Below are 68,368 nucleotides of genomic sequence, written 5' to 3' on the forward strand. Positions count from 1 at the left end.
CTCGGTTGACAAAATTAAAAAGGTTTACGATTGAATAAGCAAAAGTACAATATACTTAGGGCTTTTTGGATAATTTTTCTGAAATCGCTAAAGACAAACGTCTTATCAATAATCAATAATCACACAAGTCTGTGTATCTTATGTTAAAATATGAACATTTCACTAATTTTTTGCTTTTACATACATTTTACTAATTGAGACCTAGCAAAATTATCCACTTTCCTGAAAAATAGTTCAACGAAAACGTTTCCTCATTGACAAGTGTCTCAAGAGAGAGCGCCCGTTGACGATACCCTTTTGTAAATAAGATACAAATGGGCTAGAAAAGCCCATGATACAAATGGGCCACAATTGGAGACATTTTCAGGCCCAATAAGCGATCTTCAAGTCGAAGGCGACTCTCACTGCGAGCACGAATCAGACCTCTGAAACGCGCACATAAATCGGTTCGTCCCCCGAAAAAGCCATTCTGCTCAGTTTACAGAATTCTCTGCGCTTCTCCGAGATCGAATCCCGCGCTATCGTCACGAGACGAACAGGTAAGATCTCTGGATTCTCCTTCTCAGATCTTCATTGATCCAAAGTCGCGAAGTCGCTGCCTTCGGCTTCGTCTCTCACTCAGATCTCCCCCGTAATACTCCCGGAAATGCGAAAACGATGCTCTTCGGAATTGTGGATAGATTCTTAATTAGGCTCCGCAATTGCACTAGAAGCTCTGCTAAGTGTGCTGTTCGTAGTCGTCAGATCTAACGTTTGTTAGCTTGGTTTTTTTTTTTTTTTTGCATTGCCTCGAATGCGGTTGATCCAGGAACATGTTGAGTGTTGCTTTCCGGTTGTTCGCGCGCGTTTGATCCTTTGTGTTCGATGTTTGGTGGGATGATTTTGGATTAGGTTATGCGTAATTGGTTGAATCTGGGTCATAATACAGCATTGAGATCAAGGATCGAGTGTTGGTGGTTCTCAATTAACAGGTCTTTTCCCTTGTATTGTGTGTAGGTACGGCCTGTTTAGCTGTCTTCAGCAGCAAGTGGTTGTTTGTCAGAAGGCCAAGATGGTAAAGTTTCAGTTTCTCTTAACCTTAGCACTTCCCATTCCGCAATTTAGGTTGTGGGTCTGTGATCTAGTCTCGTCATTTAGCATCAGAAGTCCATTTACTGGTGAGATCAGGCTATTTGCCATTTCATCCGAGCCCATTACACTGAAAGCAACTTTGGATATCTCACCTGCACATCACATGCTGTCAGATTCTCTACTCTATGACATTTGTTTTAATGAAACCGTGATGCATGTAATATGCGTCATGTTGGAGTTAAACCAATAATCGGCTGTTTAATGAGGCCATGATTCATGTCCATGTTAGAAGAACACGCGGACAGCGTTCCTTTTAAATTAATCAGAAGAGATTCCTCACTGTTTAAGTTATCTCTAGATCTGTTTTTGAGGTTTTATCAATTGGAAGTTTTATAACCTACTAATTGTTCATTGGACTAGGACTAGGATGTGGCGTGGGGTTTACCTACATTTAGGAATATGTGGCTTGAGGTGTAAGATAACTTGAGTCCTGTTTCGTACTATGTTATGTAGTGTAAGACTTAATATTGTTTGTTTATCAGTGAAGTGTACTCTCTATAGGCATGTGCAGAGTTAATTACAATGTTTGCTTACATATTGTTTTTGAGTGTTTTCTTGCACTGTGTTTGTGTCTGTGCAGGTGGTTCTTGCAGCTTCTATAGTGAGCAAGTCTGGGAAAGGTGAGTCATTCTGTTTCAATATTATTATCTTTGAAAAAAATGATTGACTGGATTGTTTCTTTCATTATTTTTATCTTATCCTCTATATAGCTAATTAGAAGAGGAAAGCAATAAATACGTTTTCCTCGGTCCCTTGGAGCAACCTCATTTTCTTCATGACTTGTGTCCTCATTCTCCTGAGTTAATCATTTGATATTTCTAAACTCTTTTGCAGTGCTTGTTTCTCGGCAGTTTGTTGACATGTCTCGAATTAGAATCGAGGGTCTTCTTGCTGCTTTCCCGAAATTAGTTGGTATGGGAAAGCAGCATACATATGTTGAAACCGAGAATGTTCGCTATGTTTACCAGCCAATAGAAGCTCTGTACTTGCTTCTCGTTACCAACAAGCAAAGCAACATTCTTGAAGATCTGGAAACCCTTAGGCTTCTCTCCAAGCTTGTATCCTTTTTGGTGAATCATCTAAGATAATCTTTATCGTTTCGCTTTTCCTTTCCTCTTTTGATTTTCTGGATCTGTGGTTCCTGAATGCCTAAAATTGAGTTAATTGGTTTCCAAATTTTATCATTTGAGCCCGTCATAATGACAAGGACTATTACAATTGCTTTTCAGACTGTCAACCTAAATCTGGTTAATTCCTTAAGACTTCTTAGGTACCTGAGTATTCTTTATCTCTCGATGAAGATGGGATAGGCAAAACAGCCTTTGAGCTGATTTTTGCCTTTGATGAAGTTATCTCTCTTGGGCACAAGGAAAATGTCACTGTTGCGCAGGTCAAGCAATACTGTGAGATGGAAAGTCACGAAGAAAAGCTGCACAAGCTAGTAAGGCAAAGCAAGATCAATGAAACTAAGGATGTTATGAAGCGCAAAGCTAGTGAGATTGACAAAAGCAAGGTATGTTTTGGAGACCTTTGAAGACTCCTGCTTTTTGCTTCCATGACTATCCTGTATAGTTAACCATCTTCAAGACATTTGATTCAATATTGTGCAGATCGAGAAGTCTAGAGGTGACAAAGGAGGGTTTAAGGGTCTTCAAGGAATGGGGTCTGGAAGACTTGAGAGTAGCTTTAGTGAGATGAGCATTTCCAGCAGTGGAAGTGGCTTTGGAAGTGGGTCTGGATTTGGTCCAAGCACTGATATTGATTCCTTTTCTACTAAGCCTAAAGGTTAGTGGCTCTTCACATTCGCTGAGGTAGTAATCGTCATTTGGTTAAGTCTTGTGGGTTGCCACATATTCATGCAACAGTATTTGTTATGACTTGGTGAAGTCAAATTTCTGTTGCTTGAAAAGTTCCTCCCACTTGATTTAGTGTTTACTGGTTGTTTCGCAAAATGTTCAGAGGTTTCTAGCCTAGAGATGCTTACAACTCTAGATGGTGTTAATTATTAGAAGAAGAAGCCGTTTTTAGATGACTAGTTTTATGGCTGCCATGCAATCTGTCGTTTGATTTATGTGTTTGATCACATTCTGGTCAGAAATGATCCTGTACAATAATCTCAAATCATAGTTCACTTGGAAGTTGTTACCATCTGTAAGTGACATTATACAGTCAAGCACATTTTTTATTTTTTTTCACAATTATGGAAAGTTAGAAAAGATATAAGAGGAATACATGGTATATGGCGTCAAAACAGTTTGAAAGATCAATCAACCTTCAGTTCATAGAGGAAAAAATGTTGTGTTGGTGAAAGTTCCTTTTGCAGGAGGAGCCAGCAAGTCTAATCACTATCAATCTCTAGACTCAATTTTGTAAAGTTACATTCATTTCATACGTTCATCATTCAATTTTCCTAAGCTAGAAATTTGTCATGTTCACATCGATGCTTGGATTAATTCCAATACTTCTGTCTATGATAAGATGAAGGTAGTATCCTACATGACCCTAACTTTGTCTTGTCTATTTTTTCACAGGCCGTCCACCTTCATCTGCCAATGCTCCCCCCAAAGGTTTGGGTATGCAGCTTGGTAAGACCCAACGGGCAAATCAGTTCTTGGAAAGCTTGAAGGCTGAAGGTGAAGTAATTCTGGAAGATGTCCAGCCAAAAGCTGCTGCGTCTAAATTGGCTGCTGCTCCACTAACTGATCCCATCACTTTGACTGTTGAGGAGAAAATCAATGTGACACTCAAACGTGATGGTGGAATGAGCAATTTTGATGTCCAGGGAACATTGTCACTTCAAATTCTAGACCAAGAGGATGGGCTTATCCAGGTTCAGGTAGTCTGCCCTTCCCTCGTCTTTTCCATGCCTGTATAAGCAGAATATGATATTCAGTGGGAAGCAATTTCCAAGTACAGCTAGGTCACTCATTTAAAATGATGCGGCAAATGTGGTAATGTCACCAGTCATTCATTTTCTGGATTGAGTGGGAAGCATTTTCACCATGGGAGGTTTGTCTTAGAACATACCTCTATGTATGTCACAAGTCAGCTAACTTGACCAGTCTACTTTTAATTGCACGTAATTAAATGTGGCAATCACTTTATAGTTATCTCGTAACACTTTGTTGTTCTTAAACTGGTGTCATTGATGAGTCCCAACTAAGGTGAACTGGCTAATGAATAGGTGGCTTTTGATTTTCGTCATCGTTCATGTATAGCAGGCTCATCCTTTAGGTTGAACCGACTTTTGAAAAACATTCTTATTCATAAAGAAGGAATATAAAGTTTATCACTCAAACTGCTTGTAATGGCTCCATATAATACAAATAAACCTATACATGCACGTTTGATGGCTGCGAGACAATGACAAGCTTTGAGCATCTTGTCTTCCATGGACTTTCTCTTTCATAGAGTGCATTGGGCTTTTAAGCTCTGATTTTCATATGCGGAAGTTTCGCAAAATACTATTTAACATGTGATGTACACTGTTCCAGGTGTTTCATGGCCTCTTTGCATATTATGAGTTTTTCTTCCTTTTCAGATTGTAACTGGGGGTAATCCAGCCATCCTTTTCAAGACACATCCTAACATCAACAAAGAGTTATTCAACAGTGAGAGTATTCTAAGCCTAAAAGATCCAAACCGGCCTTTTCCAACTGGTCAAGCTGGTGATGCTGCAGGTGTAGGTCTTCTGAAGTGGAGAATGCAAAGTACTGATGAGTCTATGGTGCCTCTGTCAAGTAGGTTAATATCTCTGATGTTTATTAACATCAAATCTATTGTTCTGTAACTAACATGCAATTATCGTTGCAGTAAATTGCTGGCCTTCTGTTTCTGGAAATGAAACTTATGTAAGCATTGAATATGAGGCTTCATCAATGTTTGATTTGAGAAATGTTGTGATTTCCGTACCACTTCCAGCTCTTAGAGAAGCCCCGAATGTGAGGCAGATTGATGGCGAGTGGAGGTGATTTTCTGATCTATTTATGTTTTTATCAATATCCTCGCACAGCATAGATGATAGTGCAGAAGAAAGAATAAGAATTTTGGGGAAACCCTTGGCCTTACAAACGGTTCTTAAAGATTGGCCCCTTATTTATTTTAGTCTGTGATCTTTTAAAAAATGAAGTGTCACTCCCTTATTTTTCATTTTGTACTGTATTCATACTTGACCCTCAATTGCCCAATCAATAATGAAATTGCTAGTTGTCAGTAGGCACAGTACCTTTGTTATGTTCATTTACTAGTCACAGAGGCGTTTTTAATCTCTTGCAGATATGACTCTAGAAATTCTATCTTGGAGTGGTCAATCGTTCTTATTGACAATTCAAACCGCAGGTCGGGCCTAATTTTTCTGCTCTATAGTTTTTTTCTATTTTTATGCTGGAGTATTTCCATTCTCATGAGTCATTTGACCTTTCACTAAACACTCTTGAACTGTCAGCAGTGGCTCAATGGAGTTTGTTGTTCCCCCGGCAGATTCTTCTGTATTTTTCCCCATATCTGTGCAGTTCTCAGCTACTAGCACATTTAGTGACTTAAAGGTTTGTCGTAATAGTTCTGTTTCTTCTGAAAATAATTTTCAGTTGATTCCTTTATTCTTCTTGCTTTTAGTTCATTTACTTCTCATCAAATGATTGGATTGTAATATATTCTTATGTCGTCAGGTTGTGAATATCTTGCCTCTGCGAGGTGGATCGCCTCCCAAGTTTTCTCAGAGAACGCATTTGATCACCGAGAACTACCAAGTTATCTGAATGATAGATAGTGCGGTCACCTGAAGTCTGCTTTCACCCACTTTCTGGTTTTGTGAATTCTGTGCCACATACATTTATCTGCATTCAAGTTTTGTTAAGATCTTTGATCTATAGTTCAATGCTGCATCTGACCAATGTCTTGCAACCTGTGGCTGAACCTTGAATTTTTTCATGAGAATTTATTGACTCTCGAGTTTAGATGTCATAGAAATATCCTTTTACGTCTGTCCTGAGCATTACCTGGACATATAAGTGAATGATATACACATGGTAGTTTGTGTTGTTGCATAGACTAACGAGTAGACCAATTTCTTGTTTTCCAACTAGAGTTGTCCTCTATGTCTATTGTATCTGATTTTTATGTGAAGCTGCTTAGAATTAGTTTTGCACCATCTCAACTAAATTATTCCTCAGTTTCCGATTTGCACTTTGTCGGTGGATATAGCACTTTTCATCTCGAAATAGTATCGAAGTTCTTGATTCTAATGTTTAGGCGGTCAAAAATATGCCACACACAAGAGTTGTCTTACTTCAATTCAGCCAGCAGGAACTTAGTTTGCTGCCTATAGAGCAGACGAATCTAAGGCGTTTCAGGTGATTTTCCAAATCTTTTCACAAGCGATCCTGTAACGCATGAGAATTCTGAAAGAGAGACCATTGGTAACTCATAATTCGACAAAGGTAAAACAAAACTTATTAAATGCGGGATTACCGCTCCCGGTACATCCGGTAGAACCTGCAAATTTATTTTCAAGAACTAATCATATATCATCAGACTTCATTCCTGGTTCGAATACTCTGGATCTGGAATAGGGGTGGAGGGGCGAGAGAAGAGCAGAGAAAAGGAATCACTTAGGTATGCCCAGAAGCTATTCTCCTTCAGCGCTTCCAGTGTGTCAGCGACTCCACAACCTGTTTGGATTAATGTCAGATAAAGCGCGAACAATCCTGCCACCGTCGAAATCCCGACCACCCAGTTGCTGAAGTAGTAGTGAACAAGGCGTGCTCTGAGCCTTGCATACCTGCTCATGAAGTAGACGTCAATGTCGTCGCACACCACTTTGTGCAGATACGACTCTTCTCCGTCCCAGTCCACTTCTTTGCACAGCTTGTTCACCAAATTCGCCGCCTCCTTGTTACTTCCAAGGGAGTGGTGGACTATGCCTTTGTAATGGAGAATCTCCACATCGCCTTCCGAGTTCACGAGTCCGTCGAAGAAGAACACATATGCTGTTGCATCGGGTTTGCATTTCTTGTGGCATTGCTCGAAGGCCACCATGTTGCGGAACAACGTGCCTCTGTGATCGTCTATGTGCAGTGGTGGAATCTTCAGGACCCGTCCCTCAGATTGAATATCTAATGCCCTGTCATTCTGTGACTTCTCCAGCATAACTCCTGCTTCCGTCAACTCGGTTATAGATTGGATCATGCGCGGTTGCCTTTTCCGGTCCTGATCCTGTATCTCCGGGAGAATGCTGGATCGGAAAAGATCAAGAAAGTGACAGGTCCTACTCATTGTAGCGGTGGCACCGGCCGCATTCATATGCGAGTCCCTCTGCAATAACGGATTGAAGAACTTCAAAGTGAGATCCTGTAGGGAAAGAACCGAGCATTCGCATTGCGAACTATCATCGATCACATCGAGCAATTCACGCAGAACTATCATTGGGAGCTGGTTTTCGAGCTTGATTAAATCACGGCGCAGCGTCGGCAACATCCACCTTTGAACGAGGGACGAAGAAGAACGACAGCTGCCGACCTCCCTCAGGAGCTGCAGGATGAAGCAGCCATCGATGACCATCATATCAACGAACTCGTCTCTGCTCAGCTTAACTTCGTCGGCATAACAACTCCTAGCCTTGGGTTCGAGCTCCTCCATTGCCGAGATCACTCTCTCTAGTTCAACTTCACGTTCCTGTTTCGACCCGAAAACCCTGTGGAAGAATTTCAGCTTTAGCTCCTCCATTTCTTTCAAGTGTCGATCTCCGCGATGGTAAGGACCGATCGATACGATGCTCGGATCGTACGCCTCTGCCTCTACTTGACGCAGTTTCGCGGGGACTCGGTAGACGCAGACATTGTCGCTCTCTTCAGGAATCTTGGCGTTCAACTTCTTCAGCAGGGAGGCTTTGCAATTCCCATGCACTTGTGATGATGTTGAGGAGGACCATCTCCTGCAAATAGCTTCAAAGTTCCCTCTTTTGCATAGCATCTGCAGACGCAACTGCTTCAACCCCCAAATGTTTCTACCTGCCATATTCAAAAAACTGAGTTCTTGCTTGGGTTTGGAGGGCCGTTGGTGGGAAGGACTCTTAAGCAGTAGGAAGTCAGGAGGTCAATTCATTTTTCTCGGACACCCAGAATTCACAAAGGGGAGAAAAATGATTTCTTTCTCATTCATTGTTCTCTTTTTGTTTCTGGGTAACCGGTAGAGCTGTGAATATGAGACATTAACTTTTATAGTGGGTCAAAAAGGTAGAAGTGAAATTAAATGGGTCAAAAATGAGTCACACGTGGAACTCATTTCTAACCCATTTTGGACCTATTATCGACAGCCTCCACCCACGAGCTGCAAATGGGGCAGAGTACTTAAAAGGCTTAGTTATTATTTTTATATTTTTATAAGCTGACCCTCCGTCGGTGCGGCTGACCGCCACCGAATTCAGCCGCCGTCCGCCGACCATCCGCTGGCGCCGCCCGGTCGCCGCTATACTCCTCCGTCCCTTCGCCGGTCGCCGCCGTGCTCCTGCTGCCAGTCGCCGTGTGTCGCCGTACCCCATCACCCGCCGCCGCCGATCGCTGTCGCACTCCACCGCCGATATCTCCTCCGCCCCCACCACTTCCTCCTCCTCCTCCTCCTCCTCCGCCGCCGGCACCTTGGATGTCAAGTTCTCCGTGGAGAAGGTTCACAGGTTGCGACGGGGATGAGCAGAAGAGAGACGGCCGCTTCGCCTCCCTCGACCGAGTCAAACCCCAGGCAAGAAGTGAATCGGTGCTCCGGATGCCGGAGGAAGGTAGGCCTCACCGGATTCTGATGCCGGTGCAGAGAACTCTTCTGCTCGGAGCACCGGTACTTCGATCGGCACGACTGCAACTACGACTACAAGGCGGCCGGCCGTGAGGCGATCGCGAGGGAGAATCCGGTGGTGAAAGCCGCGAAGATCGTTCAGAGTCTGATGATCTGAAGGGAGAATCCAAAAGGAAGGCTGGGGCCTGGAGGAGATCTAAGACCGAATCTCGCCCTTTCTTTCCCAACAACGATGATGATAACGTGCGGGATGGAAGGTGGAGAAGAAGGGAAATCAGAAAAAATTAAAAAGGTAAAAAATTTCACTTGATTGAAAATATTTTAAAAAATAAAACAATTCGAAAAAATAGAAAAATTTTAAAAAAGGAAAAAATTTCAATTGATTACAAAATATTTAAAAATTAAAAAATAAGAAAAATTTTCACTTGATTTTTTATTGCATAAAAGTATTTTAGTAATATTATTTTTATTTTATTTACTAATTATTTATTATTTAATTTTCTTTTTATTTGATGTGAAGTTTTTATCTAGTAACATATGCGTGTGAAAAGTTTAAAATAGGTTGAATATGATATATAGATTTTATTAGAATATTAGTATGATTTAGTAATATGGATCAAAATGGGTCGGGTCGGGTCGGGTATGGGTTATTGAATATGGGTTAAAACGGGTTAGAGGGGTTGATATGGGTCGGACCATCGACCCGACCCAAACCCGATCCTATCCGCCCATTTGATGCCTCTAGTAACCGAGAGAAATGCAGGAGCTCAATTATTCATTCACTTCCTGCGGCAGTAGGCTTCTCAAAGTCGATGAGAGCATGATTTTTAAACAGAGAAGACCAGAGACCAGATCTGGGATTTCTGGCTTGTACCATGATGTTTCTTCATCATATGTTCGCTGCTCTGTCTTTTATTTTTCCATTTTTTATGATTCTTGCTTCAGTCCTATTTTAATTAAGTTTAATAAGATACCAGAATTTCATTGTGTGCTTCGCATGTTTGGCTGAATCCCATTCGGGAATTCCATGTCAAGGTTGACCAACAAAAAGCAACGACAAGGGAGGGAATGATTCGCAGGATTTTCAGTGCTTTCACAAAGTTCTTTTGTTGGTAAATGGGCTAAAGAAGTGGTTCATATTTCCCATCGAGTGTAGGGTCCCGTTTCTCGGTGAGCAGGTATCCGGGGGAGTAGCCCGACGGGGTTTCTTAAGGGAACAACGCCTCCTATATACTAGAGGGCTTTTATGGTTTGAGCTCATATTTTTTCATTTATAGTTTAGGCTTAGATCTATGAATAGCTACTGTTATGTATTATCTCTTTCTCTTATAATTGACAGATAAGTGCAATGTGCTTATTACAGTGAAATCTCCTACTGGACGTAACCCTAATTTAAGATCGAAATATGATAAAATTTTGTGTCTCGATTTCTCGTTCTAGCTTTTATGTTTTATTATGTCCTTATTGTGCGCCGAATCCTAACATACAAGGCCTGTGCTGGTTCCCGGACGTTGAGGAGTTGAATTTCTTGTATGACAGTCATAAGGAACTTAATCTTCTAGTAAAGGAAAAGAAGTAGTTGGTAAAATTGCGAGTGAAAGTCCCCCAGATGTTGTCCGATTGCAAGGAGCTTCTTTGAACTTTTGATGTCGAAAACCAAGCCTTTGTTCATGAGTACGGCATAACGAAGTTGAAATGCCGCGTATCGGGAGACGAGAAATCGCAGCATACGGTGGCGGGGAAAGAGCTCGGTGTTGATTTTGGGACCAGAATTGAGACCGGAATTAAAGTTTGTGCTTTTAGAGGAATTGGGAGAATCTTAAAAAAAAAAAAAAAGACAAAATCACATTCACCTTAATAATTTTTGGCGAATTGCCAAAGTGGGGCTAAGGACTTTATACAACTTTTGGCCTCATCACAGCACACCGTAGTGTGAACCTGAGAAACTGTGAACCTAAGAAACTATATACAATTTCTGCGCTACCTGTTTGCTCAAGTGGGCCTGTTTCAACCGCGCTTTCCGAAGCTTCCTAGTTGCATGGCAAATTGCCACCGTCCCATTGACCTTGCTTCAGCAGCCTAAGAAGTCTTCTTGTGTCCATCTCATTTGTACTCTGTTCTCTTGTCTCTCTGCTTGATCTTGATCTTTCTTGTTGACGATACCAGATAGCAGAAGGCGGCGGAAGAGACGGCATTCTGTGAGTTCAGAGAGCAATGGATCAGCAAAACAAGGTGATGCAGAGAGCTCCTTCCATCTCATCTTGCTTCCCAGAGAGATTTTCTGGTGTTTCACCAAGAGATGAGCATGAGAATGTGCATGAGAAGCGGCAACACCATCACCAGTGGCCCATGAAAGCCGCTGCTCTTCACGCCCTTCCGCAACCCCCATTGGCATTCAAAGCTCCAGTTGATAAGCATCTCATCGTGGAAGAGAAGCTTCAACCCCACCATGCACCACCGCCACCATCATCTTCTGCTTCTCCTCCTCATCACCATGTGCTGCCGTCTAGCAGCAAATTGAATGAAGCAGCTGCGCCCGATAAGCCAGTTTCAGCTCCTCTCCCGCCAATTCCTTCGTTTCCCCACTTTGGTAATGACTTGATCATAATTTCTCTGATACTCCCTTGTGTTTGAACTGTTGGAAGTGGAGGGAGAGGACAGGATATAAGATTGGAGAAGATCTCTCTTTTGCAGACCGTCGCTAATCAATCTGAACAGATGTTTAAGTTATTAGACGCGGGTAATTATCCAATATTTCAGTGCTTTAAGCTATTTAGGAAGTGCACTAACTTTGATAACATGATCTCTCAAATGTTAAAGTCTCCCTTTTTTCTTTCTAAGGTTGCAATCGAGTAAGTAGGTTCAAGCATTAATCTAGTCTCGTCCATCCTGGCCGTACACTGCTCTTAGTCCTCCTACATTAGTTAGTTTTCTGCACTTTTAAGTGGTCTAGTGGTCTTGTAGAGCTATGCCGCCGATTATTCGATGTTTTTATGCCTTTTATTATTAACTGGAAGACCAGCATGTGACTAGTTTGAATGGTATCTCGAAGCGTGTTATACTTCAGGAATTAGAGAACCATACTCGACTGTGTTTCGATTGATGATAGCATCATTTGGCACATTTCTTTCAGCCTTTTTCTCTGGGCTCAGGCAAATTCAGTCTCTTTGCTCTTTAGAACTCTCAGAAGCCATCGCATAACATCTGAAGCGCTTAATGACAGGGAAAATTTTCTCCCAGAGAACATACACGCCTTTGTATAATGCTGCAATGAAAGGCCATTGGGAAAGTGCAGAGAAGTTCTTACGATCACATCCCGGGGCTATAAATGTCAGGATCACGAAGGAAATGGACACGGTTCTTCACATTGCTGCCGGGGCCAAACACACCAATTTCGTAGAGGAAGTGGTCAAGATGATGAGCCCCACAGATTTAGCATTGCGGAACAAGAGAAATAATACGGCTCTTTGTCATGCTGCCGCATCTGGTGTTACCAAAATCGCGGAGACAATGGTCAATAAGAATAGGGACTTACCTGGGATGAGGGGCCATAAGGGAATGACACCTCTTTATTTTGCAGCATTGTTTGGACACGGGGACATGGTTTCCTATTTGTTCAGAGTGACAGATGATGAGCATCTAACTGAAGAGGACTACGTGACGGTACTCCTTGCTACAATCAACAATGATTTGTTTGGTGAGGAAAATTCAATTGATTCACGCTCGAGCATTGCTTGGATATAAATTTTTGGAATAACATCTGTCCTATCAATACTCACAGACCTAGCTCTTACCATACTTTGGAGAAAACCAGAATTAGCTACTCTTCGAGATCATAATGGAATGACTGCATTGCATATTTTAGCTCAGAAGCCTTCGGCGTTTGCCAGCACAAGCTCATTGGAATCCTGGCAGAGGATACTTTATCCATGTAGGCATCGAATTGCTCTGAAATTTTCATATATATTATTCTCCAACATATATGTACATATTTTCTGTGTGTGTGTGTCCGATGTTTGCCTTTTAGATTAGGAGATGGCTGTACTTTCATGAACTTTGCCTTTTTGACCTCCCTAAAATGATGTTGGTCTAATATCCTCTCAGTGATTCGCGTGGAAGAAAAATATAAGGTGGGGTTCCCTTCAGGACTCGTCATGAGCGACATTAGCCACACAAATCAAGGTTTGTCATCAACCTTTTGTCTACAAGGCATGCTAATCCACACAAGAAAATTATGACGGCTAGCAAAAATCGTCTAAGAGACAGTAGGTTCAGCTGAGGTCATGATGAGTCTATTTCTTTGTGAAACTTATGCAGTGTCTCTCTACTTACTCGAGAAGCTTTGGTGTGTGGTGGAGTTAATAGGTAGGTGGCGCAAGAACATTGTTGCTGTTTTCCCTGGAAAAAGTTCATTTCTCTTATTGAGTTCAATTTATAGTGCCAGGAATCAAGGCAGTTCATGAGAAAAAGACTATGCATATGCAAGCGCTACAGTTGGTGAAGCTGTTGTGCGAGCAGGTTTCATCACTGGAGGACTCCACAATTGCGGATCTTTTAACACATCCCTCGCAGCCGTTGCTCATTGCAGCAGGGTTCGGCATAGTTGAGCTTGTGACTGAGCTTGTTTGCTCTAATCCTGATTTGATATGGAAAGTTGATGAGCAAAGCCGTAACATTTTCCATGTTGCGGTTATGTACCGCCGAGAAAAGATATTTGGCCTCATTCATGATCTCGGGGCGCATAAAGATATGATCACTACCTACAAAGACCCCACCAACGATCACAACTTGTTGCATTTGGCGGGAAAGATGGCACCTCTGGACCAACTTAACAGCGTGTCTGGGGCAGCTCTTCAGATGCAGCGGGAACTTCTATGGTTCAAGGTATTGTCACTCTTTATCTCAGCTCTCGGCTATTTCCTTGAGAGAATGTGATTTCTAGGATTCAGATTGTCTCATGTCTTGTTGTTGCCGCCATACTGTCCTGTTTTGAACATGTCGAGTATTCGTTTCAATTAGATAGTTGCTGTAATTGCTCTGACATTTTTCTTTTAGATTAGTATTGGTTGGTCCTCATCTTGAAATATTGAAGCAGGACCCATCCAATCTAATCTACGAACAGGAACATAACACGGGAGGAGTTCTTAACTGGGTATGTGACAGTTTTTTCTTCTGTGCCTTAATTCTAGGAAGTGGAGAAAACTGTACACCCTTTATCAAAGCAGATGAGGGACAAAAACGGCCGAACACCGAGAATGTTATTCACGGAAGAGCACAGGGCTCTGGTCAAAGAAGGAGAGGACTGGATGAAAAGCACCGCTTCATCCTGCATGCTTGTTTCCACGCTAATCACCACTGTGATGTTCGCCGCTATCTTCACGGTTCCAGGAGGAACAGACAACAAGGGCTTACCTATTTTATTGGGATCAAATGCCTTCATAACGTTCGCCATATCAGATGCATTCGCGCTGTTCTCTTCGGTCACATCCATACTCATGTTCTTGTCCATCCTCACCTCGCGCTATGCTGAGGAAGATTTTCTCGAATCCTTACCGAAAAGACTAATCATCGGCCTTACCACCCTGTTTCTTTCTATAGCATCCATGCTTATTGCATTTAGCGCTACCTTTTTCATAGTACTTGGATGCCGATTGGCGTGGATTCTTGTACCGATTGCCTTAGCTTCGTGCATACCGATTACCTTATTTGCCTTTCTTCATTTTCCCCTTCTTGCTGATATGCTACGTTCTTCTTATGGAACTGGCCTATTCGCAAGAGAAGCCACAATCACCCTTTGTTAGTTCATCATAAAGCTTGCATTGAGAACCAGAGAATAGCTTTATCAAAGTGAAGCATGAACGATTTGTCTCGATATCAAGTCAAATTGAGCCTTTTTTGTTGAAACGCCAGTCATGGGAATCGTCCGGAACATCTGTACCGTAATGCTTCGATACCCCATATCTCTCAATTCTCCACCTTCAACTTCAACTTCAACAACCACATGGCCAAAGATAAACTTCAATCTCCACATTGCTTCCCAAACCATGATGACGACCTCCGGTACCAGCACCATCTCTCCAGGGCCCAGCCAATAGTGCACGCCTGAGGAGCTCGTCCCCAGTGAGGCTGTGGCGACGAGGACGCTTGTCTGGTCGCACGACCCAGGTGAGCTCCGGCCTTACCTGGTGTTTTGGGGGAGGGGGATGGGAGGGGAATCTATGGTCAACAGTCCCAAGTACTGGCAGTTCTTTCGGTGGAATGTGCTCTTTCTATTGTGAAATTACTTGCTGAACACGCTCTTTTACCAGTTATCAAATTCGTTACCTTCGCTCCCATGAGTAAATCAATGCTGTTTTTCCTGTCGAATCTGTCAGAAAGCTATAGCAGAATGAGAATAATGAATTTGTGGACTAGATAGAACACCACTGAGCATCAAGAGTTTAGAGCAAAGATGCTAGCTGATTGTATTTCCTTTTTGTTCTTATGGCCCTTGTCTGAGCTTGTTCAGGAACCTTCCCGTGTGACTGCTCTAGGCTGGTATCCTGAACAGGTACATTACCTTGATCAGATTGCATATCTTATGTTGGGTAGCTTTTACTGGTGTCATGGAGACAGACCTGCAGGCTGAAGGATTTGGCCAAAGGACCGTCTGATGGATCACCTTGGAACGGCTGATAGATCTACCGGGCGAATGGGTCGGCTGAAGGACTGTTTACTCTTCGTGTGGATGCTAGTCAGGCCGGCTGAATCACATAAATTGTGACGGTGAAGAGCAAAGGACGACGCAAGTGGCGTAACTCTAGTGCAGTTTCACTTCAGTTGATCACTGAGTGCCACTTCTCCAAAAAAATCGACCACTTCAGTGTCATGGACGATTTGTGTGGCTGGAAAATCTGATGTGGCATCATTTTTAACGTTAAACGTCCAACGTGGCTCGCGAGGAAACTGGAAAAACAATTGCTTTGCTCTTGATTTCTTCTTTTTTCCTTCGATTTTTCTGCTCGTTTTTTTTTTTTTTCCCTAAGGAAGATGAATTCCAATGTTCCAGCTAACCTCCATTGATGAAGCACAGAGTGTCAAAACAGAGACGAAACTCGGTGAAGCTCACGTGGGTTATCGACATATGGAGCTCCCCCGATGCTGTAAGAGGTCATAAAAAAGAAAAAATTGACACTGAAGTGAGCGTTGCACGAAAAATTATCACTTGTAATGGTTCTTTCTCAATTTTGAAGGGTCTGCACTATTGTCCTAAAAGTAGACGTGGCTTGAATGAGTGACTATGCCTTTTTGGGTTCTTTTTCCACATGCTTGGAAGACGTCTATTCTGATTGCTGAGATGATTTGGCGCATCTCCACTGTTCGTGGATTTATTTTGCTGTAAAGAGATTGAGATTGCATTTTCTAATTTTCGAAATTTTCCTCCGACGAAACTGGCTTGTTTAACTACAACTTTATGATCCTCTCTTATAAGTTGTCTAGGTCCTGGGCAAGACCTTAAAAGGCTTAAAATGAGACCGGGGAAGGAACTCTCCGGTGTAGGGGAAGGATGTCCCCGTAAGTTTTCTTTGAATTCTCTCTCTCTGGGGAAGAAAAACATTTGGAGGGAACTTAGAGGCGATAGCTGGGGAATGTAGATCCCAAGTCGACTTATTTCAGCGACTACCTGGTATGCTGGTATGGTAGCCAACCATTCCGGGAGCCATGCTGGGAGCTTGCTCCAGATCCTCCACTAACAAGAGCTGAGCTTTGTGTTAGATTTTGGTGCTCACAGACCATTTGGAGGGTCAAAAGAAGAACATAAGTAAAGTCTGATCTCCTCACCAGCAGTTGAAAATGTCAGTAGATTTTGCCTGACTTCCGGTGGAATTTCCCCCTTTAATCTCCTGGAAAGCACAAATCTGACAGGCTACACTCCGAGACATTTGAAAGAACAAATAATGCCACGTCGGATTTCCAGACTTGTGGTGGATTTTCCCCCTTTTAATCTCCTAGAAGTCATATTGAAACTCACTAAGCGTTGCGATAACATGAAATCATTGACCAAATTTTTGTTCAGCCCTCTCTTGAACTCCTTGTCTTTTATTAAGAGGGAAAATATGAAAAGAAGAAGTATTTTTATTGTTATAAATGGATAAAGAGTAAAGACGAGGAAAATACTCTTTTATTCCCCTAATTCCCAAATTTTGATACCTATTATTCCGTAGATGGTTCGAATTCGAGATCCCTAACGGAGGCGAGTCTCGACAAAAAAAAAAAAAAAGTCGGCCAAGTGTCCATAGTATTTCAATTGCATGTAGAAATGAAAGAGCATTGCATTTGATTAGTAATTAGGCATAAGTTTTTCAATAAACCAGCATTTGACTTTTTCATCAAAATCTGAACAGATGAACTCTATATAAAGCTATAAAAAAAAAAAAACATCGTTAAAAAAGTGACATTTTTAGCACAGGCGTGTAGGTTTCGGCCTTTAGGTTTCGAATTTTCGCAGACGATTGACCCTTCGGTCAAATCGTAGAATTTACCATTTGACAATGCATTAGATGTTTATTAGTATCTAAATTTTTTACTCTAGATATTCAATTGGGGGACAATGAGTTTAAAAAAACCTCGAGTTCGATTAAAATAATTTCAACCTACGAAGTTTTAACCATTTAGAGCAAAATATTTGGCACGGTAAAATTGGCATTGCTTAGGCTCGCACATTTCAAGATTGCGACACCTGGCGCAATCACGTAAAAACCCTAAAGAATAATAGATTAATATTATGAAAAAACCTCAAACTGGTATATCCGTGATAAATTTATCCCAAATTATTTTTTACCTAGCAATGGGACTTATTTGCAATGTCTTACACTGCAACACATCAGATGGGCTTTGCAATACTGAGTAATTTGCTCACTACGTCTTTTCTCCATCTTCCTCTCTCTGTATAGGTGTGCCCTGTTTGCCTGACAAATCCCAAGAACATGACGTTCGGTTACGGTCACATGGTGAAGCTTCTCCAAAGTGTTCTTCGCTGTCGTTTAACTAGAGCTCTCCTTGCTAGGATTACTGATGCAGTGAACATGATTAATTGCAGACTTGCAGAGAATGCGAACGGAGATTGTCCAGTTGTCCGATATGCGGGCAGCCAATCACCAGCAGGCTCAGACTGTACACGTGATTACTCCTCCAGGATGAAAAAAACACACACACACACACTGGCTGCACTTCTGTTGAGCCTCAGGAAGATATTTAAGGTTAAAGCGACTGTTCAATGTACAAAGATGGACACAGAGATTTTATGTACGTATGTATGAGTACTAGATGCTGGCCCATCCCCTGAAACCCATTGCATGGCAGAGGAAGATCCCTTCATGTCAGTCTATTCATTAAAAAGAATTGATTCCATACATTCATCTCAACTTAGGGCATTTTCTCCTGTCATCAACGCGTTAAGTGTAAAGATCTTGCGAGGGACGCATCATAAGAGTCCAAGGACAAGGATTGGAAACAAGGGTAAAACTCACGGGATGATTTATAACATGCCACAAGGCTGACCAAGTTGATCTAATTTGTTGTTCGAAACCTTCAGTCTACACAATGACACCACACAGATCATAGTTGATGAATCCTGTTCCCCCTTTCCATGTTAGCTTCACAGTTCATAGTTGAGTGAAAAAAGTTGAGGCAAGGAGTGTGAAACGGTTAGCGGAAAGTGTACACAAATGAATTGACAAGTGATCGTATCACTCAAACTGCTTGTAATGGCTCCATATAATACAAATAAACCTATACATGCACGTTTGATGGCTGCGAGACAATGACAAGCTTTGAGCATCTTGTCTTCCGTGGACTTTCTCTTTCATAGAGTGCATTGGGCTTTTAAGCTCTGATTTTCATATGCGGAAGTTTCGCAAAATACTATTTAACATGTGGTGTACACTGTTCCAGGTGTTTCATGGCCTCTTTGCATATTATGAGTTTTTCTTCTTTTTCAGATTGTAACCGGGAGTAATCCAGCCATCCTTTTCAAGACACATCCTAACATCCACAAAGAGTTATTCAACAGTGAGAGTATTCTAAGCCTAAAAGATCCAAACCGGCCTTTTCCAACTGGTCAAGCTGGTGATGCTGCAGGTGTAGGTCTTCTGAAGTGGAGAATGCAAAGTACTGATGAGTCTATGGTGCCTCTGTCAAGTAGGTTAATATCTCTGATGTTTATTAACATCAAATCTATTGTTCTGTAACTAACATGCAATTATCGTTGCAGTAAATTGCTGGCCTTCTGTTTCTGGAAATGAAACTTATGTAAGCATTGAATGTTTGATTTGAGAAATGTTGTGATTTCCGTACCACTTCCAGCTCTCAGAGAAGCCCCGAATGTGAGGCAGATTGATGGCGAGTGGAGGTGATTTTCTGATCTATTTATGTTTTTTTTTTTAATTAATATCCTCGCACAGCATAGATGATAGTGCAGAAGAAAGAATAAGAATTTTGGGGAAACCCTTGGCCTTACAAACGGTTCTTAAAGATTGGCCCCTTATTTATTTTAGTCTGTGATCTTTTAAAAAATGAAGTGTCACTCCCTTATTTTTCATTTTGTACTATATTCATACTTGACCCTCAGTTGCCCAATCAATAATGAAATTGCTAGTTGTCAGTAGGCGCAGCACCTTTGTTATGTTCATTTACTAGTCACAGAGGCGTTTTTAATCTCTTGCAGATATGACTCTAGAAATTCCATCTTGGAGTGGTCAATCGTTCTTATTGACAATTCAAACCGCAGGTCGGGCCTAATTTTTCTGCTCTATAGCTTTTTTCTATTTTTATGCTGGAGTATTTCCATTCTCATGAGTCATATGACCTTTCACTAAACACTCTTGAACTGTCAGCAGTGGCTCAATGGAGTTTGTTGTTCCCCCGGCAGATTCTTCTGTATTTTTCCCCATATCTGTGCAGTTCTCAGCTACTAGCACATTTAGTGACTTAAAGGTTTGTTGTAATAGTTCTGTTTCTTCTGAAAATAATTTTCAGTTGATTCCTTTATTCTTCTTGCTTTTAGTTCATTTACTTCTCATCAAATGATTGGATTGTAATATATTCTTATCTCGTCAGGTTGTGAATATCTTGCCTCTGCGAGGTGGATCGCCTCCCAAGTTTTCTCAGAGAACGCATTTGATCACCGAGAACTACCAAGTTATCTGAATGATAGATAGTTCGGTCACCTGAAGTCTGCTTTCACCCACTTTCTGGTTTTGTGAATCCTGTGCCACATACATTTATCTGCATTCAAGTTTTGTTAAGATCTTTGATCTATAGTTCAATGCTGCATCTGACCAATGTCTTGCAACCTGTGGCTGAACCTTGAATTTTTTCATGAGAATTTATTGACTCTCGAGTTTAGATGTCATAGAAATATCCTTTTACGTCTGTCCTGAGCATTACCTGGACATATAAGTGAATGATATACACATGGTAGTTTGTGTTGTCGCATAGACTAACGAGTAGACCAATTTCTTGTTTTCCAACTAGAGTTGTCCTCTATGTCTATTGTATCTGATTTTTATGAGAAGCTGGTTAGAGTTAGTTTTGCACTGTCGCAACTAAATTATTCCTCAGTGTCCGATGCGCACTTTGTCGGTGGATATAGCACTTTTCATCTTGAAATAGTATCGAAGTTCTTGATTCTAATGTTTAGGCGGTTAAAAATATACCACACACAAGAGTTGTCTTACTTCAATTCAGCCAGCAGGAACTTAGTTTGCTGCCTATAGAGCAGACGAATCTAAAGCGTTTCAGGTGATTTTCCTAATCTTTTCACAAGCGATCCTGTAACGCATTAGAATTCTGAAAGAGAGACCATTGGTAACTCATAATGCAACAAAGGTAAAACAAACTTATTAAATGCGGGATTACCGCTTCCGGTACATCCGGTAGAGCCTGCAAATTTATTTTCAAGAACTAATCGTGTATCATCAGACTTCATTCCTGGTTCGAATCCTCTGGATCTGGCAAAGGGGTGGAGGGGCGAGAGAAGAGCAAAGAAAAGGAATCACTTAGGTATGCCCAGAAGCTATTCTTCTTCAGAGCTTTCAGTGAGTCAGCGACTCCACAACCTGTTTGGATTAATGTCAGATAAAGCGCGAACAGTCCTGCCACCGTTGAAATCCCGACCACCCAGTTGCTGAAGTAGTAGTGAACAAGGCGTGCTCTGAGCTTCGCATACCTGCTCATGAAGTAGACATCGATGTCGTCGCACACCACTTTGTGCAGATACGACTCTTCTCCATCCCAGTCCACTTCTTTGCACAGCTTGTTCACCAAATTCGCCGCCTCCTTGTTACTTCCAAGGGAGTGGTGGACTATGCCTTTGTAATGGAGAATCTCCACATCGCCTGCCGAGTTCACGAGCCCGTCGAAGAAGAACACATATGCTGTTGCATCGGGTTTGCATTTCTTGTGGCATTGCTCGAAGGCCACCATGTTGCGGAACAACGTGCCTCTGTGATCGTCTATGTGCAGTGGTGGAATCTTTAGGACCCGTCCCTCAGATCGAATATCTAATGCCCTGTCATTCTGTGGCTTCTCGAGCATCACTCCTGCTTCCGTCAACTCAGTTATAGATTGGATCATGCGCGGTTGCCTTTTCCGGTCCTGATCCTGTATCTCCGGGAGAATGCTGGATCGGAAAAGATCAAGAAAGTGACAGGTCCTATTCATTGAAGCAGTGGCACCGGCCGCATTCATATGCGAGTCCCTCTGCAATAATGGATTGAAGAACTTCAAAGCGAGATCCTGTAGGGAAAGAACCGAGCATTCGCATTGAGAACTATCATCGATCATATCGAGCAATTCACGCAGAACTATCATTGGGAGCTGGTTTTCGAGCTTGATTAAATCACGGCGCAGCGTCGGCAACATCCACCTTTGAACGAGGGACGAAGAAGAACGACAGCTGCCGACCTCCCTCAGGAGCTGCAGGATGAAGCAGCCATCGATGACCATCATATCAACGAACTCGTCTCTGCTCAGCTTAACTTCGTCGGCATAACAACTCCTAGCCTTGGGTTCGAGCTCCTCCATTGCCGAGATCACTCTCTCTAGTTCAACTTCACTTTCCTGTTTCGACCTGAAAACCCTGTGGAAGAATTTCAGCTTTAGCTCCTCCATTTCTTTCAAGTGTCGATCTCCGCGATGGTAAGGGCCGATCGATAGGATGCTCGGATCGTACGCCTCTGCCTCTACTTGACGCAGTTTCGCGGGGACTTGGTAGATGCAGACATTGTCGCTCTCTTCAGGAATCTTGGCGTTCAACTTCTTCAGCAGGGAGGCTTTGCAATTCTCATGCACTTGTGATGATGTTGAGGAGGACCATCTCCTGCAAATAGCTTCAAAGTTCCCTCTTTTGCATAGCATCTGCAGACGCAACTGCTTCAACCCCCAAATGTTTCTACCTGCCATATTCAAAAACTGAGTTCTTGCTTGGGTTTGGAGAGCCGTGTGTGGGAAGGACTCTTAAGCAGCAGGAAGTCAGCTGGTCAATTCGGACACCCAGAATTCACAAAGGGAGAAAAATGATTACTTTCTCATTCACTGTTCTCTTTTTGTTTCTGGGTAACCGAGACAAATGCAGGAGCTCAATTGTTTATGCACTTCCTGCGGCAGTAGGCTTCTCAAAGTCGATGAGAGCATGATTTTTAAACAGAGAAGACCAGAGTCCAGATCTGGGATTTCTGGCTTGTACCATGATGTTTCTTCATCATATGTTTGCTGCTCTGTCTTTTCTTTTTCCATTTTTTATGATTCTTGACTTCAGTCCTATTTTAATTCAGTTTAATAAGATACCAGAATTTCATTGTGTGCTTCGCATGTTTGGCTGAATCCCATTCGCGAGTTCCATGTCAAGGTTGACCAACAAAAAGCAACGACAAGGGAGTGAATGATTCGTGGGATTTTCAGTACTTTCACAAAGTTCTTTTGTTGGTAGATGGGCTAAAGAAACTAAGGTAGGCAATGTTGGAAAGTGGTTCATATTTTCCATCGAGCATAGGGTCCCGTTTCTCGATGAGCGGGTATCCGGGGGAGTAGCCCGACGGGGTCTCTTAAGGGAATAACACATCCTGGATACTAGAGGGCTTTTATGATTTAAACTCATATTTTTTCATTTGTATTTGGATTTGGATCTATAAATAGCTACTGCTATGTATTATCTCTTTTTCTTGTAATTGATAGAGAAGTGTAATGTGCTTATTACGGTGAAATCTCTTGCTAGACGTAGCCCTAGTTTAAGGTAGAAACATGATAAAACTTTGTGTCTCGATTTCTCGTTCTAGCTTTTATGTTTTACTATGTCCTTATTGTGCACCAAATCCTAACATACAAGGTCTATCTTGGTTCCTGGACGTGGAGTAGTTGAATTTCTTGTATGACGGTCATAAGGAACTTCATCTTCTAGCAAAGGAAAAGAAGTAGTTGGTAAAATTGCGTGTGAAAGTCCCCTAGATGTTGCCCGATTGCAAGGAGCTTCTTTGAACTTTTGATGTCGAAAACCAAGCCTTTGTTCATGAGTACGGCATAACGAAGTTGAGATGCGTCGTATCGGGAGACGAGAAATCACAACATACGGTGGCGGGGAAAGAGCTCGGTGTTGATTTTGGGACCCGAATTGAGACCGGAGTTAAAGTTTGTGCCTGTTAATTTATGTCTCGAGTTTGATCGTTTACGGAAACCAATCCATTGAAAGATTCTGATTTGGTCAAAATCTGGAGCGCATCTGATTTGAATTGTTTGAATTGTTTGGGCAAAGAAAGTCAAATTTTTCTTTGTTTGACCGATCCTTGATATTGCGTGCAAAAGAGAAAATTCTTCTTTGGCAAAGAAGAGAGTCACTAAAAGACAAAAGAGAGGGGTTTAAATAAAATATTTTATTGTGGGGGGGCCCATGGAGTAAAAGAAAGAAGGATTTCTTTGATTTTATCTATCCCTAACATGTGCTTATAGAAGTTGCACAGAAGAAGACGTAAAAGGGGTTATTTTTTCTCTGGACGAAAAAGCGTACGTGCACGTAAAGTCCATCAACGAGCCGCTCGAAGAAGAAAATCCCGCATAGAGGGCAGTGAACGCATCGGACGTTCTTGAGTTCGGCCGTACGAAGTGCTTGAGACACAGAAGAAGATTTTGTGCTCCGTGAGTTTTATTATATCCACTTGTGAGTTATTTTATTTGTAAACACTTAGGATTTGGGTATAATCTAGGTGCGGGAAACACAAACATATTGAGCGATTATAATTCCGATTCTCCAATTATAGTGGATTATTCGTGCCGACTCTCCCGTGGATGTAGGTACCGATATTTGGACCGAACCACGTAATATCTAGTGTCTTTTATCGTTCCTCGTTATTTTTTCGTGTTTTTGCATTGACTTATTTGCAAGATCCTGGTTAGTTTCCGCGCATTAATATTTTAACAATTGGTATTAGAACCAGGTTGAGGTTCGGATATTCTAGATTGTGATTTGGGGCTTTTGTTTATTTGATTATTATCTGGATATCTTGTGATTGCAATTATGTTCGGAGTGAAAGCTGAAATTGAGAAGTTTAATGGGAGGAACAACTTTGGGTTATGGAGCCTTAAGATGGAAGCGTTATTGATAACTCAAGGTTTAGCAGAAGCATTGGAGGGCAAGGCTGAGTTGCCCGAAACGATGACAGATGCTGAAAAGGATGTGGTAATGAGGAAAGCTAGAAGTTTAATCCTGTTGAATTTATCGGATGAAGTGTTAATAAAGGTAGGCGATGAGAAGGATACCGCAGCATTGTGGGCAAAACTTCGGGCGTTATATGTAACGAAGGGTTTGAACAATTGCTTATATATGTTGAAGAGGATGTTCCGGTTCGGATACACTGAAGGTACGTCTATCGGAACCCATCTAGATGAATTTAATAAACTCATGATGGATTTGAAGAACGTCGGTAAGACACTTGATGATGAAAAGCGGGGCATGATGTTGTTGGCTTCCCTACCCGAGTCATGGGAGCACTTTGCTGATTCATCATTGCGGGGCGTACTACGATTACCTCGGAAGAGGTAAAGTTCGCCTTATTTTCTAAAGAGTGGCAGAGAAAGTTGCGAGATAACAATCTAGCGCAGGATGTAGCGTAAGGATTAGTGATTCGGGGTAGAGAGCAACAACGAGGGTCCAAGAGTGAGAGAGGTAAAAGTAGGTCTAAGTCACGCCATAGAAAGTCCAAGGAACGTGTGAAGTGCTTTGAGTGTCACGAAGAGGGGCACATCGGGAGAGATTGTCCCAAGTTGAGAAACAGAGGTGATAAGCGTAAAGCCACAACTAGTGTGGCGAACATTCTTGAAGAGAGCACTAGTGATGCAGAGGCTGTCTTGTGTGTGATTGCGGGTTCGTCGGGAGATGAATGGGTGCTAGATTCGGGGTGTTCTTATCATATGACGCCTCCTAGGAACCGGTTTACTACTTACCGGACTGCAGATGGTGGTAGAGTTACGTTGGGGAATAACGCATCATGTAAGGTTGTAGGGATAGAGACAGTTCGGATTCGGATGCACGATAGTGTGGTGTGCACATTGACAGACGTGAGACATGTACCGGAGCTCAAGAAGAACCTTATTTCTGCGGGGACACTCGATGATATCGAGTGTAAGTACACCGCTGAAGGTGGAGTGCTGAAGATCTCTCGAGGTGCTATGACGGTGATGAAAGGGAAGAAAGTGAGTTCTCTCTATCATCTACTGGGAGAGATTGTGATAGGAGCTGCCGCGGTTTCATCGGGTGAGTCAGATTCTGATTTAACTCGTTTATGGCATATGCGTCTAGGGCAGATGAGTGAGGCAGGTATGACGATGTTGAGTGATAGAGGGTTGTTAAAGGGTCGGAAGACAAGTAAGTTAGACTTATGTGAGCACTGCATCTTTGGGAAGCAGCGCAAGATTAAGTTTGCTACAAGTATTCATTCGACCAAGCAACCGGTAGAATATATTCATTCGGATGTGCAGGGCCCGTCTCCTGTTCTTTCGAAAGGAGGTGCTCGTTATATGCTGACATTTATCGACGACTATTCCGGGAAGATATGGGTATACTTTCTGAATCATAAATGTGACGTGTTTGATCGGTTCAAGAAATTTAAGGCATTGATTGAGAAGCGATCGGATAAATAGATCAAGTGCCCGAGAACCGATAATGGCATGGAGTTACGTGGTAAAGATTTTACCGAGTTCTGCGAGAGAGAAGGGATTGTGAGATACCGCACGGTGCCTGGGACACCACAATAGAATGGTGTGGCGAACGAAAGAAACGTAACTTTACTTGAACGAGCTCGGAGCATGTTTTCGCATGCTGGAATAGGCAAGGAATTTTCGGTCGAAGCGGTGAACATGGCATGTTACCCGATTAATCGATCTCCATCATACGCTATCGAGTGGAAGACTCTAGAGGAAGTATGGTTGGGGAAACCTATTAATTACTGCGGATTACGAATATTCGGATGTCCTGCGTATGCTCATGCGAGTGAAGGTAAGCTTGAGCTGAGGTTGAAGAAGTGCATATTTACGGGTTATGCACATGGGGTGAAAGGCTACCGGTTGTAGTGCACCGATCCCGGATCACCCGATTTTCTAATCAGCAGAGATGTGATCTTCGACGAGACCGCAATGCTTCAACAGAGGAGTTCTAAGACACAACCAGCAAAGAAGACAGATCATGGTGTTAGTAGTGAGGTGGAGCTTCAAGTGGAGACTCCGGAGACCTCAGAGGTAACAGATGTTGAGGCTGCAGATGAGGCCGCGGTTCCTGAAGTCGGTGATAGTGAACAACCAGTATAGCCGCAGCGTAGTATAGCTACAGATAGACAAAGAAGGAAAATTAAACCACCAGTACGTTATGCTTATGCATATTTTGCTTATGCTTTAACCGTAGGTGACGAGGTGGAGACAGATGAGCCTTCGTCTTACTTTGAGGCGATGACTAGTTCTGAGTTATCGCGGTGGCTAGGGGCTATGAGTGAAAAGATGGAATCACTCCATCGAAATCAGACATGGGAGCTAGTTAAAGTACCAAAGAGCCGGAAGATTGTCGGAAGTAAATGGGTTTACAAACGTAAAGAAGACATTTCTAGTGTCGAGGCGGTGAGATATAAGGCGAGGCTTGTTGCGAAAGGGTATACCCGGCGGGAGGGCATTGACTACAATGAGGTGTTTTCTCCTGTGGTAAGGCATACTTCTATTCGTGTTTTACTTGCCTTAGTTGCTGCACGGGATCTCGAGTTGGAGCGGTTTGATGTGAAAACGACGTTTCTTCATGGTGAGTTGGAGGAACAGATTTACATGAGGCACCCAAAGGGATTTGCTATTACGGGTAAGGAAGACCATGTTTGCTTGTTAAAAAAATCATTATAAGGGTTGAAACAATCTCCTAGGCAGTGGTATAAGCGTTTTGATACTTTCATGGCTAGTCAAAACTATTCAAAGAGTTATATGGATAGTTGTGTTTATTTTTAGGAGATTGGAGGATGGGTCTTTGATATATATGTTGTTATACGTTGATGATATGTTGATAGCAGTAAAAAATATGTATGATATTGATGTGCTGAAGAGGCCTTTGAGTGTTGAGTTTGAGATGAAAGATTTAGGTACTGTGAAGAAAATATTGGGTATGGAAATTTTGCATGACGGGACTGTAGGATTATTACGTCTGTCTCAAAAGAAATATATTGAGAAGATTGTTGCATGATTTAATATGCAGTCAGCGAAGTCTGTGAGTACACCATTAGCGAAGCACTTTAAACTTTCGGTGAAGTTATCATTGCGGGGCGAGGAGGAAGAGGAGCATATGTCTCGTGTTCCTTATTCTAGTGTCGTGGGTAGTATTATGTATGCTATGGTATGCACTAGGCTTGATATTTCACAAGCTGTCACTGTAGTTAGTCGTTATATAAAGCGTCCAAGTAAAACTCATTGGGAAGCTGTGAAATGGATTCTCGGATATTTGAAGGGGACAGCAGACGTTGGTATAGTATACCGGAGGGACAGTAATGGTAGTGAGACCACGGGGTATGTGGATTCTGATTATGTAGGTGACTTGGATGAGTGCGGGTCTTTAGCGGGGTACGTATTTACGCTTGTAGGTGGTGCGGTTAGTTGGAAGGCGTCCTTACGGGACCACGTGGCCTTGTCGTCGAGCGAGGCGGAATACATGGCACTAACCTTTGTAGTAAAAGAGATGATATGGTTGCAAGGTTTGCTCATGGACTTTGGGTTAGAACAGAAAAGTGTTGATATACATTGTGATAACCAAGGTGCGATATATCCGGCATATAATCTAGTTTATCACGAGCGGACAAAACATATTAATATCAAGTACCACTTCATCCGAGATGTCTTAGCGAATGGTAAGGTTGTTGTAAAAAAGATTGCTACAGTAGAGAACCGAGTAGACATGATGACTAAGCCTGTTCCTTTGGCGAAGCTCAAGCTCCGCTTGAGCACTATTAGCGTCTATAGAGAGTGATCGCCCATTAGGGCGATGGGAGAGCAGCATGGATAATGAGTATTATGAGTTGGCTTCAAACTTCGAGCCAAGGTGGAGAATTGTTAATTTATGTCTCAAGTTTGATCTTTTACGGAAACCAATCCATTGAAAGATTTTGATTTGTTCAAAATCTGGAGCGCATCTGATTTGAATTTTTTGAATTGTTTGGGCAAAGAAAGTCAAATTTTTCTTTGTTTGACCGATCCTTGATATTGCGTGCAGAAGAGAAAATTCTTCTTTGGCAAAGAAGAGAGTCACTAAAAGACAAAAGAGAGGGGCTTAAATAAAATATTTTATTGTGGGGCTCATGGAGTAAAAGAAAGACGGATTTCTTTGATTTTATCTATCCCTCACATGTGCCTATAGAAATTGCACACAAGAAGACGTAAAAGGGGTTATTTTCTCTCTGGACGAAAAACCGTATGTGCACAGAAAGTCCATCAATGAGCCGCTCGAAGAAGAACATCGCGCATATAGGGCGGTGAACGTACCAGGCGTTCTTGAGTTCAGCCGTACGAAGTGCTTCGGACATAGAAGAAGATTTTGTGCTTCGTGAGTTTTATTATATCCACTTGTGAGTTGTTTTATTTGTAAACACTTAGGGTTTGGGTATAATCTAGATGCGGGAAACACGAGCATATTGAGCGATTGTAATTCCGATTATCCAATTATACTAGATTTGTGACGTCCGGGAAATTCGAACCATGTAATTTGCCCGAATTCAATAAAAAGAAGAAAATTGAATGTTAGTCGGTGCAAATTCTGGATCGCAAGGATATAAGTGAAGATTTTTGGACGTTTCCCAATTTGTCGTTCGGTTTCGATTGGGTCTCGAAATCGTGGTCGCCGCGACTTAGAATTTTTAATTCTTACGCCTAAACTTTTCCGGACCGAACCTAGCCCATGAAATTCTCAATTTTATTCCCAATTGGTTGAGCCAAAAATCCAATCGATCCCGATTTGTCAAATTACGGAACTGCCCTAAGATATTATTCGTATGAGACAAAATCATTAAATTTGAAGAGATGGGTGGGCCCCACTTTCGGTCAATTCAGCCCCCCTCGGTCAAAGCCCACGTGACCTCTCTCTCTCATCCCTTCTCTCTCTCTCTCTCTCTCTCTCTCCCATTGGTCTTCCCCTCCCCCGTTCACCGTGCGACCAGCCCTCCCTCTCACGCCCATCTCCTCTTTCCGTTGCTGTGTTGTGCGACTACCAGCCCCGAGCCACCACCATCTACCTCTAGCCACCTCTGCCCGCCACTCCACCTCCCTCCGGTCGCCGCCCGACTAACGGGACAGCCGCCGAGAGCTTCCTTTGTCCGCTTGCTCTGTTTCGGGTCTAGGGGCTGCCCGAGCCGCTCCAACCACCCCGAGCCACTTTCGACCACCACCCACCTTCAAGCCATCGTCCCTCCGACCTCCGGGAGCAGTCCCACCCCCGCGCGCCACCCCGGACAGTCGTGAACAGCCCCCGACATCGTCATCCCCTATTTTTGAGTTGCGTAGCTACCGCGGCTGTTCCGGCCTCCTCCGCCCAGATCCGCCGGTCGTCGGCCACCCCGAGCAACGACCCTCGGTCCCTTGACGTCCCCCAAGGCGATCGAAGACCAGTTGCTACTCGGAGAGCCCCGAAACCACCCCAGAGCCACCTCCCCTGTTCTCGCCGCGCCCCATGTTTTGTGGGCGGTTCTGGTCGCCGCCGCTCAGCCCGCCTCCAGCCGTCCGCCGGCACCGTCGTCGCCCGCCACAGCTGCCCCGAAGACCCCCGGCCGCGGTCCAACCTTCCCCCAGCCCGTGAGCCACCCAAAAACCTCGAAGCCGCCCCAAAATGACCCTCGGAACCTAGTCCCCTATTTTGGGCATCACTGTTCACCGCCGGCCGCCGCTGTTTCAGCAAGCTCCCGCCACCGGCCGCCACCCCCGAGCCTCGTGCCACTATCCCGAGGTGTCGCCAAGTCGTTCGTGCCGTCCCGGACCGAGTTGGAGCTCGAAGCTCAAGCCGGATCGCGGGTTGCCATTAATCGCCGCGAACCGAGCCGAGTTCGTGTCGTCACCGCTTGAGTTGAGACTGCCCGAGCTTATTAATTTGTGAGTTAGCCCATAACTCTTGGTTAGGACGCTAATTGCGTTCGGATTAGTTTAATTAGGTTATTAGGTAGCTCGATTAAGGCCGGTTTAGGTTAGAAATTTGGTTTAGGTTCAATGGCCCTAATTGGTTAAGTTAATCTAATTAGTTAGGATTCTATGCCTAATTAGATGAGATTGATTAATTATAATTGATTGATTTGAGTGATTGAATTGATTGATCGCGAGCGAACGAACGATAGGTCAGAGACGAGTGCGCAATTGGAATTGAAATTGGGATTAATAATCGACTGGCCGCAATTGATTTATTGAATTATTGAATTTTTGGTTGTGAGTGCCGGTTTGGCTGTTGATTGCCGTGGGGGTTCGATTAGAGGTTAATCGCCCCAAATTGCTTGGTCTGTCGGTCGATTTAATTGCGCATTCATGTGACCACGTATGAGATAAAATTGCATGTTTTTGCACGAAAACGGCCTTCGGCCAAGTATTTGAACATGCGAGTGTGAGCATTCGACCTAAATCCAAGAAATGAAAAGGCTGGTTGTCGAAGTGCACGAGTGGTCACATAATGGAATAATTCCGACGATCATTGTTTTACGGTCGATCGGTCCTGGCAATCATTGTCTTACGGTTTCTGGATGCGCGTCGGTCATTATCTTCTAACCGTACGTTTGCCGGTCGCAGCTTGTGATGGGCCGAAGCCTTTTTAGGATTCCTATTAGCTCCGTGCCGTGTCGATAATCATTGTCTTACGGTTGGTTGAGCGGAATCACATGGACTATCAGAAGCCGTCGCCGGAAGTAAGGGACGATGCCCGATCTTGCCGGGAGAGCACCATCTGACAAGTGTGCTAAGCACCAACTAGCTAGTGTGCTAGACCTACCGGTTGGATCTGTTAATAAATGGACTACGTGTGGTGTCCTGTGAATGCAAGTGCTGTGATGCTTTGCGGTGGGCTGAATTGATTTGGTCGGCTGATTGTTGAGTCGAGTCTACATTGCATTATGTGTGGCCCGGAGGGTAAGCTTGCATGTGGTTGAAATATATGTTTTATGCTGATATGATTGCTTTTTAGGGTGTCTGAGCGAATCAATGTCCTAACCGGACTTAGGTGTTGGCTCACCGAGATTAATTTCTCACCCTATCGTGGTTAACAATTTTCGGGTAGTGATGGAGGCCGTAGACGTTGAACCGGGAGGATTATGGTAGGATTTTTGGGAGTAGACGAATGATTAACCTTACCCGACCTCGTGACCTTTTTGAGGTCTTAGCGAGCCGCCCCGAAGAATGGGGTTGTATATATTGATCGTAGCTTAGTAGGGTTAAGATTCGTCCGCTCCGGCTTTTGAATGAAATTATGTTTTGTGAAATGATTGAGTTGATTTTCCTCTTGTACTATCCCACTGTTGTTGATTATCTAGGAGAATCGCACGTTCCGCATGCGCCGTAATTTCATAGGTCGATAGTTTACCTGGGATGCTATCGTTCATGACCCGAGGCGAGTAAGATAGGGATGTCGCAAGCTTGAGAGTCGGGGCGTGACATCCCCGCCCAAGGTGGTATCAGAGCAAGGTTAGCCTGATCTATCCGGTCATTGGCCCGGAGTGATAAGGAGCGATTGAAATTGGGATAGTTAGTGGGTTAATAATCATTGTGCATGTGATTGTTGTTGTGGATTTGTGTTGTAGGACCGCCTTCCGACCGCGGTTTGTTATGGGGTATGCGGGACACCGTAATTTGCCATGCAAAATGAGCGAACGTGGTAGAAGAGCACCTCGAGGACCCGAGACTAGGCCTATTAGGCCAATAGGAGAGATTTTGGAGGAAGAAAGAGCACCGCGTGCCGTTGAGCCAGTTGGGCAAAAACCGACTATGGCTGGGATTCTACAAGCTCTGGGAGCTATTGGAGACCTTATGGGACAGCAAGTGAGGAATCAGAATGCTGCTGCCGCCGCCGCTCTTGAAACCCCACCTATGAATCCGTTAGCTGGAGTCGTTAATGATGGGCACCTGGCCCAAAGGTTGGTGGTGCAATTTCTTAAGCCGAAACCGCCCAAGTTCTCCGGGAGTGGAGATCCTCAAACTGCCACTTCGTGGATCGAGGAGTTGGAGAAAGCTTTTAACCCGTTGAGGTGTACCAATGAGGACAAGGTCACCCTGGCCGTGTACTAGTTGCAAGGGAATGCAAATACATGGTGGAGAGCTTCGAAGGACAGAGTGTTTCCCGAGGGTACGGTCCCGACGTGGGATGCCTTCGTGTAGGCGTTTAATGGGAAGTACTTTTTGGACACTGCGATGGAACAAAAGATGGCAGAGTTCTTTCGCCTGCGCCGGGAACTGATGACAGTTGATCAGTATGAAGCCAAATTTGTAGAATTGTCCAAGTATGCTTCGAGATTGGTTGAAGACCCCGTGGATAGGGCCAAAAGGTTCAGAGATGGGCTGAAACCCGAGATCGGGAGTGTCTTGATACCATTTAATCCGAAGGATTACAACGACCTCTACGAGAGAGCTCGGATGGTTGAGCGGGATCTAACCGAAAGGGCCGCCGCTTCTGGATCGTGGTTCGCGCCTTCGAATAGAAGGGATATTCGGTAAGGGAAGAGGCCGATGCAAGGAAATCGATTCGACATCCCGCCTAATCGCCGAGGAGCGATTAGTAAGCCAATGCCTCGCCGAGATGATATCTGCCGCCCGTATAATCAGAGGCATGAGTCCGATCCGTGTCTAATGCGTGGAGTCTACTTTGGATGTGGCCGGTAAGGCCATCCGGTGAGAGACTGCCTGCAGAGGCAACAAGCTAGGCCGCCGGGAGGCCAAGTTGGAAGGATCGCGCCACCAAGTTACCGGAACGGACCTCGGGCGCAAGGACGGATATTTATTGTCACTCGGAATGAGGTGAAGGACTCGCCAACCGTCACGAGTACGGTCCTTCTACAGAATAGCGTAGCTTATGCTTTGTTTAACCTTGGTGCTACGCATTCTTTTGTTGCGGATCAATTTGTTAGACTGTCTGGATTGATTGTGGAGACATTAGATGTGGTTGTCAATGTGTCTACACCTTTAAAGGATAGCGTAATAGCTACGGTAGGCTGTCCTGGTTGTAGACTAGTCGTGGATGGTCATGAGAGTGAGATAGATCTGGTTGTACTGGAGATGTACGATTTTGATCCGATCGTGGGAATGGACCGGTTAACGAAGCAAAGGGTAACGATGGACTGCTATCGTAAGGCGATTCAATTTAGGCCGTTGGATGGGGCCAGGTTTGAGTTTGTGGGAAATCGAGGAGGAACCTCGATCGTAGTAATTTCGTCGCTAGAGGCGACTCGTTTATTGGAAAGTGGTTGCTAAGGTTATTTGGTCGCGGTAGTGAATACGTCCGTTGGGGAAACGAAATTGGAGAATATTGCTGTAGTATGTGAGTTTCCAGACGTTTTTCCCGAAGAACTGCCTAGATTGCCGTAGGAAAGAAAAATAGAGCTTGTGATAGAGTTAGCTCCGAGGACGGAGTCGATCTCTAAGGCGCCATATAGGATGGCGTTGTCAGAACTGAAGGAACTTAAGGTACGGATGCCAGAATTATTGGATAAAGGGTTTATCCGCCCCAGTGTGTCGCCATGGGGAGCACCCGTGTTGTTTGTTAAGAAAAAGGATGGTTCTATAAGGTTATGTATAAACTATAGGCGGTTGAATCAAGTGACGATTAAGAACAAGTACCCACTGCCTAGGATTGATGACCTGTTCGATCGGTTGCGAGGAGCATCGTTGTTTTCTAAGATTAATCTACGGACGGGATACCATCGGTTAAGGATAAGGAAGAAAGATATACCGAAAACGGCATTCCGGACACGCTATGGACACTATGAGTTCACAGTGATGTCGTTTGGTCTAATGAATGCTCCTGCTGCTTTTATGGACCTAATGAACAGAGTTTTTATGGAATTCTTGGATCACTTCGTAATTGTGTTTATAGACGACATCCTGGTGCACTCAAAGAGTTCTAAGGACCACGAACAACACCCGAGGATAGTGTTGGAGACTACGAGATTGCATCGGCTTTTCGCTAAGTTCGGTAAGTGTGAGTTTTCGTTGGCTTGTGTGGCGTTCTTAGGCCACGTAGTTTCTGGCGAGGCAATTGAAGTGGATCTGTTTAAGATTGAAGCGGTTATAGACCGGCCAAGACCGACGACAGTGCCCGAGATTAGAAGCTTCTTGGGATTGGCAGGCTACTATAGGTGATTCGTCGAGAAGTTCTCAATTATAGCCTCGCCTATGACTAAGCTGTTGAAAAAGGATGTGAAGTATGAATGGACAGACAAGTACGAGTGTAGTTTTCAAGAGCTTAAGCATAAGCTAACTACGGCTCCTGTATTGACGATTCCGTCCGGTCCTGGAGGGTTCGAGATTTATAGTGACGCATCTCTCGGGGGTCTAGGTTGCGTGCTAATGTAACATGGAAGGGTAGTAGCGTATGTGTCTCGCCAATTGAGACCCCATGAGTTGAACTATCTGACACACAACCTATATTTGGGTGTGGTTGTGTTCGCCTTGAAGATCCGGAGGCATTATCTGATCGGAAAAAGTTTTCGAGTGTATACCGATCATTAGAGCCCGAAGTACCTGTTCTCTCAGAAAGAGTTGAACATGAGGCAGCGTCAATGGATGGAGCTGCTCGAGGATTATGATTGTGAGATCTTATATCATCCGGGCAAGGCAAATAAGGTTGGAGATGCCATGAGTAGAAAATCAGCGATTGCTCAATTACATGCGAATGAATGGCGTCTACTTGAGCAAGTGAGAGACTCGGACTTTAAGTTGGAGATAAGTCGTCTGTCGAGTCTAGTGGCTGCATTGAGAATTGAGCCGGAGGTGCGGACTAGAATTAAAACCCTGCGGTCGACGGACCCCACTATTGAGAAGATTCTTCAAGAAGATTCAGCTAAGCGAAGGGTCGATTTTCAAGTGGCCAAGGATGGGATACTGAAGTTTAAACGACGTCTAGTGGTACCGGTCGATGAAAGTTTAAGGGAGGATATCTTATCGGAGGCACATTGTAATGATTATAGTATCCATCCGGGTAGTACGAAGATGTATCAGAATCTGAAGCAACACTACTGGTGGAATGGAATGAAGGCAAATATAGCCAAGCATGTGACTAAGTGTTTGACTCGTCAGCAGGTCGTGGTACAACACTGTAAGCCTAGAGGACCATTGCAGCCTTTAGAGATTCCGAAGTGGAAATAAGAGCATATCACGATAGGCTTCGTGATGGGATTGCCTAGAAGTAAGAGAGGACATGATTCGATCCGGGTTGTAGTAGACAAATTAACGAAGTCGGCGCACTTCATTCCAGTAAGAAAAGACTTCGCCTTGGACGGATATGCGGATTTGTATGTGAGGCATATCGTGAGACTACATGGAGTGCCGGTGACGATCACTTCAGGTCGTGATCCCAAGTTCACCGCCACATTTTGGAAGAGTTTGCGGACTACTTTAGGAACGAAACTGCAGTTCAATACGGCCTATCATCCGCAGATAGATGGTCAATCTGAAAGGACAATTCAGATAATGGAGGATATGCTGAAAGTATGTGTCTTGGATTTTAAAGGCAGTTGGGAAGAGTAGTTGCATTTGGTTGAGTTCGCCTACAACAATAGTTTTCAGCAGAGTATCAAGATGGCGCCATTTGAAGCATTGTATGGTAGAGCGTGCGGGACGTCAGCCTATTGGGATGAAGTAGGCGAAAGAAAAATCACCGGTCCCGAGTTCGTACACCAGCCTATGGAAGCTGTCAAGGTTATCAGAGACACACCGAGAACAGTTCGTAGTCGTCAGAAGAGCTATGCAGATAGGAGGCGTAGACCTTTGGAATTCCAAGTTGGCGATCATGTTTTTCTGAAAGTGTCACCTATGAGAGGGACATCTCGTTTTGGCAAGAAAAGAAAGTTGAGCCCTAGGTACTTGGGCCTTTTGAGATTTTGGAGCGGATTGGAAATTTGGCATATCGTCTTGCGTTGCCGCCAAGATCGGCTCAAGTGCATAATGTATTCCACGTGTCGATGTTAAGAAAATATGACCCGGACCCCGCTCATGTGCTGAGTTATGAAGAAATCGAGCTAGATGAGCGAGCTGCGTACGTGGAACGACCCACCAGGATCGTGGATAGGAAAGAGCAAGTGCTCCGAAGCAAAACGATTAAGTTAGTTAAGGTGGTTTGGCAACACCATGGAACCGAAAGAGCTACATGGGAGAACGAGGAAGTTATGAAGAGTAGCTATCCATATCTTTTTGAAGAATCGTGATCGCACTGTAATTTCGGGGACGAAATTTCCTAAGGTGGGGAAAGTTGTGACGCTCGGGAAATTCGAACTATGTAATTTGCCCGAATTCAATAAAAAGAAGAAAATTGAATGTTAGTCGGTGCAAATTTTGGATCGCAAGGATATATGTGACGATTTTTAGACGTTTCCCGATTTGTCGTTGTGTTTCGATTGGGTCTCGAAATCGTGGTCGCTGCGACTTGGGATTTTTAATTCTAGCACTTAAACTTTTCCGGACCGAACCTAGCTCATGAAATTTCCAATTTTATTCCCAATCGGTTGAGCCAAAAATCCAATCGGTCTCGATTTGTCAAATTACGGAACCGCCCTCAGATATTATTCGTATGAGACAAAATCATTAAATTTGAAGAGACGTGTGGGCCCCACTTTTGGTCAATTCAGCCCCCCTCAGTCAAAGCCCATGTGACCTCTCTCTCTCCTCCCTTCTCTCTCTCTCTCTCTCTCCCGCTAGTCTTCCCCTCCCTTGTTCACTGTGCGACCAGCCCTCCCTCTCACGCCCATCTCCTCTTCCCGTTGCTGTGTTGTGCAACCATCAGCCCCGAGCCACCACCATCCACCTCTAGCCACTTCCGTCCGTCGCTCCACCTCTCTCCGGCCGTCGCCGGACTCGCCGGGAGCTTCCTCAATCCGCTTGCTCTATTTCGGGTCCAAGATCGCCCGAGCTACTCCAGCCACCCCGAGCCACTTCCGACCACCACCCCCCTTCAATCCATCGTCCCTCCGACCTCCAAGAGCCGTCCCACCACCGCCCCGGACCGTTCTGAATAGCCCCCGACACCGTTGTCCCCTATTTCTGCGTCGCCCGGCTACCGCGGCTGTTTCGGCCTCCTCCGCCCAAATCCGCCGGTCGCCGACCACCCCGAGCGACGACCCTTAGTCCCTTGACCTCCTTAAGGCCGCCAGAGACCAACCGCCGCCCGGAGAGCCCCGAAACCACCCCGGAGCCACCTCCCCTGTTCTGCTCGCACCTCCCCTATTTTCTACGCGGTTTTGGTCACCGCCGCTCAGCCCGCCTCCGACCGTCCGCCGGCACCGTCGCCGCCACCCACAGCTCCCCTGAAGACCCCCGGCCGTGGCCCAACCTTCCCCCGGCCCGTGAGCCACCCAAAAACCTTGAAGCCACCCCAAAACAGCCCCGGGAACCTAGTCCCCCGTTCGGGCTGCCACTGTTCACCGCCGACCGCTCTTGTTCCAGCAAGCTCCAGCCACCGGCCGCCACCCCGAGCCCGGTGCCACTATCCCGAGGTGTCACCAAGTCGTTCGTGCCGTCCCGGACAGAGTTGGAGCCCGAAGCTCAAGTTGGATCGCAGGTCGCCATTAATCGCCACGGGCCGCGCCGAACTCGTGTCGTCACCGCCCGAGTTGAGACGGCCCGAGCTTATTAATTTGTGAGTTAGCCCCTAACTCTTGGTTAGGAAGCTAATTGCGTTCGGATTGGTTTAATTAGGTTATTAGGTATTTAGGTAGCTCGATTAGGGCCGGTTTAGGTTAGAAATTTGGTTTAGGTTCAATGGCCCTAATTGGTTAAGATAGTCTAATTAGTTAGGATTCTATGCCTAATTAGAAGAGATTGATTGATTAGAATTGATTGATTTGACTGATTGAATTGATTGATCGCGAGCGAGCGAGCGATAGGTCAGAGACGAGTGCGCAATTGGAATTGAAATTGAGATTAATTATCAACTGGCTGCAATTGATTTATTGAATTATTGAATTTTTGGTTGTGAGTGCCAGTTTGGCTGTTGATTGTCATGGGGGTTCGATTAGAGGTTAATCGCCCCAAATTGCTTGGTCTGTCGATCGATTTAATTGCGCATTCATGTGACCACATATGAGATAAAATTGCATGTTTTTGCACGAAAATGGTCTTGGGCCAAGTATTTGAACATGCGAGTATGAGCATTCGACCTAAATCCAAGAAATGAACCGGCGGGTTGTCGAAGTGCCCGAGTGATCACATAATGGGATAATTCCGACGATCATTGTCTTATGATCGATCGGTTCTGGCAATCATTGTCTTCTGGTTGCTGGATGCGCGTTAGTCATTGTCTTCTGGTTGTACGTTTGCCGGTCGTAGCTTGTGATGGGCCGAAGCCTTTTTAGGATTCCTGTTAGCTCCGTGCTGTGTCGACAATCATTATCCTCTAGTTGGTCGAGCGGAATCACATGGACTATCAGAAGCCGTCGCCGGAAGTAAGGGACGATGCTTGATCCTGCTAGGAGAGCACCAACTAACTAGTGTGTTGAGCACCAACCGACTAGTGTGCTAGACCTACGGGTCGGATCCGTTAATAAATGGACTACGTGTGGTGTCCCGTGCATGCAAGTGTTGTGATGCTTTGCGGTGAGCTGAATTGATTTGGTTGATCGATCGTTGAGTCAAGTCTGCATTGCATTACGTGTGGCTTGGAGAGTAAGCTTGCATGTGGTTGAAATATCTATTCTGGCTTGATGTGATTGCTTTTTAAGGTGTCTGAGCGAATTAACGTCCTAATCGGACTTTGGCGTTGGCTCACCGAGATTAATTTCTCACCCCGTTGTGGTTAACAATTTTTAAGCAATGATAGAGGCCGTGGACGTTGAACCGGGAGGATTATGGTAGGATTTTTGGGAGTAAACGAGGGATTGACCTTACCCGACCTCGTGTCTTTTTTGAGGTCTTAGTGAGCCGCCCCGAAGAATGGTTTGTATATATTGATTGTAGCTCAGTAGGGTTAAGATTCGTCTGCTCCGGCTTTTAAATGAAATTATGTTTTGTGAAATGATTGAGTTGATTTTCCTACTGTACTATCCCGCTGTTGTTGATTGTCTGGGAGAATCGCACGTTCCGTATGCGCAGTAATTTCGTAAGTAGATAGCCTACCCGGGACGCTATCATTTATGACCCGAGGCGAGTAAGGTAGGGATGTCGCGAGCTCGAGAGTAGGGGCGTGACGGGATTATTCGTGCTGGCTCTCCCGTGGATGTAGGTACCGATATTCGGACCGAACCACATAATCTCCGGTGTCCTTTATCGTTTCTCGTTATTTTTTTGTGCTTTTGCATTGACTTATTTGCATGATCTTGGTTAGTTTCCTCGCATTAATATTTTAACGGTGCCTTTTAGAGGAATTGGGTGAATCTGAAAAAAAGACAAGATCACATTCACCTAATAATTTTTGACGAATTGCCAAAGTGGGGCTAAGGACTTTATACGACTTTGGCCTCATCTCAGCACACGGTAGTGTGAACCTAAGAAACTATATACAATTTCTGCGCTACCCGTTTGCTCAAGTGGGCCTGTTTCAACCGCACTTTCGGAAGCTTCCTAGTTGCATGGCAATTGGCAAAGTGCGACCGTCCCATTGACCTTGCTTCAGCAACCTAAGAAGGCTTCTTGTGTCCATCTCATTTGTACTCTGTTCTCTTGTCTCTCTCTGCTTGATCTTTATCTTGATCTTTCTTGTTGAAGATACCAGATAGAAGAAGGAGGAAGAGACGGTATTCTGTGAGTTCGGCGAGCAATGGATCAGCAAAACAAGGTGATGCAGAGAGCTCCTTCCATTTCATCTTGCTTCCCAGAGAGATTTTCTGGTGTTTCACCAAGAGATGAGCATGAGAATGTGCATGAGAAGCAGCAACACCATCACCGGGGGCCCATGAAAGCCGCTGCTCTTCACGCCCTTCCTCAACCCCCATTGGCATTCAAGGCTCCAGTTGATAAGCATCTCATCGTGGAAGAGAAGCTTCTGTTGGAGTTAGCGAATACTTCGGGGACCCTTGTTTCTGACACCGGATACGCCCACTCGAGCTTAGGGAAACCGAAGTGTTACCCAACGACATATGACCCCTACGCGCGGGATGCGGGGGTTCGGGGGTAGCGCCCCCGACACGGGTGTCCCGCTGCCCGGGCCGGGACGGCCGCCCGCTCGCCGGTGAGCGGGCGGGGATTCGGGGGCAGCGCCCCCGAAACCTCTACGGGTTTGGGCTTTTATTTAAGCTGGCCCGTATGGTTGGGATTAAGAGATTTAGGTTTTTTAGTCCTTTTTGGGCATATATATTTTGCTCGATTTTATCATTGTAATTTGCGAATTAGTCGTAAATCGAAAAATATAGTGAAATCTCTTTGCGTGTCGTAGCCCTAAACTTGGAGTGAACCTGGGTAATCTCGTGCGTCTTTCCAATTTTTCTCGATTCTCTATGTGATCGTCTGATTCGGTTTCGATAAATCCCTTCAATTGGTATCAGAGCCTTGTGTTCGAGAGATTAGGGTTGATCGGAGATGTCGGGAGGGTCACGGATTGAGATCGAAAAATTGGATGGGACGCGGTTCGATTTGTGGAAGATGAAGATGGAGGATCTACTTTGCGATCGAGATCTTTGGTCGGCAATCGAAACGGAAAGGCCTGTTACTGCGAAGCCTGGTGTCGTGATAAGGGAATCAGGCAAGGAAGCGGCGAAGGATGACGAGACGTCTTCCAAAAGGGCGGATCCAAAGGAGGTTGAAGACTGGGATCGGATCGATCGGAAAGCAAAGGGCTTGATTCGGCTTTGTCTCACGGATTCGATTCTGACGAACGTGATGAGCGAACCTACAGCCAAGGATTTGTGGTAGAAACTGGAGTCGTTGTATGAAAGTAAGTCGTTGGTTAATAAGCTATTTTTGAGAAAAAAGCTGTATAATCTTCGGATGCATGAGGGCGACTCGTTTTCCGCACATCTGTATAGCTTTAACACGCCGATTAGTCAACTCGTATCAATCGGTGTTAAGTTTGAGGATGGTGATAAGGCAATAACACTACTTTGTTCACTGCCGGATTCATGGGATAACTTAATTGTTGTGATCGGTGGTGGGGATAAAGAATTATCATATGAAAGTGTGTGTTCTGCTTTGTTATCCGAGGAGACACGAAGAAAGGGATCGGGAAATTCCGGTAAAGAGGCATTGGCGGCTAAGGGAAGGCCAGCAGAGAAGACTTTGAATCGGAAAGGGTCCGAGTCCAAATCTCGTGGGCGATCGAAGAGTAGGGAGAAGAGGGTACAGATCTGGAGATGTGAAGAATGGGGCCATGTGAAGCGAGACCGTAAAAACAAGCCAGTTTTTAATAAGGAAGCTGAATCATCCTCGGGTAAAAAGGAGGTTGATGCGGGAGATATGTATTTGGCTGCTGCATGTATGGCGCAATCAGACAAGGATATCCGGTTGATCGATACCGGTGCTTCATACCACATGACGCCTCATAGACACCGGTTTTGTGAATATGAGCAATATAATGGTGGGGATGTCATGCTCGGAGATGATACTGCGATTCAGATTGTCGGGCGTGGCAGGGTGAAGCCGAGGATGAGTAATGGCACCGTGAAAACTATTCCGCACGTGATGCACATACCCTTGATGAGTAGAAATCTGTTATCGGTCGGTACGATGGCCGATTCGGGGCTTACTTTTAGCCGTGATAAGGATTCATGCAAGATGACTCGTGGTTCTATTGTGATTGCACGAGGAGTCCGTTACGGGACATTATACAAGCTGCTCGGGGAAACAGTGACTGTTGGTAGCGGTTTTGTTTCTGAAAAGGCCAAGGAAGATGGACATGATATGTCCATGTTGTGGCATTAGAGGTTAGGGCACATCGATGAAAAGGGGCTGTCTACCTTAGCTTCGAGTCGGATGGTAGAAGGAGTTCCAAAATGTTCTATGGGTTTCGGGTTACGTGAACACTGTCTCCATGGAAAACGGAACCGAGTTAGCTTCCAACACACCGGTACGAGAGCAGCTGAGGTTCTCGAGCCGATTCACGGCGACGTTTTTGGACCTACTCCGACTCCATCTATTGGAGGATCCAGGTACTATGTATCATTCATAGATGATTTTTCGAGATATAGCTGGATTTATTTTATTAAGAGTAAATCGGATGTATTCGAGAAATTTCGTGAATTTAAGGCCTTTGTTGAAAATCAATTGGGCGGGAAGATCAAGGTCCTTCGTACGGATAACGGAGGTGAATTTTGTTCGGATAAGTTCGAGCAATTTTGTGTGGATAATGGTATTGCAAGGCGTAAGACGACTCCATATACGCCCCAACGGAATGGGGTGGCCGAAAGGTTAAATTGGTCACTCATAGAAAAGGCGAGATGCATGCTGAGTTGGGCGGGTTTTGAGCCAGAATTTTGGGTGGAAGCCGTAGCCACGGCCTGTTATTTGAAGAACCGGTCACCGACCTCATCAATGAAGGATCGTACACCATATGAGGCAGCGTTTGGGAAGAAGCCGAATCCGTCACATGTTCGGGTGTTCGGGTGTGATGCATATGTTCATGTACCCAAGGAAAAACGGGGTAAGCTTGACAATAAGTCTGAGAAGAACATATTTGTCGGATACAAGGAGGGGGTCAAGGGCTATAAGTCGTGGAATCCGTAATCAAAGACCATAGTCTACAGCAGGGATGTCGTCTTTCGTGAATCACAATCCCAGGTTGGCACACGTAAAGGGGAGGAGCCCAAGAAAGTGGTAGTGCTTGAAGAAAGTTCTAAAGCTGAAACTATGGAGATGGTTCCACAAGACACGCTAGTAGAATCCGATTCTGAATCAGAGCAAGGGGACTCGGTTAATGAAGTCGAGGATGTAGATTCGGATGAAGACTCGGATACAGATAGCATGCCGGCTCTCAAGAGATCGACGCGGGAAAGAAAGGTACCACTTCGATACTCCCTTAGTGCTTTGAGTACGTTTCATGCTTTGAGCACGTTTCATGCTTTGAGCATTACCGGAGATGATCCTAGTTCCGTAAAAGAGGCGAGATCCATGGATGATGCGAATCGGTGGGAGCTCGCGATGATAGATGAGATGCGATCGCTTGATCATAACGAGACATGGAGCCTGTGTAAATTGCCTAAGGATAGAAAGGCAATTGGGTGTAAATGAGTGTTCAAGCGAAAGCTGAAACCGGATGGGACTGTAGAGAAGTACAAGGCTAGGCTTGTAGCCAAGGGGTACTCTCGGATCGAAGGTGTTGACTATGACGAGATTTTCTCTCCCGTGACAAAATTGACCTCGATACGGTTTGTCCTGTCTGTAGCAAATGCATATGATCTTGAGGTAGAACAGATGGATGTAAAGACAGCTTTCCTTCATGGGGACTTGGAGGAGGAGATATATATGAGGCAACCAGAAGGCTTTGAAGTAAAAGGAAAAGAAAATCTGGTGTGCAAATTGAAAAAGTCCTTATATGGGCTGAAGCAGTCACCGAGGATGTGGTACCAGAAATTTGACACGTATATGCTCCAACTTGATTTTGTGCGTTCAAATTCTGACCATTGTGTTTATGTGAAGAGGACGGGCAATCAGTTTGTCATTCTCACGCTATATGTGGATGATATGTTGTTGATCGGGAATAGCGTGAAGATGGTGAAGTCCGTGAAGAGTTTGTTGGCTAAAAAGTTCGAAATGAAAGACTTGGGGCCCGCAAATTTTATTTTGGGCATGCAGATTAGGAGAGACCGTGAGAAATGGAAGGCGTGGCTAGGGCAGGAGAAATACATCAAAGAAATTTTGAAGAAATTCAATATGATAGATTGCAAGCCTGTTGGTACCCCTATACCTTTAGGGACCAAGCTATCTGCGGAGCAATGTCCTAAAACGGATGAAGAAGCTGAAGAGATGGCCCGAGTTCCATACGCGAGTGCAGTGGGTAGCTTGATGTATGCTATGGTGTGCACGCGTCCCGATATAGCCCAAGCAATGGGAGTCTTGAGCCGATACATGTCTAACCCGGGTAGAGAACACTGGAATGCGATCAAAAGAGTTTTCGGGTATCTTCGTGGAACTTCGAATTTTTCTTTGTGTTATGAAGGTACATGGAATGAAAATATGCTCCATGTAGATGCTGATTGGGGTAGAGATAGTGATAGTAGACGATCCACTAGCGGGTTTGTTTTCACATTATTTGGTGCTGCGTTGAGTTGGATGAGTAGGAGGCAAAGCGTGGTAGCGCTTTCTTCTACGTAGGCTGAGTATATGGCTCTTACTCATGCCGAAAAAGAGGCTGTATGGTTACGGCGGTTGTGCTTGGAGCTCGGTTTTGAGCAAGGTGCTGTAGATGTGAGATGTGATAATCAAGGGGCTATTTATTTAGCCAAGAATCCGGCGTTTCACTCACGCATAAAGCACATTGATATTCAATATCATTTTATCATAGAAAAAGTGGAGAATAATGAGATTCGACTTGTAAAGGTCGACACGGTAGAAAATAGTTCAGACTTCCTTACTAAAGCCGTCACAAATGCGAAGTTTGAATGGTGCTTTGCTGCGATTGGATTGAAGAAGAATGACATTGGAATGGCTCTCATTTGCGCGAAGTATCCACCAAGTGGGAGAATGTTGGAGTTGGCGAATACTTCGGGGACCCTTGTTTCTCACACCGGGTACGCCCACATGAGCTTAGGGAAACAAAAGTGTTACCCAACGACATATGACCCCTACGCGCGGGATGCGGGGGTTCGGGGGCAGCGCCCCCGACACGGGTGTCCCACCGCCCGGTCGGCGGGCGGGGGTTCAGAGGCGGCGCCTCCGGACGGGGGTTTTGCTACCCGGTCAGCAAACGGCTGCCCCGCTCGCCGGTGAGCGGGGGGGAGTTCGGGGGCAGCGCCCCCGAAACCTCTACGGGTTTGGGCTTTTATTGAAGCTGGCCCGTATGGTTGGGATTAAGAGATTTAGGTTTTTTAGCCCGTTTTTGGGCATATATATTTTGCTCGGTTTTATCATTGTAATTTACGAATTGGCTGTAAACCGAAAAATATAGTGAAATCTCTTTGCGGGACGTAGCCCTAAACTTGGGGTGAACCCGGGTAATCTCGTACGCCTTTCCAATTTTTCTCGATTCTCCGTGTGATCGTTCGATTCGGTTCCGATAAATCCCTTCAGCTTCAACCCCACCATGCACCACCGCCACCATCATCTTCTGCTTCTCCTCCTCATCACCATGTGCTGCCGTCTAGCAGCAAATTGAATGAAGCAGCTGCGCCCGATAAGCCGGTTTCGGCTCCTCTCCCGCCAATTCCTTCGTTTCCCCACTTTGGTAACGACTTGATCATAATTTCTCCGATACTCCCTTGTGTTTGAATTGATGGAAGTGGAGGGAGAGGACAGGATATAAGATTGGAGAAGATCTCTCTTTTGCGGACTGTCGCTAATCAATGCGAACGGATGTTTAAGTTATTAGACGCGGGTAATTATCCGATATTTCAGTGCTTTAAGCTATTTAGGAAGTGCACTAACTTTGATAACATGATCTCTCAAATGTTAAAGTCTCCCTTTTTTCTTTCTAAAGTTGCAATTGAGTAAGTAGGTTCAAGCATTAATCTAGTCTTGTCCATCCTGGCCGTACACTGCTCTTAGTCCTCCTACATTAGTTAGTTTTCTGCACTTTTAAGTGGTCTAGTTGTCTTGTAGAGCTATGCCGCTGATTATTCGATGTTGTTATGCCTTTTATTATTAACTGGAAGACCAGCATGCGACTAGTTTGAATGGTATCTCGAAGCGTGTTATACTTCAGGAACTAGAGAACCATACTCGACTGTGTTTCGATTGACGATAGCATCATTTGGCACATTTCTTTCAGCCTTTTTCTCTGGGCTCAGGCAAATTCAGTCTCTTTGCTCTTTAGAACTCTCAGAAGCCATCGCATAACATCTGAAGCGCTTAATGACAGAAAATTTTCTCCCAGAGAACATACACGCCTTTGTATAATGCTGCAATGAAAGTCCATTGGGAAAGTGCAGAGAAGTTCTTACGATCACATCCCGGGGCTATAAATGTCAGGATCACGAAGGAAATGGACACGGTTCTTCACATTGCTGCCGGGGCCAAACACACCAATTTCGTAGAGGAAGTGGTCAAGATGATGAGCCCCGCATGTTTAGCATTGCGGAACAAGAGAAATAATACGGCTCTTTGTCATGCTGCCGCATCTGGTGTTGCCAAAATCGCGGAGACAATGGTCAATAAGAATAGGGACTTACCTGGGATGAGGGGCCATAAGGGAATGACACCTCTTTATTTTGCTGCATTGTTTGGACACAGGGACATGGTTTCCTATTTGTTCAGAGTGACAGATGATGAGCATCTAACTGAAGAGGACTACGTGACGGTACTCCTTGCTACAATCAACAATGATTTGTTTGGTGAGGAAAATTCAATTGATTCACGCTCGAGCATTGCTTGGATATAAATTTTTGGAATAACATCTGTCCTATCAATACTCACAGACCTAGCTCTTACCATACTTTGGAGAAAACCAGAATTAGCTACTCTTCGAGATCATAATGGAATGACTGCATTGCATATTTTAGCTCAGAAGCCTTCGGCGTTTGCCAGCACAAGCTCATTGGAATCCTGGCAGAGGATACTTTATCCATGTAGGCATCGAATTGCTCTGAAATTTTCATATATATTATTCTCCAACATATATGTACATATTTTCTGTGTGTGTGTGTCCGATGTTTGCCTTTTAGATTAGGAGATGGCTGTACTTTCATGAACTTTGCCTTTTTGACCTCCCTAAAATGATGTTGGTCTAATGTCCTCTCAGTGATTCGCGTGGAAGAAAAATATAAGGTGGGGTTCCCTTCAGGACTCGTCATGAGCGACATTAGCCACACAAATCAAGGTTTGTCATCAACCTTTTGTCTACAAGGCATGCTAATCCACACGAGAAAATTATGACGGCTAGCAAAAATCGTCTAAGAGGCAGCAGGTTCAGCTGAGGTCATGACGAGTCTATTTCTTTGTGAAACTTGTGCAGTGTCTCTCTACTTACTCGAGAAGCTTTGGTGTGTGGTGGAGTTAATAGGTAGGTGGCACAAGAACATTGTTGCTGTTTTCCCTGGAAAAAGTTCATTTTTCTTATTGAATTCAATTTATAGTGCCTGGAATCAAGGCAGTTCATGAGAAAAAGACTATGCATATGCAAGCGCTACAGTTGGTGAAACTGTTGTGCGAGCAGGTTTCATCACTGGAGGACTCCACAATTGCGGATCTTTTAACACATCCCTCGCAGCCGTTGCTCGTTGCAGCAGGGTTCGGCATAGTCGAGCTTGTGACTGAGCTTGTTCGCTCTAATCCTGATTTGATATGGAAAGTTGATGAGCAAAGCCGTAACATTTTCCACGTTGTGGTTATGTACCGCCGAGAAAAGATATTTGGCCTCATTCATGATCTTGGGGCGCATAAAGATATGATCACTACCTACAAAGACCCCACCAACGATCACAACTTGTTGCATTTGGCGGGAAAGATGGCACCTCTGGACCAACTTAACAGCGTGTCTGGGGCAGCTCTTCAGATGCAGCGGGAACTTCTATGGTTCAAGGTATTGTCACTCTTTATCTCAGCTCTCGGCTATTTCCTTGAGAGAATGTGATTTCTAGGATTCAGATTGTCTCATGTCTTGTTGTTGCCGCCATACTGTCCTGTTTTGAACATGTCGAGTATTCGTTTCAATTAGATAGTTGCTGTAATTGCTCTGACATTTTTCTTTTAGATTAGTAGTGGTTGGTCCTCATCTTGAAATATTGAAGCAGGACCCATCCAATCTAATCTACGAACAGGAACATAACACGGGAGGAGTTCTTAACTGGGTATGTGACAGTTTTTTCTTCTGTGCCTCAATTCTAGGAAGTGGAGAAAACTGTACACCCTTTATCAAAGCAGATGAGGGACAAAAACGGCCGAACACCGAGAATGTTATTCACGGAAGAGCACAGGGCTCTGGTCAAAGAAGGAGAGGACTGGATGAAAAGCACCGCTTCATCCTGCATGCTTGTTTCCACGCTAATCACCACTGTGATGTTCGCCGCTATCTTCACAGTTCCAGGAGGAACAGACAACAAGGGCTTACCTATTTTATTGGGATCAAATGCCTTCATAACCTTCGCCATATCAGATGCATTCGCGCTGTTCTCTTCGGTCACATCCATACTCATGTTCTTGTCCATCCTCACCTCGCGCTATGCTGAGGAAGATTTTCTCGAATCCTTACCGAAAAGACTAATCATCGGCCTTACCACCCTGTTTCTTTCTATAGCATCCATGCTTATTGCATTTAGCGCTACCTTTTTCATAGTACTTGGATGCCGATTGGCGTGGATTCTTGTACCGATTGCCTTAGCTTCGTGCATACCGATTACCTTATTTGCCTTTCTTCATTTTCCCCTTTTGGCTGATATGCTACGTTCTTCTTATGGAACTGGCCTATTCGCAAGAGAAGCCACAATCACCCTTTGTTAGTTCATCATAAAGCTTGCATTGAGAACCAGAGAATAGCTTTATCAAAGTGAAGCATGAACGATTTGTCTCGATATCAAGTCAAATTGAGTCATTTTCGTTGAAAGGCCAGTCATGGGAATCGTCCGGAACATCTGTACCGTAATGCTTCGATGCCCCATATCTCTCAATTCTCCACCTTCAACTTCAACAACCATGTGGCCAAAGATAAACTTCAATCTCCACATTGCTGCCCAAATCATGATGACGACCTCCGGTACCAGCACCATCTCTCCAGGGCCCAGCCAATAGTGCACGCCTGAGGAGCTCGTCCCCAGTGAGGCTGTGGCAACGAGGACGCTTGTCTGGTTGCACAACCCAGGTGAGCTCCGGCCTCACCTGGTGTTTTGGGGGGAGATGGGGGGGAATCTATGGTCAACACTGCCATGTACTGGCAGTTCTTTCAGTGGAATGTGCTGTTTCTATTGTAAAATAACTTGCTGAACACTTTTACCAGTTATCAAATTCATTACCTTCGCTCCCATGAGTAAATCAATGTTGTTTTTCCTGTCGAATCTGTCAGAAAGCTATAGCAGCATGAGAATAATGAATTTGTGGACTAGATAGAAAGAACACTATTGAGCATCAAGAGTTTAGAGCAAAGATGCTAGCTGATTGTATATCCTTTTTCTTCTTATGGCCCTTGTCTGAGCTTGTTAAATCCGGGCTGGCTATCCGCATCATCTTACGTGGGGTGTTCCATAAATTGCTTGAATCATCTTCGGACCGGTAGAATTCCTTGTTCAGGAACCTTCCCGTGTAAATTGCTCTAGGCTGGTATCCTGAACAGGTGCATTACCTTGATCAGATTGGATATCTTATGTTGGGTAGCTTTTACTGGTGTCATGGAGACAGATGCAGGCTGAAGGATTTGGCCAAAGGACCGCCTGATGGATCACCTTGGAAAGGCTGATAGATCTACCGAGCGAATGGCTCGGCCGAAGGACTGTTTACTCCTCGTGTGGATGCTAGTCACACCGGCTGAATCACATAAATTGTGACGGTGAAGAGCAAAGGACGACGCAAGTGGCATAACTTTAGTACGGTTTCACTTTAGTCGATCACTGAGTGCCACTTCTTCGAAAAAATTGACCACTTCAATGCCATGGATGATTTGGGTGGCTGGAAAATCTGACGTGGCATTATTTTTAACGTTAAATGTCCGACGTGGCTCGCAAGGAAACTAGAAAAACAATTGCTTTGCTCTTGATTTCTTCTTTTTTCCTTCGATTTTTCCACTCGCTTTTTTTTTTCAATTTAAGGAAGATGAACTCCAATGTTCCAGCTAACCTCCATTGATGAAGCACAGAGTGTCAAAAAAGAGACGAAACTCGGTGAAGCTCACGTGGGTTATCGACATATGGAGCTCCCCCGATGCTGTAAGAGTTCATAAAAAATAAAAAATTGACACTGAAGTGAGCGTTGCACGAAAAATTATCACTTGTAATGGTCCTTTCTCAATTTTCAAGGGTCTACACTATTGTCCTAAAAGTAGACGTGGCTTGAATGAGTGACTATGCCTTTTTGGGTTCTTTTTCCACATGCTTGGAAGAATCTATTCTGATTGCTGAGATGATTTGGCGCATCGCCACTGTTCGTGGATTTATTTTGCTGTAAAGAGATTGAGATTGCATTTTCTAATTTTCGAAATTTTCCTCCGAGGAAACTGGCTTGTTTAACAACAACTTTATGATCCTCTCTTATAAGTTGCCTAGGTCCTGGGCAAGATCTTAAAAGGCTTAAAAAGAGACCGGGGAAGGAACTCTCCGGTGTAGGAGAAGGATGTCCCCGTAAGTTTTCTCTGTATTCTCTCTCTCTCTGGGGAAGAAAAACATTCAGAGGGAACTTAGAGGCAATAGCTGGGGAATGTAGATCCCAAGACGACTTATTTCAGCGACTACCTGGTATGCTAGTATAGTAGCCATCCATGCCGGGAGCCATGCTGGGAGCTTGCTCCAGATCCTCCACTAACAAGAACCGAGCTTTGTGCTAGATTTTGGTGCTCACAGACCATTTGGAGGGTCAAAAGAAGAACATAAGTAAAGTTTGATCTCCTCACCAGCAGTTGAAAATGTCAGTAGATTTTGCCTGACTTCCGGTGGAATTTCCCCCTTTAATCTCCTGGAAAGCACAAATCTACACTCCGAGACATTTGAAAGAACAAATAATGCCACGTCGAATTTCCAGACTTACGGTGGATTTTCCCCGTTTAATCTCTTGGAAGTCATATTTAAACTCACTAAGCGTTGCGATGACATGAAATCATTGACCAAATTTTTGTTCAGCTCCCTCTTGAACTCCCTGTCTTTTATTAAGAGGGAAAACATGAAAAGAAGAAGTATTTTTATTGTTATAAATGGATAAAGAGTAAAGACGAGGAAAGTACTCTTTTATTCCCCTAACTCCCAAATTTTGATACCTATTATTCCATAGATAGTTCGAATTCGAGATCCCTAGCGGCAGCGAGTCTCGACAGGGAAAAAAAAAAAGTTGGCGAAGTGTCCTTAGTATTTCAATTGCATGTAGAAATGAAAGAGCATTGCATTTGATTAGTAATTAGGCATCAGTTTTTCAATAAACCAACATTTGATTTTTTTTTTTTTTTTTTGGATCAAAACTTGAACTGATAAACTCTATATAAAACTATAAAAAAAAAAAAAAACATTGTTACAAAGTGACATTTTTAGCACAGGCGTGTAGGATTAGGCCTTTAGGTTTCGAATTTTCGCAGACGATTGACTCTTCGGTCAAATCAGAGAATTTAACATTTGACGATGCATTAGATGTTTATTAGTATCTAAATTTTTCACTCTAGATATTCAGTTGGGGGACAATGAGTTTAAAAAAACCTCGAATTGGATTAAAATAATTTCAACCTACGAAGTTTTAACCATTTAGAAGAAAATATTTGGCACAGTAAAATTGGCATTGCTTAGGCTCGCACACTTCAAGATCGCGACACCTGGCGCGATCACGTAAAAACCCTAAAGAATAATAGATTAATATTATGAAAAATCCCAAACTGGTATACCCGTGATAAATTTATCCAAAATTATTTTTTTGACTACGAAAAACCCAAAATATGTACAATTGTGACAAATTTACCCCAATTTACTTTTTTGACCACAAAAAATACTAAACTGGTACACTTGTGACAAATTTGTCTTAAACTAATTTTTTTAACCACAAAAAATTTCAAATCGGTACACCCGTAACAAATTTACCATCGGTTAAATTAGGTTAATGCCACGAAAAATTTCAAACCGATACACCTGAAACAAACAGAAGGCAAAAATCTTAAGCTCGTACACCAATCAACTTAGCATTTTAACGGTTAGATTTAACGAAAATTTACGGAGGGTAAATTTATCACGTATGTATCGGTTTAGGGTAAATTTATCACGAATGTATCCGTTTGAAGCTTTTCATAATTAAAAAAATAATTTAGAGTAAATTTATCATAGATGTATAAGTTTGAAGTTTTATATTAATACAAGACTAAAAGAACCTCCACCTTTTTTAACCTCTCATCTCTTCCACGGAGTGAAAAGGGCAAGTGGCACAAAGCAAGGGAAAATAGAAAAGATCCCTCTTTTATGGAGGAGTCGAAAAGAGAATAAAAAAAAAAAAGAGTCTTGTCGATCGCCTAGATTCCAAGAGTCTCCTCGTCACTGGAATCGCCCCGTCACTCGAATCCCCGACCCATCACCGGAATCTCTTAGGGCGCGCATGATAACACTTTTCTACCAAAAATTAACTTATGACCGGAAGTTGACTTCTCTACTTCTCCTTAAAAGTAGAAGTTGATTTTTCTACTTTTGCTCTAGATTAACTTTTGATCAAAGAAATTCGTTTGGTGACGACCGAAAACTTCTACTTTTGAAACATTATTAACAAAATCTTCGACGGCGATTGTCGGCAGGCGACGATCGTCGGTGGTTGATGGGCAGGTGGCGGCGATGGGCGGCGGTTGGCAGCGGTGGTCCGTAGGCAACGACGGTCGGTGGCAAAGGACGGCAGCGATGGTTGGCGGAGGGCGGCGGTGGCGACGGGAGGGCCGGCGGCAGTGGCGACGGGAGGGCCGGCGGCGACGGCAGCATGGGGCGAGAGGGCGGGTGATGGCGACAATGCGGGCAGTGGTCGGTGGTGGCGGCGATCGGCGGAGGCGGGTGTGGTTCAAAAAGTGATTCCGGAGCCGAGAAGTTAAAATTTTTTACTTCTCAAAATTGGTAAGAAATCCTATCATAAGTGAAAAATCCTACTATAAGTCAATTTTTTTATGAAACGAATTTCTACTTTGGGAAGTGTTTTACCAAAAGGATTTCTCTGCCAGATTGACTTATGGCAGAGAAATTGAGAAGTAGAAGTGTTATCATGCAGACCCTTAGGATGCATTCGAGTTCAAGTTCGATGAGTGGTGACAAGGTAAGGATTTGGGAAAACTTGCATCGATTGAGGACCCTTGGGCCCCAACTCGACAATACCTCCAACCCGTTATCCAACGACATGCCAGTTGTGAGGGTGGCGACACATTGGAACGATAATTAATTTTTGGTTGAACGGTTCGCGGAGGAACTGTGCCTTCTCTGATCCATTCGACACGTGCAATTTCTTTTTCTAGTCGACATGATTTGCAATGTGAATTTAAATCCTTTTTTGTAGCTATATATTCCGTTAATTCAATAGCCATTTTTCCCTCACTTTCGAAATGACACTATTCTTGAATTGTCTGGCTATAGATGCTGCAAGAATATCAAGTTGTTCACATGTGTTTGTGATTCTTGTGAAAGCAATATGGAGTTTGATTCACACAAACGAGTTCTTTTTGTACATTCACGTGTAATTCCTTGATACTTTGCGTCCTGCCTTCTATTAATAACATTGGGAATCCCATATTTTTTGTTACTTACATCAGGTCATTTCTTTTATGAAATACTACACGTGCAAGTCCCTCCAAACCGGGGAACATAGTGATATTTTTTTGTATATAACTCTTGATACAGTATCTATGTTTGGATTGTATCCTAGACTAGCTATGTATGATGAAAGAAACGAAGCTTTTTACGGTTTCTCCAATGCTGTCATCTGGATAAATCAAACGAGTTCATGAGTAAATTTGGACTATTAAAGTTAGAATTTTTGCTTGGAGAGTTTTTCTTGTCCATTTTGATCACAACATTTTGCCAATTTAATGCTAATCGTAATCGTTGGCACTTATCTTCACGTCTTCTAAATGGTAAGAACTTTGTGAGCCTTCAGGACATTCAGCTAATGAGGGCATGCTTGGTAGTTCCTTCACAGTATAAGTATTTTTAGCTGAAGTGCAGCTTCTGGTTCTCTTTTTCTTCGTTCAAATCAAGTCTCCGTTAGTTATATGTACTTTCTTCCCTTGAAATTCTTGTTGAACCACTGTGGAACTTCATCTTTCTGATCCCGTTGTTCATGCCTTGTGGCCTGGAACCAGAATTCGTCGGAGAACTCGACCTGCAAACGTATTAGAATTCAAACACTTTTCTAGTTGAGAACGTCGCAGGAATATGAGCCAAGATCCACTTTGGCGTAGGTTTGTGAAGAGAACGAACTCTTTCCCCTAATTTTTTTTAAATTGGACCGATCAAGGAAACCATCCCTCATTGGGGTGAAGGTTGAATTAGTTCACATACATCTTGCAGTACCTACAGTCTAAACTATTACTATTCTCGTTCCGATATGATCTTTAATTATATCACCCCTGCTAATGAATGATGGAAATTTGTAATCTTCCAGTTCAGGGATTTAGTCCTTGACAGACTTCCGCGCCTGCTAATTATGTAAGTGTTGCTTCTTCTTAATGTTGAGGAAACGCCAAGCCCCAGGCTCATGAAACGTGTTGTCAAATACATTGCATGACTATTGTTAGTAAGTGAATTCTGCTTACAAAAGTGTTAAACATTGTAGACTTCAGAGAACATAATGAGCGGCAAGATTTCTCCTCGTCCGTCCATGAGCAGCCTCTCCGTTGAAGCATGTTTCCCTGCACCGGAGCTTTCTGTAGAAACGTATCAAGCATGTTTCTGTGCACTGGAAGTTTCCGTAGACAACCAATTCCCACACGGTATCTGAAAAATATGATGCGCCGTCCTGGTCACTTTGTCCTCTGTCCTCCTCTCCTGCTGACCCTCAATTGTATATAATTGACAGAGTTCATGGCATTGCTTGGTGCGGCACTGAGAGGCGACTGGAAAGCAGGAAAGGAATTCCTGTATGGCAATCCATCAGCAGTACGTGCCAGGATCACGGGAAGAATGGAGACCGCTCTCCATATTGCGGCAGACGTGGGACCCAGGGAATTCGTTGAGGAACTGGTGAAGATGATGACGCCTGATGACTTGGAAATGCGGAACAAGGTTGGGAACACCGCTCTCTGCTTCGCTGCTGCATCTGGAGTTAGAGAGATAGCCACGGCGATGGTCGATAAGAATCCTTGGCTTCCGATGATTCGGGGCAGCAATAAGGCAACCCCCTTGTGCATTGCAGCCCGGTTTGGGAAACAAGGCATGGTGCGGTATCTGTTGTCAGTCACGGATGACAGATATCTAACTGACTTGGATCGCATTGACATCCTTGTTGCCACCATCAGTTCCAATCTCTTTGGTTAGTGCATCCACTATAGATCTAATATGAACGTACCATGGATACTACTTCTATTGTCAGCTCAAATCAGACCAAAATCTATATATATTTCTGAAAACAAAACTGTCTTTTTTCTGTTCTCTTTTCTGCGCACCCAAGAAAGAATCCGTAGCTAGTTTATTTATGGACAAAGTTTTTTCATTATTATTGTTAACTGTTATTCCCTTTTGCCGGATGTGGCTTTGAGACTGATTAGTCAACATCCCAATTTAGCTTTGGCTCGGATGCGAAATGGAGAAACGGCTCTCCATGAGCTTGCGTGGATGCCCTTGGCATTCTCGAGTGGGAGTCAGCTAGCGATGCGGCTGAGGTGCTTTTTATGTAGGTACCACTATCATAGCCATCATCTTTTGGCTATGGTTGTTGAGGTTCTCAGATTGCTCAGTGTGTTGATATCATGTTCATTTCTTGTTTATGGATTTACCTTAAGATGCAGTTGACATCAGTTCAGGAATGCTGTGGAGGAAGCTTTTAACATTTTAAGTTGTAGTTATTCCAAACCAAAGTTCATCCACAGCTCCTTCACAAATTGGGCTGACAGAAAATACAGTTGCAGGTACACGGGGAGATGCGCGATATGAAATGGGAGCATATGCCGGCAGTTAAGCTGTTGGAGCTTATATGGAGAGAGGTTTCTAAGCTCAATGATGGAGGCATCGGACAACTTCTCAGGGAACCGTCGCGACTGTTGTTAACTGCTGCAGAGTTAGGAAACTACGGCTTCTTAACTGTGCTGATCCGTCTCCATCCTGAACTTCTTTGGAAAGTCGATGATGTGAAGCAGAGTATATTTCACGTCGCAGTTGCACATCGTCACGAGAAGATCTTTAGACTAATATATGACAGTCGTCCTCATAAAGATATGATTGCAGCTTACAAAGATGAAAATGACAATAACTCATTGCATTTGGCTGGAAACCTGGCTCCTCCAAGACGTCTCAGAATGGACCGCCAGCTTCTGGTTCTCTTTTTCTTTGTTAAGATCGAGTCTCCGTTTAGTTGCAAAACCGTGGAACTTCATCTTTCTGATCCTGCGGTCGTCTCGTGGCCAGGTACCAGAACTTGTGGAGAGCTCGACCTGCAAACGTATTGGACTTCGACCACTCTCCTATCAAGAATGTCACAGGAATGCAAGCCCAGGTTGTCTTTGGAGTAGGTTATGGAGTACTCATAGTCTAAACTAATACTACTCTCGTCCGACCATGAGCAGCCTCTCCTTTGAAGCATGTTTCCCTGAGAAGACTGCACCAGAGCTATCAAGGCTTTCAATTTCTGCAGTCGAACTATATAATCAACACGAACAATTCCCGCCATGCGGTACCTGAAAAATATGAATGTTGGTGGTAACAATCTAGATGGTGCGAAGCTTCAAAGAATCGCCGCCATAACCAGTGCACCAGTTGGAGCATCAGTTTACGGTTATACTTGCTCTGCAACATCTAGGACATTGTCGGAAGTAGTTACCCTTCATCTCCAACTAATCACTACAAGTTCAAGTAGTGGTTAAAGCCGAAAAAGCTATGAATGTTGGTGGTAACAATCGGAGGACAAGCTATGGCATGACATAGAGGATGCGAAAACACCGAAGGATGCATAGGACACGCTTGCGCTCCTCTTCGCAAAGATGGTGCGAAGCTTCAAAGAATGACGAATGAGGTCATACCCATCTCTATGACTGCAAGTTAGTTTACTGCACAGGTTGAAAATCTCTGCAGAAAAGTTACAAACCTAAATCCTTGATATCCTTCGGTTCTTCAGAAAATCACAAGTTTTGCATCATTCGTGTGCACAATGTAGCGATGAGGTCTGTGAGGGTGTTCCCATGCGTCGTTCTGTACTTTTGCATCTTGTTGCTAAGCGGTAACTCGTCATCAAAATTGTCAGCTTTAACTTTCCGCTTCTCAGCCTCGTCGTTGTCAGCTTGATGTTTAGTGTTACCACCGCCAATGATGTCCAACAGATCTTGCCCAAGTGAGCATACTCGCAAACATACGTGCATCCATCGTTCCAGTTGTGGTTGAGCTTTCCAATATCGCTACTTAGAATAGTAATATCTGCCATGGAGACATGGTCATGCTCTGTCCTCTTTCAACCAGTTTGATCCCTGACCAACCTCCTTCACAGTATTAGTCCCTGCATTTTCGTATAGGAAGGAGGGATTCGCAGATCCTCCAGACGTAAAGCACACAACAGTGGACGAACAGAGGAGGAGAATTGGGAGAGAAGAAGATATGTGACCTGATCTCTCAGAATGATCTTGTGCGTGCGATGCTGGGCTCTTCAACACGAACCCACATCGAAACCTCCAGTGAATCAAGCAAATGCATCTTGCATTTGATCAAACTGTCACAACAGTACTCCTAACTACCAGTGGACAACTAACAACCTGACAGGTCTTCCCTCCCGGAGCTTTTGACTTCGGAGTTTTATCAGCTTGTGATGGAGACAGCAACTGCAAGTGCTTGGCATTTGTTTAAGCTGACACTTCTTCGTTCCTTCTTGAGAGATGGCCCTTGAAAAGAACACAATCTAGGAGTGGACTATGATGTTTTTCCGGGTGGTGGTTTTGGTAGGAATGAAGGATCCTCCCTTGGCTGACAATCAAATTCGCCTGTTCCGTTTTGGCAACGAGGAACAAGACGGCGAAAAGGAGACAGGAAACGAGAGGCGAGGAGAGAATGGCATTGATTGCATTTTGCCACTGAACTTACAGATTCATGTCGGTCAACCCCTGTAGTTTGCTTTGCCTTTTAGTCAACTCCCCATGATCTTGCAATTGTTAGGTTTCAAACAAAAGCGGTTAAATGGAAAACAACATTTCATGTGCAATCTAAGCAAGCAAGTCATAATAGAAAGTTAATTCTATCACTGTAGTTAATGACTTAAAAGAAATTTATCTATTTGAATCGTTATTAATAATTTAATTTCGTTATTAATGTTTTATATGTATAATATAATTTTTTTTAAAAAAAATATGAAGATATTGGACGAAAAGTTGGAGTAGTACCGGTGACAAAAAAGATGAGAAAACATAAATTGAGATGGTTTGGGCATATTTTTCGAAGATCTCTAGATGTTCCGGTAAGAATTGAAATTTGTTATCAAGAGCATGACATGAAGAAAGGAAGAGGTCAACTGAAATTTACTTGGGAAAAGTAGTAAAACAAGATTTAATGAAGTGAGAAATAGATTAACGTGTAATTTGTTTTAGGACGGAGTGAAGAAAAACTATTAACATTGTGAATGAGCAGAATTCTTATGTCTTAGACTGTCCTTTTTAGTCTTTTTTTTTCTTTTACATATTTATATATTTTTTATTTTTATATAATTAATGTTTTTCCCTCCATCGATCTTGCTTTTATTTTATTTATTTTTCGGTTTATCGATCGCTGATCCCAATTAATTTGGGATTAAGATGATGTTGATGTATGTTGATGTTCACTAATGAATAATGATATCGATACATGGTTATTTATCCAGGTCGTAGGTCATGGGATGATGATTTTTTCTAATTATACAATTTCAATTCGGCTATGCCAATGACAATGTTAGAATCGTCCGACCGACTGATGCATGCAGAAAAAAGAACATACGGAAAAGATCAAAATGCCATTTTTATTTTCACAACATTCCCAATGAACGTTCTTCCCAACGTATATAAGACAAGACAAATGCCAACGACACTCCATCTTCTTCTTCTTCTTCTTCTTCGTATGGTGGTGTCTGTCCGTCTGTCTGTCTCTGCAAATCCCATGATGCGTTTCTGCTGCTGAGCCGATGAGCGAACGATCCGCGAAATCAAGAAAACCCAAACCCACTTCACCTCCCGCCAATGCGATCCCAATCTCGTCCCCAAATCACCATCAATCCTCCCTTTTGATCCTCATGGCTCGCAAGTCGTCTCTCCTCAAGCAAGCCCTGGTCTTCGTCGTCCTCCTCCTCGCTCTCTACGCCTTCTTCACTTCCTTCCTCAACCCAGATCCCAAAGTCGACCCCTGGTTCGGAGCTCACCATCTTTCCCGAGAAAACCCCTCGGATTACCCCGGAAAGTCGCCGCCTTTCCCCGTCAATGTCTTCATGTACGAGCTCCCCGAGAGGTTCACCTATGGCGTCATCCGGGAGCACTCGGCCGCGCGCGGTGGAGCCCCCGTCGCTGACGCGTCCGCCCTCAAGTACCCGGGGCACCAGCACATGGCGGAGTGGTACCTCTTTGCGGACCTGAACCGACCCGAGTCTGAGAGGACTCGGGCCGGCTCGCCAATCGCTCGGGTGACTGATCCCGAAGAGGCTGATCTATTCTACCTGCCGGTGTTCTCTTCGTTGAGCTTGATTGTGAATCAGGGCCGGCCCCCGGGGACGGATCCGGTGTACAGCGACGAGGAGATGCAGGAGGAGCTGGTGAAGTGGTTGGAGGGTCAGGCGTATTGGAAGAGGAACAACGGGTGGGATCACGTTATCATTGCTCAGGACCCGAATGCGCTGTACCGGGTTGTGGATCGCTTTAAGAATGCAGTTCTGTTAGTGTCGGATTTTGGGAGGTTGAAACCGGACCAGGCCTCATTGGTGAAGGATGTGATATTGCCTTATTCACATCGCATAAACACTTACAATGGTGATATTGGGATTGAGAAACGCAAGACTTTGTTGTTCTTTATGGGAAACCGTTTCCGGAAAGAGGTAAATTTGAAGTTTTGTCCATCGGTTTCGCAATTGAATGTGTTGTTTAGTCATTTCGTGAAAATTAGATTGTCCATTCAAGAATTGAAAATCTGCACATTCTCTTCAGGAATTATACTCGAGTAGAATCTGTTGGTGCTGATGTTGTTGTATATGGTAGCAAAGCTAGCTAAAAGTACATGTTAAAGATTTGTTAGCAAATTAGATACAGGGAATTTTAGTATTCAGTTGATTATCCAATGTTGGAGCTATTAGTTGAATGTTAAGTGTTAGTTTAGCTTCTGTATCAGTGGAGCATTGCAGTACTTAAATTAATTGGGTGCAATCCCTTGTGAACATCTTGCCAAACCTTTTGTGGTGCGAGTATTTGCAGTTTTAAACAACTATGCTCAGTTGCATCTCTCATGTTTGAATGCCGCAATGCCCTAAATAACTTATGGTGATACCACTCTCCTCTTGACAAGAATTGATTGTTATAGAACATGGGTGATAGACAGTTTTTCGGTTTTTCAAATCTCTGGATTGTTTCAGTTTTCACTTTAGATTTCCAAACAAAAATTCATGTGCCTGAGGTTTTCTTCTGCCTTCCCTCATTATTGTTCCAATTACTAAATGATATACATAAACACAAAGGCTGACTTGTTTGTATTTCTTATATTTTGATTGATCTGATGAATTTCTCTATTCTTAGTTCGAATGGTCTAGGCTCTTTCACCTTCACGTCGAATTGGTAAATTCGTGGGATTTACATGCTGAAGGATTCTTTTAGAGAGGCTTATGAGTCCTTCCCAATGGTTGGATCAATTGTTTCTTCTCAATGCTTTTCTGATCAATCTTATCTCTTGTAATGGTTTACCTCCTTCTAGTTCAAGACTGCTTCATAATTGTCTAGTTATCCTTGATCCCCTCTAAGAGAAACTTGATGAGAGTTTGAGAGTGCTGCCCAACCACCGCTTCAGATTTCAAAAGAGGTGCTTCAGCTTCCCTACAGCATTGACAAGCATCTTAGTGCACCTCATAATACAAGCACCCTATGGCAGCCTTTGAAAAGCTACCTCCAGTTCCTTTTGGAACTTGATCTCTGAGACATATTATGTAGCTCTACAACAATGAACAATCCGTAAACACATGCTACCAAATTCATTTAGCATCCAAGTCTAGAATACGAAGAACATACTTAACCTACAACACCCTAGCAACATCCACGAAGTGTAGTTAATTTGGTGGTTTTCACCTTATCACTTGGATATTGAGATTCATCCTGATGACAATCAATTTGACTCATTAGAACGAACCCAACCTTTTCCCACTAACTGGGATCAGCTTAGTATGTTCTTTCTATCTTTTAAATCTATGGACCCTTTGTTGATTTCTTCATGTTTTTTAGGGAGGAAAAATTCGTGATTTGCTGTTTCAAATACTTGAAGATGAAGAGGATGTGGTAATGAAACATGGTGCACAGTCTAGAGAGAGTCGACGTGCAGCATCACAGGGAATGCATACATCCAAGTTCTGTCTCAACCCTGCTGGTGATACCCCGTCGGCCTGCCGTCTGTTTGATGCTATAGTTAGCTTGTGTGTCCCTGTTATCGTCAGTGACAGCATTGAGTTGCCATTTGAAGATGTCATAGACTATCGGAAAATTGCAATATTTGTAGATACTGCCTCTTCTCTGAAGCGAGGGTTTTTGGTGAATCTTCTGAGACAAGTACCGAAAGAAAGGATTCTGGAATATCAGAAAGAGATAAAAGAGGTACGCTCCACTTGCACAATCCGTAACTTTTCATGATTCTTCTGTTGTAGCCATGCGTAACTTCCTCGACAAGGCTATATGGTGAATTTGTTATTTTAATCACTGTTGAACAGAACTGATTATGCCTCATCCTCAGCAGTGACTTTTGGCATCACTTTTGTTAGATCTGGTTATGTTGCTCTATCACGTGCTTTGTTGCTGACGTCCCTCACTTTGATTTGCATTTAGGAAAATTTGTGCTCCTGTTCTATCTATGTGCTCTGGCTGCATTGATTATTGTGACTTGTGACAGAGCATTAAATGCTTAAAGCTGAGAAAAGTCGGATTACACTGATTTTCTCCCAATTCATTCATATCTATCCAGGTGAAGCGATTTTATGAGTATGGTGATCCAGACGGAACAGTCAATGAAATTTGGCGGCAAATTTCGCAGAAGCTACCCCTTATTAAACTGATGGTTAACCGTGACAAGAGGATTGTCAAGAGGGAATTGAGTGAACCAGACTGTTCCTGTATGTGTTCGAACCTGACCGGGGTCATTTCTACTCTATGACGCGAGCCTTATTTGCGACTTTTATATCCGACCACTAAAATCGCTTGAGTGCTGGCCAGTTGGTGTTGGAATTAGCTCGTGTTGGATTCAGCAACTATACCACGATCTGTAGGACACCCTTCAAGGTTGAGTTTAGAAATATCGAGGAGCATCGGTGCATTTAATTTATCCTCTTTTCTTGCTAGTACACCATTTACAATGGACACCCTCCTTTCCACCACCCCCTTGGCAGAGGTTTTTTCAGGATTTGTTAGGCAGGGTAGCAGTTGCAGATCATTATAGATTCTGGACTTGTGATGATGCAGAATAGGGAAGTTAAGTTAAAGATTGATTACTGCCTGTAACTTTTTTCACATAATGTACATTGTACAGAAGATCTGAGAATATACCTTATTCTTTTTCATATGTTGGATGCTTGAGTTGACATCTTTGTAGGCTGCTTGCTCTTACACACTAGTTAAGGTCCGTACGGCTTTGAAGTATATACCTTATGGGAAAACTCTCCTTATACCTACTGACCTTGGTACAAGTTTCCATGAAAATTTGAAGAATGCCCTTCACTTGGTCCGGCATCTATTCTTTCATGTGTATTAGGAGCGTGACTAATGTCTCATTTTTCCCTTGGTTATTATGCTTCATCTAATCATTCAATAATGATTTGACTGGATTCAGACAGAGCTTGCTACGAGATAAAACACGAATTATAGAGGGAATTTGAATTTCTCATGACACACAAGCTTCATATGTTGACAAAAATTGACAGAAATATACACATTTCAACGTAATCAAGTTATATGGCATATACAATAGAAATCAAGAAATATTTTTTTTTTTTTTTGGGTCTAAAGAAATCAAGATGTTTTAGTTGATACAAAGTGACACGAAGCTAAAATGATTTACCAACCCTACATTTAAAACCAAAGAAGGATTTTGTCCGCGTATAGCAGCACAATCAGATGATGATTCATATGCTTTTGTTAAGCTGATACAACTAAAGCTTAACACGAGACAGCTAGTCATATCCATAAAAACGTGGTGATTGTAGTACTGTCAATCCTTTTATAGCATATATATAAGCCACATGTTGCTCGGATGGCCATAAACATGACAGACATTATACGATTTGATGATCAAAGGAAAACCTCAAAAGCATAGTTACATGATGAGTGAGCGAAAAAGAAACAGAACTATCGTGAGAATACATCTCAATAGGTCACAGAATGGTGATGACTAATATGGCTTAGTTCAACTTCAACCAGGAGGCCACTTCATTTGTCTACCACCCAGGACATGTAGGTGAAGATGATAAACAGATTGACCTGTTGAGAGAGAGAGAGAGGGTTTACATGCTTTCTCAAGTAACTTAAGGTTGCAAGAGATAATCAGCAGGAAAAGGAATGCCGAAAAACTTACAGGCAGTTGGTCCACTGTTGATGACAACACGAAATCCATCAAGAATGCCTTCTTTTTCAGCCACCACTTTGGCAGCATAGAGGAGCCAACCCAGTATCTCAGAATGCTTTTCTTCAGCCTGCAGAGAAGCAATGAAAATCAAAACCTCACAATCTCCAAAAAAAAAAAAAAAGTAACAAAAGAAAGCAACAAACTAAGCTAAGTAGGACGTATTGGGCAGCTATTAAGTAGCAGGTTGCACCATTGGAATGTCTTAATTGGACTTTTACATGCATAAATGGGTTATAAGAGGACAGGAAGGAGAGATATAGCCTCTCAACATGAAATTTGATGATTCTTAGAGGAGAAAATTTCAAATCTCCAATCTTTGATGTTCTTGAAAGGTACCGTATGAATGAGTAGACCGATCGTTCATTTCACAATAAAATCAGTAGGAATATGTCAGAGATCATCTTCTTTTCATGGCGATGTCAGCTAAGTGCAGTCATATATGCAAGTAACTCTTGTCATCTTGGGAATTCACTGAGAGTTGTGAAGTAGATTCCGTCTCGAAGTGTTTTAACATACAAAAAAACCCAGTCTAGAGAGGGAGAGGGAGATGCTAGAAGGCAATTTATATCATTTGAGATGGCAGGGCTATTCTTGAGATGAAATGAATCATGATTCATATCAAAGGCATATCTACGGGTCTCGCCATATGTTTCAATTATTGTGCTGAATGGTAATTGTTCTCATAGACATTATTAATCTGCATTAGTTTACAACATTGCCAGCCTAGTTATCTTTCAACATAGGATAGACGAGGCAGCCTGCTGCGGAGATTGATTCTGTTGGTATAGATCCTATAGAAGGTGAATAGGCACAGAACAAAACCAGTTCAATCATGGCTTAATTACTCTCAACACTGCTAGATAGAGTGGGGTAATAATCTAAAGCTTGATAGCTGATGAAGTCACATGACTCAATGATGCGATTGCCATACATCTTATGTTGGATATTGTAAGTCCATGTAAGCTAAGTAGGCACACGTCCTAATATGTACGGATAACATCAGAGATAGCCATAGGTAAACAACAGAACCATAGCTAACCTTTCCGAGATGCGTAAGGCCATCTCTGAGTTTTGGAATAACTAGAACATGAACCGGTGCCTGAGGACTAATGTCTCGAAAAGCTAGGACCTTTTCATCCTCATACACAATGGTTGATGGAATCTCCTTAGCTATGATCTTGTCGAATCTGAAAAGGAAAGGAAGAGGCAAACTCAGGATCCAATTTCAAATTATGCACAAAAATACTATCATAAATATCAAAATGAACCAGTTTAAATCAGTCAGAATAGAACACATCATACATGGTCGGAGCTCCTGTGTCAGCAACCGCAGCAGCAGCTTTGGCAGCCTCTTCTTCACTGCTTGTCGCTTTGACACAAAAAGATCTAGGAATACAAACAATTTGAGAGGGACATCAAGGGTATTTCCATCAGTAGCAAGAAACAAATTTTCCAACGCCCGGAAAAGCAAGAGACTAAAATCTACAGCTTGAGCAAAGACAGGATTCCCACAAGATAAAGTATATAACCTACATTTCTTGAAGTCACAGTACAGGACAGAGCAAGATGCCTCTTCAGTAAAGCTCTACAGAACCAACAAGACTATCTTCTTTGCCTTGTAAGTTTTCTTGCCAAAACCAATTATCACTAACTATATGAAAAACAACCCACTCAAATGGATTTCTAAGGATGATCATGCTTCCATCCCCAACTTTTCAAAAAGAAGCCATTTTTGCCACTTCCGACACAGCGAAGAAACAAGGGGAAACAGCAGAAAATCTTGCGGCGCCCGATATAAGAAGGACGAAAGCACCTGGGACGGGACTGAAACCGAAGCGGAGGAACGAATTTGACAGAAGCGAGAGCTCGAGAGGAGATTCTAGGAATCGCAAATGCCTTGGCGCTACCTGCTCCACAACTCCTGAAAAGAAAAGAACAAAATTGCAGAGAAACGATCGCATTCAGAAGCAGAGAACAAAAGAGCTTTCTCGTCACCTGCAATCGAGACTGAAGGGTAGAGAGAGAGAGAGAGAGAGAGAGTACCGAAGCAGAGCAGCCATTGATGGGTTGGGTGCAAGACCGCGGAGGTGTAACTGTTGCAGCCGCTTCACTAGCAATGGCCGATATCGTCGTCGATTTTTTCTAGGCCCCTTGAAATTTCTTCTACTTCTTATTTTCACCCCCCGCCTGAAGACAAATTTGTCTCACTTTATTCCCTCAAATTTTAACTAGCTCGAATAGATTATAAGGAAAATTTCAAATAATGATTCGAAGTGCTTCCATTTTTTCAAATAAGGACCCGAAATAAATTTTGCTTCAAATAAGAGCCTGAAATACCCTCATTATTTCAAATAAAAATCTAAAGTTGTCATATCAATCTCAAAAATGGGATTTGACTTACCTATTGATTAGGGGTATTTTTGTCATTTATCTTCTTATTTATTTTATTATTTTCTTTCTTTTTCGTCACTTGCTGCCCTCCCGCTTGTATTTCTTTTTTTTCTTTTTTAAATTTTTCTTTTTTAATTTAATTTAATTGAAACTTATGTTAAATTTGTATTTTGACGAAAATGCCCTTGATTTGTCATCTTCTTCATGATTTGAGGGTTTCAACAAGTAGATTGGGGAAGTCAAACCCTTATTTGAAATAGTTATGGCTACTTCATATCCTTATTTGAAATTGTCATGCCACTTCGGGTCCTTATTTGAAATAAGGACCACTTCAAGCTCTTAGGTCGCGTTTAGTCACCTAGATAGAACTTAGGATATGATATGTTTTATCCTATCATGTGTTTGATAGTTGTACAGGACAGAATAAAAGAAGATATATAGAGGGTATATAGGGGGAGGTGGGATAGAGTCTGATAGAATTTCTCTTATTCATCGCTCAAGCCACCAACTCTCTGCCACACCCCATCCACCTTTCCACCATGCCCAACAGCCTCTCTGGCGGCGGGCTACTACTCCAATTGTGAAGTTCACCTCTTCGGCGGTGATGGACAACTTCTCTGGCAGGTAAATTTTTTTTTTTTTTTTCATTGGTAGAGTAATAAAGGAGGGACCTCATTTCATTAGAATGATATTCGGCCTCAAATGAAACCGAACATTTCTTTGTGTCTCCATCGACTTTTACCGCTCCTGTTGTCAAATGAGGATATGTTGGCTTGCAACTACAACAATTTAAGTTGTTCCCCGGAGAAAGATTATGTAGGATGGCGCCAAAGAACTATCTCCAATGGTTCTAAAACTTGCAGCACGAAGGCAACGTTTGCACAGATAATCAAATGATCCAAAGCTGTTCTGGATTTGCACTGAAATTCAATCATCAGTTTCCTTTTTTTTTCATTTTTTTGTTCTTTTTTGCTGTTCAGTTGCCTCTGCTCCATTCCATAGACGTGGAATCCCATCAACAACAGGAAGTTCGAGACCCTTTCCTACCTCCCTCCTCTATCGAATGATTATGTTGCCAAAGAGATCAACTATATGCACAAGAAAGGATGGATCCCATGCCTCGAATTCGATGAGGTGCTTGATGTAACTAAGATCGTGAATCCTATAATGTGTGAACTCCCATAAACAATAACTAGATCCATTAACTGTTTGAAATGTAGGAATGTTGGTGGTGTTTGATGTTCCTCTCGAGCTCTGATCCAACAAGCGACCGCAGATCGGCAGCGTCGACTCCGGTGAAGAGCGTTCGGATGGTACAAGTCAAGAATCATTGTATTAATATCCAGCTTCTATTAAATAATGGACGGAATATGATATAAAGATATCACACTTTCAATTTGCAGTTCACCGGACGGAATCAAATTCCTGGATTTTTTATCTTATCCTATTTAGTCATATCCCGACTAGAAATTCGGACGATCAAATACAGCAGTATTTTGACAAAATGATAACATTTTAGACCCTTATTTGTAATTTTTTCTAGATTACACAATCCGTCCCAAACACATAAAAAGAACAAGGGAAAGCCCATGCTTGATAGAGTTTGATTTCTTGGTGCCAAGCTCGAGCTCAACTCGCTAAAGGTTTCATCAATTAGCCTGATTTCGATTTATGTCTTG

The 68,368-nt window shown here is 43.5% G+C and overlaps 8 protein-coding genes and 1 long non-coding RNA gene across 11 annotated transcripts; 6 read left to right on the forward strand and 3 right to left on the reverse strand.

The window, feature by feature from the left end:
• Nucleotides 1-389: 389 nt before the first annotated feature.
• LOC115728033 (coatomer subunit delta) lies at nucleotides 390-6,176 on the forward strand. The gene is made up of 12 exons (XM_030658349.2): nucleotides 390-539; nucleotides 997-1,054; nucleotides 1,712-1,751; nucleotides 1,966-2,189; nucleotides 2,402-2,644; nucleotides 2,742-2,916; nucleotides 3,663-3,967; nucleotides 4,673-4,871; nucleotides 4,945-5,098; nucleotides 5,407-5,469; nucleotides 5,579-5,675; nucleotides 5,799-6,176. Exons 2-12 carry the CDS (start codon nucleotides 1,052-1,054, stop codon nucleotides 5,886-5,888), a joined length of 1,593 nt encoding a protein of 530 aa, XP_030514209.1. The 5' UTR covers nucleotides 390-539; nucleotides 997-1,051; the 3' UTR covers nucleotides 5,889-6,176.
• Nucleotides 6,177-6,666: 490 nt separating this feature from the next.
• On the reverse strand, nucleotides 6,667-8,145 carry LOC115728034 (UPF0481 protein At3g47200-like). The gene has a single exon (XM_030658351.2). The coding sequence runs from the start codon at nucleotides 8,143-8,145 to the stop codon at nucleotides 6,667-6,669; it is 1,479 nt and encodes a 492-aa protein (XP_030514211.1).
• Nucleotides 8,146-8,463: 318 nt separating this feature from the next.
• LOC125314279 (zinc finger A20 and AN1 domain-containing stress-associated protein 11-like) lies at nucleotides 8,464-9,073 on the forward strand. The gene is made up of 3 exons (XM_048276219.1): nucleotides 8,464-8,473; nucleotides 8,515-8,800; nucleotides 8,935-9,073. The coding sequence occupies exons 1-3, from the start codon at nucleotides 8,464-8,466 to the stop codon at nucleotides 9,071-9,073; spliced, it is 435 nt and encodes a 144-aa protein (XP_048132176.1).
• Nucleotides 9,074-10,873: 1,800 nt separating this feature from the next.
• Nucleotides 10,874-14,794, forward strand: LOC115733505 (ankyrin-3-like). 2 transcript variants are annotated; one of them, XM_048275810.1, is made up of 7 exons: nucleotides 10,874-11,506; nucleotides 12,140-12,613; nucleotides 12,698-12,847; nucleotides 13,021-13,098; nucleotides 13,234-13,281; nucleotides 13,355-13,800; nucleotides 14,012-14,578. In XM_048275810.1, the coding sequence occupies exons 1-7, from the start codon at nucleotides 11,131-11,133 to the stop codon at nucleotides 14,444-14,446; spliced, it is 2,007 nt and encodes a 668-aa protein (XP_048131767.1). In that variant the 5' UTR covers nucleotides 10,874-11,130; the 3' UTR covers nucleotides 14,447-14,578. The 2 variants fall into 2 exon arrangements, with proteins under 2 accessions (XP_048131767.1, XP_048131766.1); XM_048275809.1 differs by having other exon boundaries at nucleotides 10,882-11,506; nucleotides 14,106-14,794.
• A 6,086-nt stretch (nucleotides 14,795-20,880) lies between these two features.
• Nucleotides 20,881-22,389, reverse strand: LOC115728040 (UPF0481 protein At3g47200-like). The gene has a single exon (XM_048276220.1). The coding sequence runs from the start codon at nucleotides 22,357-22,359 to the stop codon at nucleotides 20,881-20,883; it is 1,479 nt and encodes a 492-aa protein (XP_048132177.1). The 5' UTR covers nucleotides 22,360-22,389.
• A 24,204-nt stretch (nucleotides 22,390-46,593) lies between these two features.
• Nucleotides 46,594-49,671, forward strand: LOC125314207 (ankyrin repeat-containing protein NPR4-like). The gene is made up of 6 exons (XM_048275811.1): nucleotides 46,594-47,039; nucleotides 47,124-47,273; nucleotides 47,447-47,524; nucleotides 47,660-47,707; nucleotides 47,781-48,226; nucleotides 48,532-49,671. The coding sequence occupies exons 1-6, from the start codon at nucleotides 46,613-46,615 to the stop codon at nucleotides 49,141-49,143; spliced, it is 1,761 nt and encodes a 586-aa protein (XP_048131768.1). The 5' UTR covers nucleotides 46,594-46,612; the 3' UTR covers nucleotides 49,144-49,671.
• Nucleotides 49,672-59,500: 9,829 nt separating this feature from the next.
• Nucleotides 59,501-63,239, forward strand: LOC115752422 (probable arabinosyltransferase ARAD1). Its single transcript, XM_030690598.2, has 3 exons — nucleotides 59,501-60,528; nucleotides 61,916-62,281; nucleotides 62,646-63,239. The coding sequence occupies exons 1-3, from the start codon at nucleotides 59,629-59,631 to the stop codon at nucleotides 62,832-62,834; spliced, it is 1,455 nt and encodes a 484-aa protein (XP_030546458.1). The 5' UTR covers nucleotides 59,501-59,628; the 3' UTR covers nucleotides 62,835-63,239.
• A 314-nt stretch (nucleotides 63,240-63,553) lies between these two features.
• LOC125314225 lies at nucleotides 63,554-64,310 on the forward strand. Its single transcript, XR_007197789.1, has 3 exons — nucleotides 63,554-63,615; nucleotides 63,683-64,155; nucleotides 64,250-64,310. It is a non-coding gene; the product is annotated as an uncharacterized LOC125314225 (long non-coding RNA).
• On the reverse strand, nucleotides 63,854-66,469 carry LOC115752429 (14 kDa zinc-binding protein). Of its 2 annotated transcripts, XM_030690607.2 has the most exons (7): nucleotides 66,342-66,469; nucleotides 66,112-66,219; nucleotides 65,601-65,684; nucleotides 65,338-65,485; nucleotides 64,248-64,365; nucleotides 64,045-64,153; nucleotides 63,854-63,951 (listed from the first exon to the last, which is right to left on the reverse strand). In XM_030690607.2, exons 1-6 carry the CDS (start codon nucleotides 66,356-66,358, stop codon nucleotides 64,086-64,088), a joined length of 543 nt encoding a protein of 180 aa, XP_030546467.1. In that variant the 5' UTR covers nucleotides 66,359-66,469; the 3' UTR covers nucleotides 63,854-63,951; nucleotides 64,045-64,085. The 2 variants fall into 2 exon arrangements, with proteins under 2 accessions (XP_030546467.1, XP_030546466.1); XM_030690606.2 differs by lacking the exon at nucleotides 63,854-63,951 and having other exon boundaries at nucleotides 63,955-64,153.
• Nucleotides 66,470-68,368: the final 1,899 nt, after the last annotated feature.

Source organism: Rhodamnia argentea, chromosome 3, assembly GCF_020921035.1.
Source record: "Rhodamnia argentea isolate NSW1041297 chromosome 3, ASM2092103v1, whole genome shotgun sequence".
Taxonomy (NCBI): domain Eukaryota; kingdom Viridiplantae; phylum Streptophyta; class Magnoliopsida; order Myrtales; family Myrtaceae; genus Rhodamnia; species Rhodamnia argentea.

Excerpts from the sequence above, each read along its gene's own strand:
- LOC115728033 (XM_030658349.2), top strand. Across the intron at positions 1,752-1,965 it reads AGTGAGCAAGTCTGGGAAAG|TGCTTGTTTCTCGGCAGTTT; the intron begins GTGAGTCATTCT and ends ACTCTTTTGCAG. Across the intron at positions 2,190-2,401 it reads TTAGGCTTCTCTCCAAGCTT|GTACCTGAGTATTCTTTATC; the intron begins GTATCCTTTTTG and ends AAGACTTCTTAG.
- LOC115728034 (XM_030658351.2), bottom strand. The coding sequence starts at position 8,145 with ATGGCAGGTAGAAACATTTGGGGGTTGAAGCAGTTGCGTCTGCAGATG.
- LOC125314279 (XM_048276219.1), top strand. Across the intron at positions 8,801-8,934 it reads TCCGTGGAGAAGGTTCACAG|AGAACTCTTCTGCTCGGAGC; the intron begins GTTGCGACGGGG and ends ATGCCGGTGCAG.
- LOC115733505 (XM_048275809.1), top strand. The coding sequence starts at position 11,131 with ATGGATCAGCAAAACAAGGTGATGCAGAGAGCTCCTTCCATCTCATCT. Across the intron at positions 12,614-12,697 it reads AATCAACAATGATTTGTTTG|ACCTAGCTCTTACCATACTT; the intron begins GTGAGGAAAATT and ends CAATACTCACAG. Across the intron at positions 13,801-14,105 it reads GGGAACTTCTATGGTTCAAG|GAAGTGGAGAAAACTGTACA; the intron begins GTATTGTCACTC and ends CCTTAATTCTAG.
- LOC115728040 (XM_048276220.1), bottom strand. The coding sequence starts at position 22,359 with ATGGCAGGTAGAAACATTTGGGGGTTGAAGCAGTTGCGTCTGCAGATG.
- LOC125314207 (XM_048275811.1), top strand. The coding sequence starts at position 46,613 with ATGAAAGTCCATTGGGAAAGTGCAGAGAAGTTCTTACGATCACATCCC. Across the intron at positions 47,708-47,780 it reads GTGTGTGGTGGAGTTAATAG|TGCCTGGAATCAAGGCAGTT; the intron begins GTAGGTGGCACA and ends TTCAATTTATAG. Across the intron at positions 48,227-48,531 it reads GGGAACTTCTATGGTTCAAG|GAAGTGGAGAAAACTGTACA; the intron begins GTATTGTCACTC and ends CCTCAATTCTAG.
- LOC115752422 (XM_030690598.2), top strand. The coding sequence starts at position 59,629 with ATGAGCGAACGATCCGCGAAATCAAGAAAACCCAAACCCACTTCACCT. Across the intron at positions 60,529-61,915 it reads GAAACCGTTTCCGGAAAGAG|GGAGGAAAAATTCGTGATTT; the intron begins GTAAATTTGAAG and ends CATGTTTTTTAG. Across the intron at positions 62,282-62,645 it reads ATCAGAAAGAGATAAAAGAG|GTGAAGCGATTTTATGAGTA; the intron begins GTACGCTCCACT and ends ATATCTATCCAG.
- LOC115752429 (XM_030690607.2), bottom strand. Across the intron at positions 65,685-66,111 it reads CGGTTTCAGTCCCGTCCCAG|ATCTTTTTGTGTCAAAGCGA; the intron begins GTGCTTTCGTCC and ends TTGTATTCCTAG. Across the intron at positions 65,486-65,600 it reads GACACAGGAGCTCCGACCAT|ATTCGACAAGATCATAGCTA; the intron begins GTATGATGTGTT and ends TTTCCTTTTCAG.